Source organism: Miniopterus natalensis, chromosome X, assembly GCF_054644295.1.
Source record: "Miniopterus natalensis isolate mMinNat1 chromosome X, mMinNat1.hap1, whole genome shotgun sequence".
NCBI classification, from domain to species: Eukaryota; Metazoa; Chordata; class Mammalia; order Chiroptera; family Miniopteridae; genus Miniopterus; species Miniopterus natalensis.
The window spans coordinates 77,163,544-77,235,632 of NC_142103.1; the positions used below are offsets into that span (position 1 = coordinate 77,163,544).

General features: G+C 40.6%; 1 protein-coding gene across 1 annotated transcript; it reads left to right on the plus strand.

Annotated features, from left to right (window-relative positions):
- Positions 1–13,522: 13,522 nt before the first annotated feature.
- DIPK2B (divergent protein kinase domain 2B) lies at positions 13,523–48,618 on the plus strand. The gene is made up of 5 exons (XM_016218535.2): positions 13,523–13,814; positions 19,591–19,855; positions 42,894–43,067; positions 44,153–44,441; positions 45,564–48,618. The coding sequence occupies exons 1-5, from the start codon at positions 13,543–13,545 to the stop codon at positions 45,902–45,904; spliced, it is 1,341 nt and encodes a 446-aa protein (XP_016074021.1). The 5' UTR covers positions 13,523–13,542; the 3' UTR covers positions 45,905–48,618.
- The last annotated feature ends 23,471 nt before the right edge of the window (positions 48,619–72,089 follow it).

Consider the following 72,089-nt stretch of genomic DNA (forward strand, 5'->3'; position numbering starts at 1 on the left):
AAAAGCAACTTGTTAACTGTCAAAGAGCTCTCATTAGGCTGTTAGCTGATTTCTCATCCGAAACTCTACAAGCCAGAAGGGAATGGCATCAGGTATTCACAATAATGAAAAGCAGGGATCTGAAACCAAGACTACTCTCTATCCAGCAAAGCTATATATTCAAAATAGATGGTAAAATAAAGAGCTTCCCAGACAAAAAAAAGACTAAAGGAGTTTATCACCACCAAACCACCATTGCAAAAAATGTTAAAGTACTGCTGTAATAAGAACTTGAAATAGAGAGAATGAGAAACTTAGGCATAAAGAGATAAAATGGCAATAGATAAGTATCTATCAATAATAGCCTTAAATATAAATAGATTAAATGTTCCAATCAAAAGAGATAGGGTAGAGTTGGAGATGGCAACGAAATAGGTGAAAGCAATACACACCTGCTCCTGTTGCAGAACTGGAGATACTGCTAAAATTTAGAGCAATTAACCTGAATTAACAACAGAAAGACACCTGAACAGGAGTATTATATCCAAGGATTGAAAAAAAGAAGCTACACAGAGACTGGTAAGAAGGGTGGAAATGTGGAAACGGCTGGTCCCTGCACCCAGGGGCAGTGGCTTCAGCTCAAGAAATATTGCAGCTGCAAAAGCCCCCCCAAAGGAAAGAGAGTTTTCAATCCCACTCCAGGACTCCCAACCCAGAACACCAGCATCTGGAAGAAGAGCTTGCATAACATTTGGCAGCAAGAAATAAACGGGAAATTGGCCCACTGGAAAGGGGAGAGAATCTGCTTGAATCCTGGGTGTGCACAGGGACTGGCTCTCCGGCACTCACCTGGGGCTCTGGTGGAGGGAAGGAGACTCAAGGTGTACAGAAGCCATACGGAGAGAATCAGGGTGGCATAGCACTGGAGATGGGGAAAGCAGGCTTCTGAGACCCTGGTCAAGAGCCAACATCCCACACTGTCCCCAGACACCATTTCCCAAGGTCCAGTACCTTTATTCTTACAGCACCAGCTGGACAAAGTGCACTAATCTTATTGTCCAAATACTGGCTTTACCATCCTGCCAAGCTTGAGTCTGGTATAAAGAACTGTAGGCTGTACCTGAAAGGGACCTGAACAGTGCTTTTTCCTCTGGAGAAACTATAGACAGTCTTAGATAACATTGAACTGAGTGGCTGGGGAATAAGAGCTAATCTTCCCCTCCTCCCATGGGTTAGGTGGGTGCAATCCCCAATGGAAGGCACCTTGGACAGAGCAGCAGGCTATAGGCAGCTGCGGAATTAGGGAGAGGTGTGCACTTGTAAGCCTCCCTTCCGGATCTTTAGCAAACTAACCTGCTAAGGTCCTGCACCACTCCCAACAAGGGATGGCCTGAATTTGCATTCCCAAAGCCTGGATTTGCATTCCAAAACCAGCCTGCATCAAAAGCCAAGCATAGATCCACTGCTGGAGCAAAGTGCAAGCCAGAACGGGGACTTTGGAGCTCCTCCACCTCAGAGGACTTCACCAGGGTCTCTGGCAGTGAGTTACAGGGTGACAAGCTCTCTACTCCCCCCACAAGAGCCAGAGCAACCCCAAGCAGAGGGGACAGCCTTGTTCTATCACTCCAAACTCCACCTGCACTGTCCTGCAGGAGCAAACTCATTGGGAAAAGGGGTCACAAATCGGAACTGTGAAATCTGGTGTGACTCCCTCGAAGCCTCCCTTCAAGCCCTCTGGTGAGCTGTAGGGCAAGTGCCTAGCTCCTTTCTTGAGGGCCAAGTGCTTGCACCACCCCCAACAAAGGGCCACCTGGATTTGCATTCCCAAAGCCTGGATTTGCATTCCAAAACCTGGCCTGCACCATTAGCGAAGCACAGATCCACAGATGGAACAAAGTGCAAACCAGAACTGGGACTTTGTCTCCTCACTCAGAGGCCTTCATCAGGGCCTTTGGCAGTGAGCTATAGGGTGCCAAGCTCTCTACTCCCCCACCCCCAAGAGCCAGAGCAACCCCAAGCAGAGGGGGCAGCCTTGTTCTATCACTCCAAACCCCACCTGCACCTTTCTGCAGAAGCAGGCTCACTGGGAAAAGGGATCACAAATCAGAACTGTGAAATCTGGTGGGACTCCATAGGAGCCTCCCTTCAAGATCTCTGGTGGTGTGCACGTGAGCAATAGGGCAAGTCACTAGCTCCTTCTTGAGGGTCAAACACCTGCATCACCCCCAACAAGGGGCTACCTGGAGTTGCATTCCAAAACCCTGATGTACCACAATCCAAGTACAGACCTACAATGGGAACAAAATGCAAACCAGAACTAGATCTTTGGAAAATCCTCCTCAAAGGTCTTCAGTAGGGCATCTGGCAGTGAGCTGCAGAGATAGAGGAGAAGAACAAGCTCTCTACTCCCCCCACAAGAGTCAGTGCAACCTGAAGCAGAGGGGGCAACCTTGATCTATCACTCCAAACCCCACCTGCACTGTCCTGTAAAGGCAGACTCACAGGGAAAACAGGTCACAAATCAGAAATGAAATCTAGTGTGACCCACTAGGAGCCTCCCTTCAAAAGCTCTGGTGGGGTGCTGCTGAGCTGTAGGGAAAGCACCTAGCTTCTTTATTGAGGGCTGAGGATCTGCACCACTTCCAACAATGGGCCTCCTGCATATGCATTCCCAAAACCTGTCCTTACCACCAGCCACGTGCAGACTAAAAGAGGGAGCAATTGCAGGTCAGAACTGGGACATCTGGAACCATCCCTTTGGAGGTCTAAGTCAGAACCTCTGGCAGTGAGCTTCAAGGAGAGAGGAGGGTAACAAGCTCTCTCCCACCCCCCACAAGAGCCAGGGTTACCCCAAGCGAGGAGCCTTGATCTATTATTCCAAGCCCCACCTTCACTGTCCAGCAAGTACAGCCTCACAAGGTAAAGGGGTCACAAATCAGAACTGTGAAATCTGGTGCATCTCCTTGAGAGGCTCCCTTCCAAAGCTCTGGTGTGGAGCTTAAAGGAGAGCACCTACCTCCCCTCTTGAGGGTTAAGAACCCTTACCATCTCAATCAAAGGGTGGATTAGACTAGCATCCTCAGATTCTGCTGGCAATGCCCTGCTAATCTCATATCCACTGGAGGAAGGGCTTGTAAAGTAGAGCTTGGACATTGGACCTGACTAAATAAGAGCACTCCAAAAAGGCCTCTCTGGCAGAGCACTGCAGAGATAGAAATAAGTGAGCGACTCTCTCTTCTCCCAAGGGCAGGTGACATCCCAAGGGGAAGGAGGCAGCCTTGTTCTCTTCCTCCAAGTCCTGCTTGCAATCCCTGCTAGTGAAGGCTCACAGAGAAAAGAGAACATATCTCAGAGCCGGGTCATCTGGTGTGACCTCCTCAGAGCCTCCCCTCAGGGTTTCTGAAGGTACACCACTGAGCTAGAAGGCAAACAGATAGCTCCCCTCTTGACGTCTGAGGTGTTGTGTCACTCCATTCAAAAAGAGTATTGGATTTGCATTCCCATCTCCAGTTGTCTCCATCCTGCTAAGCTCAATTCTGTAGGGCGAAAGTCAATCACACCCACAAACAAGCCAACAACAATCAGCTCCCAATTACAATAGGAGGGTCCACATAACCCACACAAGGGACATTTCTAGAGCATTCAGCTCAGGAGTTCAAGAAGACTTTACCACCATGTCCCACAATACACGTACTACATAAGGCCACTGCAGAAACACTGGGAGTCATAGTTGTTCTATCTTACACATAGGAACAAAAGCAAAGAGACAGCTAAAATGGGGCAACAAAGAAACAATCCACAAATGAAAGAAAAAGAAAAATCTCCAGAAAAAGAGCTAAATGAAATAAAAGCATTCAATTTATCAAAAACAGTTCAAAATAATGGTTATAAAGATGCTCAGTCAACTCAGTAAGAAATAAAAAGAACTCAATGAAAACTACATCAACATGAAGAAACTCTAAATAAAAACCAGTTGGAAATAAAGCATACCATATATGACATCAAGAACACATTGGAAGGAATTAAAAGTAGGCTGGATGAAGGGGAGGATAGAATCAGTGATTTGGAAGACAAGGTAGAAAAAAAAACAAAAAAAACAGAACAACAAAAAGAAAAAAGAATTAAGAAGAACAAGGATAGTTTAAGGGAACTCTGGGCCAACAGGAAATGTAACGACATCTGCATCATATGGGTACTAAAAGGAGAAGAAAGTAAGCAAGGGATGGAAAACCTCTTTGAAGAAATAATCACAGAAAATTTCCCCAACATAGTGAAAGAAAAAGATGCAAAAGTTCTGGAAGCATAGAGAATCCCAATCAAGATGAATCCAAAAGACCCACACCAAGACATATCATATCAAAATGGCAAACGTTAAGGACAAACAGAGAATCCTAAGGACCACAAGAGAAAGACAATCAGTGACCTAAAAGGGGGCTTGCATAAGGCTGTCAGCAGATTTCTAAACAGAAATACTTCAGGGCGGAAGGGAGTGGTACAAAGTTTTCAAAGTAATGAAAAGCAGCAAACTGGAAACAAGATGGCTCTATCCAGGAAGGCTATCATTCAAAATTGATGGTGAAATAAAGAGCTTCCTAGACAAAAGAAGGCTAAAGGAGTTCAGTACAACCTAACCAGCATTGCAAAAATGCTAAAGGGACTGCTCTAAGAATTATTGAGAGTAAGGCACATAGGCAAAAAGGGGGAAAAAAGGTGTTAAACAAATACATATCAATAATAACTTTAAACGTAAATAGAATAAATGCTGCAATTAAAAGACATAGAGTAGCTGAGTGGATAAGAAAACATGATCCATATATATGCTGTCTACAAGAGACGCACTTCAGAACAAAAGATTCAAACAGATTGAAAGTGAAGGGATGGAAAAAAATATTCAATACAAATGAAAATTAAAAAAATCTGGAGTATCAATAATTATTTCTGACAATATACACTTCAAAATAAATACCATAACAAGAAACTAAGAAAGGCACTACATAAGACTAATGGAATCCTTCCAACAGGAGGATATAGCACTTATAACATAGATGTACCCAACATAGGAGCACCTAACTATATTTAAAAAAATCTTGGTGGACTATAAGTGTAAGATAGAGAGCAACACAGTCATAGTGGGGGACTTTAACACCTCCCTATCAACATTGGATAGATCATCAAGACAAAAAATCAACAAGGAAACGGAGAACTTAAATGACACACTAGAGCTAATGGATTTTTTTACATTTATAGAAAATTTCATCCTAAAGCAGAAGAATATACATTCTTCTAAAGCACACATGGAACCTTCCCAAAGATAGGCTACATGTTAGGACACGAAATAAGTCTCTACAGGTTCAAGAAGATTGAAATCATATCAAGCATCTTCTAGGATCACAATGGCATGAAACTAGAAATCAACCACTATAAAAAAACTAAAAATATTCAAATACATAGAGGCTAAACAGCATGTTATTAAACAATGAATGGGCTACCAATGAGATGAAGGAAGAAATAAAAAATTTCCTGGAGAAAAATGAAAATGAACAGACAACCACCTAAAATCTATGGGACACTGCAAAAGCAGTCCTGAGAGGAAAATTTATGGCATTACAGAAGTACTTCGAGAAACAGGAAAAAGCTCTCATAAATAATCTAACACTACAAATGTAAGAATTAGAAAAAGAACTGCAAGACAAGCCCCAAGTAAGTAGAACGAAGGAAATAATAAAAATCAGAGCAGAAATTAATGACATAGAGACTAAAAAACAATAGAAAAAAAATCAGTGAAGCCAAGAGCTGGTTCTTTGAAAAGATAAATAAAATAGATGAAAATTTAGCCAGACTCATCTGGAAACAAACAAAGAGGACTCAAATAAATAAAATCAGAAATGAAACAGGAGATACAACAATTAACCCAACAGAAATACAAAAGATTGTAAGAAAATGCTGTGAGCAACTATATGTCAACAACCTGGACAACCAGGGTGAATGGACAAATTCCAAGAAACATACAACCTTCTGAAGCTGTGTCAGGAAGAATCAGAAAACCTGAATAGGCCAATAACAACTAAGGAAATTGAAGCAGTAATCAAAAAACTTCCAGCAAACAAAAGTCCTGGACCAGATGGATTTACAGGCGAGTTTTACCAAACATTCAAAGAAGAATTAACACCTATCCTCCTCAAACTATGCCAGAAAATTCAAGAGGAGGGAAGACTCCCAAATTCTTTTTATGAGGCCAGCATTATACTAATCCCAAAACCAGATAAAGACACTACGAAGAAAGAAAATCACAAGCCAATATCCCTGGTGAACATAGATGCTAAATTCCTCAACAAAATATTAGCAAATTGGATCCAGCAATACATTAAAAAGATCTTACACCATGACCAAGTGGGATATATTCCGGGGAAGCAAGGCTGGTATAGTATCAGCAAATCAATAAATGTGATACATCACATAAACAAAATGAAGGACAAAAATCATATGATCATATCAATAGACGCAGAAAAGGCATTTGACAAAATCCAGCACCCATTTCTGATAAAAACTCTCAGCAAAGTGAGAATAGAGGGATCATACCTCAACATAATAAAGGCTATATAGGACAAACCTATAGCCAACATCATTCTCAATGATCAAAAACTAAAACCATTTCCCTCAAAAACAGGAACAAGACTGGGTTGTCCACTTTCACCACTCTTATTCAACATAGTACTGGAAGTACTTGCCATAGCCATCAGACAAGAAAACATAAAATGTATCCAAATTGGAAAGGAGGAAGTAAAAGTCATTATTTGCAGATGACATGATATTGTTCATAGAAAACCCTAAAGACTCCACCAAAGTACCACTATATTTGATAAACGAATTGAGCAAGGTAGCTGGATACAAAATTAACATCAGAAAACTGATGGCATTTTTATACACCAATAATGAACTCTCAGAGAATGGTATAAAAAAAAATATCATTTCCCATTACAACGAAAAAATAAGATACCTAGGAATAAACTTAACCAAGGATGCAAAAGACCTGTACTCGGAAAACTACGTGACACTCAAAAAGAAATAGAGGAAGATACAAGCAAGTAGGAGAATATACCCTGTTCATGGACTGGAAGAATTAATATCATTAAAATGTCCATACTACCCAAAGAAATCTATAGATTCTATTCAATTTCTATTAAAATATCAACAGCATATTTCACAGAGATAGAACAAGTATTCCAAAAATTTATATGAAACCAAAAAGGACCCCGAATAGCTGCAGTAATCTTGAGAAAGAAGAACAGAGTTGGAGAGATCACTTTACCAGATATCAAGCTATACTACAAAGTCATTGTAGTCAAAACAGCCTGGTATCGGTACAACAGCAGAGATGCAGATCAATGGAACAGAACAGACATGCCAGAAATAAACACATGCCATTATGGTCAATTAATATATGACAAAGAAGGCAAGAGCATACAATGAAGTAAAAACAGTATCTTCAATAAATGGTGTTGGGAAAATTGGACAGGTACATGCAAAAAATAATAATAATAACTACATCACCAACTTATTCCATACACAAAAATAAACTTAAAATGGATAAAAGACTTAAATGTAAGTCACAAAACCATAAAAATCATGGAAGAAAACATAGGCAGTGAAGTCACAGACATCTCACATAGTGGAATTTTAACCACTACATCTCCTAAGGCAAGAGAAACAAAGGAAAAAATAAACAGATGGGACTATATCAAATTAAAAAGCTTCTGCACATCAAAAAAGATCATCCTCAAAATACAAAGGAACCCCACCATATGGGAGCATATATTTGCCAAGGATACATCTCATAGGGGGCTAATTTCCAAAGTGAACAAAGAGTTCATACAATTCAACAAAAAGAAGACAAACAATCCAATTTAAAAATGGACAAAAGACCTGAACAGACACTTCTCCAAAAAGTACGTACAGATAGCCAAGAGACATATGAGAAAATGCTCAACGTCAATAATCATCAGAGATGCAAATTGAAACCACAATGAGGTATCACTTCACACCTGTCAGAATGGCTACCATCAACAAATCAACAAATGACACATGCTGATGAGGATGTGGTGAAAGGGGAACCCTGGTACACCGCTGGTGGGAATACAGACTGGTGCAGCCATTATGGACAACATTATGGAGGTTCCTCACAAAATTAAACATGGAGCTGTGTTTTGATCCTGCAATCCGACTTCTAAGAATATATCCTAAGAATCCTGAAACACTAATCAGAAAGAATATATGCACTCTTGTGTACATAGCAGCACAATTTACAATAGCTAAGATCTGGAAACAGCCCAAGTGCCTATCAGTAGATGAATGAATAAAATGCTGTGGGATATTTACACCATGGAATACTATACAGCTGTAAAGAAGAATGATCTCTTTCCCTTTTGGACTGTATGGATGGACCTGGAAAATATTATGCTAAATGAAATAAGCTAGACAGAGAAAGACAAATAACGCATGATCTCACTTATATGTGGAATCTAAAGAATAAAACAGACCAATGAACAAAATTGATCCAGTGACATAGAAGCATGGAACAGACTGTCGCATCTCAGAAGGAAGGCGGAGGTCGGTGGGTGGGTGGGGAGAGGTAATCCAAAGAATTTATATGAAGATATGCATAACCCATGGACACAGACGTGCAGGGGTCAATGGGGGGGGGGGGGGGGGGGGGAAGGACATCTGTAATACTTTCAACAATAAAGAGAAATTTATTTAAAAATTTATAGGGCAGCTGAATGGATAAGAAAATAAGAGCCAAATAGATACTGTCTACAAGAGACTCACCTGAGAACAAAAGGCTCACATAGGCTGAGGAAAAAGGAAAACCTTCTGGAGGACTTTAAAAGAGAGATCATCAGAAATACAGTTATAGTAGGGAATATTAACAACCCATTGACTTTACTAGATAGATCTCCTAGACAAAAAATCAACAAGGAAACAGTGACTCTAAATAACACACTAGATCAGATGGATTTAATTGGCATTTACAGACCACTCCACTCCAAAGCTGCAGAATATGCATTCTCTTCAAGTGCACATGGGACATTCTCAAAGCTAGGTCACATGTTAGGACACAAAACAAGTCTCTACAAGTTCAAGAAGATTGAAATCATATCAAGCATCTTCTCAGACATTTACACCATGGAATACTATACAGTTGTAAAAAGAAGGGTCACTTACCCTATGAGACAACATGATAGGACCTGTAGAGTAATATGCTAAGCAAAATAAGGCAGTCAGAGAAAGACAAGTGTCACATGATCTTACTCATACGTGGAATCTAATGAATAAAATAAACTGGTGAATAAAATAGATCCAGGGACATAGAAGCATGGGACAGGCTGACGAACCTCAGAGGGAAGGCAGGGGTGGGTGGGTGGTTGGGGAGAGATTAACCTAAGAACTTATATGCATATATGCATAACCCATTGACACAGACAATGGTGTGGTGAAGGTCCTGGGGAAGAGGTGTAGAGAGGAGGAATCAATGGGGCAAAAAAGGGGACATCTGTAATGCTTTCAACAATAGATAAATTTTTTTAAAAAAAGAAATTACATGCAAGTAGAAACCAAAAGAGAACAAGTGTAGCTGTACTTATATTAGACAAAACAGACTTTGAGCCAAAAATGGTGACAAAAGACAAAAACAGTCATTATATAATGTAAAAGAGGTCAACTCATCAAGAAGGTATTACAATTGTAAATATATATGCACCCAGTATTGTAGACATCTAAATATATTAAGCAAATACTAACAGATCTGAAGGGTAAAATAGACAATAATACAGTAATATCAGGGATTAAATACCTCACTTTCAACAATGGACAGATAATTCAGACAGAAAATCAACAAGGAAACATTGGACTTTAACCATACACTAAACCAAATGGACCTAATAGACATTTACAGAACATTTCATTCAACAGCACCAGAACACATTTTTTTCCAGCACACACAGAAAATTCTCCAGAATAGGTTATAAAAAGTATGAGCAAATTTAAAAAGACTGACTTAATACCGAGTATCTTCTCTGACCACAATAGTATGAAACTAGAAATCAATAACAGGAAGAAAACTGGAAAAATCACAAATGCATGGAAATAAAACAACAACTCTTGAACAACCAAAGGGTCAAAGAAAAGAGAAAAAAGAAAATAAAACAGTATCTTGAGACAAATGAAACTGGAAACAAAACATACCAATAACTATGTAATGCAGCAAAAACAATTCTAAGAGATAAGTTTATAGCAATAAATACTAAAGTTAAGAAAAAAGAAAGATCTCAAACAACCAAAATTTACACCTAAAGGAACTAGAAAAGGAAGAACAAACTAAGCCCAAAGTAAAGAGAAGAGAGAAAATAAAGATTAGAGTAGAAATAAATGAAATAGAGACCAGAAAACAAAAACAAAACAAAACAAAAAAAAACACAGAAAAGATCAACGAAACTCAGAGCTGGCTTTTGAAAAGATAAACAAAATTGACAAATCTTTAGCTAAAGTAAGAAAGAAAAGAAGACCCAAATAAATAAAATCAGAAATAAAAGAGACATTAAACTGATACCACACAAATTGATGCAAAAGATCATAAGAGACTACTTTAAACAGTTATATACCAACAAATTAAATAACCTGGAAGAAATGGATAAATTCCTAGATACATACAACCCCTCAAGTCTGAATCATGAAGAAATAGTAAATCTGAACAGAACAATAGTAAGGAGATTGAATCAGTAGTCAAAACCTGCCAACAAAGAAAAGCCCGGGATCAGATGTTTCTCTAGTGAATTCTACTAAACATTTAAAGACCTAATGCCAATCCTACTCAAAATATTCCAAAAAATTGAAAAGGAGGGAACACTCCCAAACTTATTTTATAAAGCTATCATTAGCCTGATACCAAAGTCAGTAAGAGGACTACAAGAAAAGTAAACTACAGGCCAATATCCATGATAAATATAGATGCAAAATTTCTCAGCAAAACATTAGCAAGTTGAATTCAACAGCACATTAACATGATCATATATCATCATCAAGTGATATTTATCCCTGGGATGCAAGAATGATTCAACATAGGAAAATTTAAAAGTGTGAAAGATAAAAATCGTATTATCATCTTGATAGATGCAGAAAATGCATTTGATAAAGTAAAACAACCTTTCATGATTAAAAATAAAATCTCAACAAATTTGGATAGAAGAAATGTACCTCAATGCAATAAAGACCATATATGACAACCTTAGAGCTAACATCATGTTCAACAGTGCACATTTGAAAGATCAAACAGTGCACATTTTGTCTAAGATCAAAACTGCTCCTATTCAACATAATACTGAAAGTCTTAACCAGAGCAATCAGGCAAGAAAAAGAAATAAAAGGCATTCTAATCAGAAAGGAAGAAGTAAAAATGTCTTTGTTTGCAGATACGATCCTATGTATAGAAAATCTTAAAGACTCCACCAAAAAACTGTTATAACTAATCAACAAATTTGATAGAGTTGCAGAATACAAAATCAACATACAGAAATCAGCTACATTTCTATACATTAACAATAAAATATCTGGAAAAAAAGAATCCCATCCACAATAGCATCAAAAACAATAAGATACTTGGAAATAAATTTAACCAAATTTATATACAAATTTAACTCCATTCCTATCAAAATTCCACCAAGATTTTTCATAGATATAGACAAGAGTATTCTAAAATTTTTATTGAGAGGCAAATGAACTAGAATTACTAAAATAATTTTGAAGAAGAAAGTGGAAGAAATCATTCTACCTAATTTCAAGACTTATTCTACAACTATAATAATTAAGAATGTGTTATTGACAGAGGAATAAGCACATAAATCAGTGGAACAGAATAGAGAACCCAAACATAGCCATGTACAAGTACAGACAACTAATTTTTTTAAAAGATGCGAAACCAATTCAATGGAAGGTAGCCTTTTCAACAAGCAGTGCTGGAGTAATTGGACTTCCATCGACAAAAATATGAACCTTGACCTAATGACATCTTATACAAAAATTAACTCAAAATGGATCATAAACTTAAATTTAAAATATAAAACTGTAAAATGTTTACAGCATAAGAAACAATAAGAGAAAGTCTTTGGGACTTAGAGTTAGGCAAAAAGTTCTTACAATTAATACTAAAAGCATAATCCATAAAAGGAAAAATTGACAAATTGGACTTCATCAAAATAAAAACTTTTACTCTGAGAAAGACCTTATTAAGAAGATGAAAGACAAGTTATTACCTGGGAGAAAATATTTGCAAACCACATATCCAACAAAGGACTAGTATCTGGAATGTACAAAGAATTCTCACAATTCAACAATAAAAAACAAACACCACCAGACATTTGATTGAGGAGTATATACAGTTGGCTAATAAGCACATGCTTAACCATCAAAGAACAACCATTACCCTGCTCTTTCCACTGATCTTTAGCAAAACTCCCCAATTCTCCTGAGGCCATTCTTGCTCCCCACCCCCCACCACCTTGCCTCCCTTTTTCCTTCTCCCAATCTAAACCTGACTTCCCTGATTTGGTCCTCATAGGCTCTATCTATTCCAAAATTAGCACTCCCATGTACTCCATGCTGTGGACCTTATCTTGGTGTCAGGAGGAAGGAATCATGGGGCTGTTGAATCTCACCAAGTCAAGCCAGCCACTGAGAAGTGAGGCAGGGTGGTAAAAGGAAGAGGGATTTTCAGGCATGGGGAGGGGTGGGAGAATGGGTTGAACACAGCTGAGTTCAGGCAGAGGAATCTTTTTGGTGTTCCCTTCATCAAACCAGAAGTCACCAAGTTGTTTCCCCTCTCTTCATCTCAGATCAGCAAGCATGGATGAACTTGAGTTTTTCTATTCCCTAAGCACCAAAGCCTTTGCTGTTCAAATCAGTCTTAAATGTTTCACTTAATGGCCAGCAAAGTGACCTCTGGTTATTTCACATCCAAAATATGGTCAAAGTGGAAGAGGAATGTCTGGTTAAGGGGCAGACCAAATTATCCACGGCAGAGTGGAGGGGAAATTGTGTGTGTGTGTGTGTGTGTGTGTGTGTGTGTGTGTGTGTGTGTGTGTGTGTGTGTGATTCATAGGGACACATAGACCCAGAATTAAAACAGTGGAGGGCAGAGGCCCCCGGGATCCTTTGAAACTCCAAGGTGGAACCCAGGTCGGATGTACATCCTGCATGGAGCTTTCCTGCCCAGCCAGGATATCCTGTGTTTGTCAAAAGGAATGCACAGGGAAGCCCTGACCATTGTCCTTCCCAAAATCTGTCAGTCAGCCCCTCCCAGCCTGCGGCAGCCACCACAGGCAGAGGAAGAGTAACTCTGGAAACGGTGTTATCAGCATTCTCCATGGACTTCCTCATCTCCTCTGGGGCCTCACCTCGTTAGCCCCAAGCTCCTTAGCATCCTCAAACACAAATCTGGGAGGCTGGGATGGGGTCAATGTCCTGAAGCCAGCCCCCTTTCTTTTGCCAAGACCTGCCTCTGCACAGCCCTGAATGGACAGCAAGAGGCTGCAGCTGGAGTCCTGGGCCCCGATGGAGCCCTGGCTGGGGCCTGAGGCTCCTGCCCTCCGCCTGTGCTGGCCGGCCCTGCTACTTTGGGTCTCAGCCCTGAGCTGTTCTGTCTCTTCGCCGGCTCCTCCTTCTCCTTCTCTGGTGCCCCGAGTCAGAACCAGCTACAGTTTTGGAAGAACTTTCCTCGGCCTTGATAAATGCAATGCCTGCATTGGAACATCTATTTGCAAGAAGTTTTTTAAAGAAGAAATAAGGTCAGAATCTCAATCAGATAATTCTGAGGGGCAAAATTCTCTTCCCATCATGTAAAGATGTCCAGGAGTTTGTTGAAAATAAGACAGGATGTAATTTATGGGTGGGAGCTGAAGCAAAGCTATTTAATCATAGAAGTGATGGGTTGAAGTTGGGGTGGAAAGAGGGATAAGATGTGAAGTCAAATTCCAGCCCTAAATGCTAAACCCAAAGTGTACTTTTGAAGTGAGAGCTTAAACTTTTCTTTTCTGTGAATGGAGTAGTCTAAGATTATGGCATTAACCAAGTTCATTTCTCATAGAGAGAGGAAAATAAAATGTATAGAAAATCTATTATGTGACAGACATTTTTAAGCTATTTTTGTTTACTTACTCCTCACAACCATCCTTGGAGTTAGTGTTTTTCACTCTTTATTCAGATAGTAAACTGAGACATGTCAAGATTAAGTGACTTGCCCAAGGTCACCACCTAAAAAGTGGCAGATCTGGGATTCAACCCAAGGCGGTTTGCTCCAAAGTTTCTGAACCAGTTTTCTGTTGTGAGATGTTGCCTTGGTCAGAGGAAAACCCAAGTTTAGTAAATTGTAATATACATGGCTCTCACCAAAGAACAGGATCACACTCTGGAATTCAAGCCTGTCAACACACAGTCAATGAGACTTTATCACAGCCAAGACCCAGCAGGTGCTGTAGCAACAGGGCTATAACTCTGGTCATTGCCCTCCAGGGGTTTAGGAGGAGGGAGCCATGTTACCAATAACAATAATAAGGCCTGGTCTGATGCAAGCCAGAAGTGAAGTGTAAAGGACCTCTGGGAGATCAAGGAAGGGGATATTAATTCCAAATGAGGACTGAGGAAAGCCTTCTCCAGGGAAAGATATTCTAAGCAAGGCCTTAACTTTAATGGGAAGGGAAGAGAAGGGATTAAGGTAGAAGGACCAGCTTAAGCAAAGACCCAGAGGTGTGGGAAGAAGTGAAAAGCACTTAGTGACTGGAGCATGGGGTGTATGTGGAGGCATGACAGAAGGAGGAGGTTTGGAAGAGTCAGATGGTACAGGGAACCTTGAATGCTGTGCCCAGGAATTGGGACCTTAACCTGTGGACCAGTAATTCTCAGCCTTTACAATACCAAAGACCTTTTGTAATAGGCCTCTTCTCTACCCAACCCTAAGGACCCTCAGTGTAAAATTATTAGTGTAAGATTTGGTGACTAAACAAAAGGCATTAATTTACAATAATTTTATTTCCTGTCAGTATTAACCAAAAGCATATTTGATTATTCAGCTAAGTTACTAAACAGAAATAACAAGTAAAAAATATTAATCGCAAGTGTTAAACTTCTGCCCTAGCCAGGTTTGCTCAGTGGTTAGAACGTCAGTCTGCAGACTGAAGGGTCCCAAGTTCGATTCCCAGTCAAGGACATGTACCTGGGTTGTAGGCTCTATACCTAGCCCCGGTTGGGGTGCTTGCGGGGTCAACCAATCGATATGTCTCTTTCACATTGATGTTTCTATTTCTTTCTCTCTCCCTTCCACTCTCTCTGAAAAGCAATGAAAAAAATATCCTTGGGTGAGGATTAAAAAAAAAAAAGTGTTGAATTTCTCTTGCAAGATGGTAGATATTGTATAGAGTTGGTGTAGACTTTCCCTATTAGACCTTTTTTTAAGGGATTTTGAAATTTGAACCCACGCACACAATTGGGGAAGCTCTATTGCAGGCAATGATGAGGGAGTTAAGTGGGGTAGGGAAAAGATTACACCTGTGTTTTGAAAAACACCTTATGGAAAGAAGTGTGCAGTGTAGACCAGTGATGCTGGCAGGGGCTGTCAGATCAGTTCTCTTCGTGGAAAAGAAAGGTCATTGTAACAAAGTAGGACAGGAAGGATGCTAGTAAGTTCAGCTAGAGACTCATTTTGTTGACAAACTGTATCAATGTGAGAGGAAGTAAAGATGGAATTGTCAAAAGTGGTCAAGATTTCCCACCTAAGAAATGGAATGGAGAGGACCAAGAACACAGGTAAAGTAGGGCTGATTCCTTGGAGAAACAAGCAGTGAAAATATGAACAAATTTTAAGATAAAAGGGAAGGAAATTAAGGGATTCAACTAAGGAAGAGCTCCAGGTTCACATCCTCCTCCAGATAAGTAAACAAAGAGTATATTAATTTTATAGTTGACTCTTCACCAAGTGGTAATAAATAAAGCTTTTCTCACCAAGCAGATATTGGCCAAATTCAGGAAGCATTTCCCCAGATAGGTTTGTGGGCCATTCAAGTTCAGGATATTACTTAAACTCCCTCAGAATTAATTTTCCATGTGTGCCTGAAAGGGAAGTGTGCAGATGTAAGCAGGAAACCAGCAGGCGGGGCAGGTTGGGGTTTAGAGTTCTCCATGTTGAGGCTGTACGTTCATCATCACAGAAAAAGCAGAGAGAGACAGTGAGTGGGTCTGGGGACATGAACTTGTTTGTAGTCCTTTTCTCTACATTGTAAATAACTTTTTCCTTATTTTGAAAGTAATATCTGTTTATTTTAGAATTTTTAGGAAATATTGATTAAAGAAAACACATAATAAAAATCATATATAATTCCTCCACCAAGAGATTATTCATTTGTTAATATTTTAGAAGGAAGGAAATTAAGGGATTCAACTTACTTGAATCCTTGTCACCTTTTTCCTAAGTATGAATTAAATTTTTTCAACAAAATGTGATCATACTAAGAATACTCTTTTGTAAACTTTTATCTAACAATATAGCATTACTAACTATTCTTCTCCACAATTTGATATTTAGTGAATTAATGATATTCGACTGCAACAATCAACCAAAATTTAACTAATCCACTATTGTGAGACAACAAGGTTTTTTTTCACTTTTCAGTATTATAAACAGTGCTATGTTGACCATCCCTAGGGCTAGACTTTTGTACATGTCAGTGATTAGTTCCTATGACAAACTCCTAAAGGTGGAATTTCTGGGTCAAAAAATGCAGGGTTTTTTGGATTTATAAGGATGTATAAAAATCCTGTATTTTTGACCCTGAAATTCTGTATATATATGATAGATATCCAAATGGAGACTTCACTTATAGAGATCACTTCTTGCACACTCACAAATCTTTAATATTATTACTATTTTTGTCTGTATTTTTTGAGTTGAGTCCTCTTTTTCTTTTCACACTTATTGGTCATGTGTATTTCTTTTTTTCCTTTTTTTAATATATCTTTATTGATTTCAGAGAGAGGAAAGGAGGCAACCCTTATACTTCCTTCCAGCTCTGGGAGACTATGATCTTGTTTGTCCATATTTCAGCCCAATGAGGACTTGGCCAGCCTCACTTCAAACATGCCCATGATCTCAGTTCAGAAGAAAGACTAGAATGCTGCCTCTGTTTTGTGGTTTTCCAAATTCCAGGATGTTAACATATCCTGGAATCAAATAAAAATGAACAAAAGTTCATAAATGACTAAAAATGAATATAGTCCAGTGAATAAAAAGCAGGGCCCATTTTCTCACTGACATTCTTTTATTCAATAAAGTAGGTAATCAAAGTTTTAAGAATATATATTTTTCCCATTTAATGCCATAAACTTACCATTTTGAATGAGGGAGATATGTGGCTTGTAAACTTGTTTGTGGTTGGTCTTTATGGGATGCCTTGAGCCACTGCTAAACATGTACCAGGCATCCATTACAGTCACCTACCAAGTCAGGGTTGTCCTCTCAGCAGAGCCTCCTCAGGAGATGTGGACAGAAAAAAAAGGACAATTATCTTGTCCCACAAGGCAGGAAGTCCCTCCTTACACCACCCCCACTAACTGGAAAACAAGGAGCCCTGAAATCTGTCTCCCTCTGCCACTAATTGTTTATGACTTTTCAGATAAGTAGCCTTCAGTTTTTCCATCCTCAAAATATGATGGGGAAGGGACAAAATAATCTTTAAGGGCTTGCTGGCTATAATCCCTAATAATGTCACCAATCTGTTCCCAAGAGCTAATTCATAAAATAGATGATAGAGGACTAAGCAATGGCAAAATGATTATGGTTGCAAGGTCTGGAGCCTTGAATGTTAATTCTTTCAATTCCTGGTCATGTGACTTTGGGCAAATTACTTAACTTCTATGTGCCTCAGTTTCCTCACCTGTATGATTAATAATAGTACTCAGTAAGGTTTAATTGAATTAATACACATAAAGCATTTAGCAAAATGACTGGCACATGTGTTTCACAAATAGTGTAGTGCTATAATCATTATCTAAGAGAGCCACCTAATTGTAAATCCTTAATCACAGGTTCTTTGTGTGGGGAGGAGTGGAGCGGGGAGGGTTGCACCTCCATGAGCAGGAAAAGCTGCAGGAAACAGACAGACAGTCCTGCCTTGGAGACCTAGGCCATCCCTTATCCTTCCAGAAGAAAGAATAATTTCCCACGGTTGTCCTAAAAATTCCAGTAAAACTGACTCATTGCAAGTTCACAGTGTTTCATCTTTTTAACTAGATCTGTGGCAATGTTCTTGTACAGAATTCTTTGTGCCTACTTCCATGGCAATTTGAATAGTCCCGAATTGCAGAAGGTGCTTATCAACTATTTCCACTAGAGCACCTTCTTTGAAAAGCTTGCAATCTCTTAGGGTGAAGCTGTGTCATATAAGTGAGGAAACAAAACAATCTAGGGTTTAGGGCTAATCAAAGTGCTAATTCTTCTAAAGCTTATTATCATGAGGTTGCCCAATAATACCCAATAATAAGAATTTTAAAATGCTTATTTAAATTAAATATATAATGTATCTTATAAGCCTAATTTTCATTTTCAGTATGACCATCAATTATTAATAATAATGAAGGTAAATGTTATCCTAGTAATTTTTCATGCATAAATCAGAAAAAGATTTAACATTCTTTCTTAATGGAAATGTTTTCACATAGTTGGAGAAATGACTGGAGAAAAGGGTCAAGGTAATGTTTACAATGGTAATAGGTGGTAATAGGCCAGTCCCTCTCCTCTAGGGAGTATTAAAGACTGACCAAGTGTGTGGAATTACACATCTCCTGGATCCCAGATAGCTTTGAATTTGGTGACCATTTAGCAGCCACTGTTCCCTATGACTTGTTTGGTACTGATGACTTAAATCTTTGGACTGAAAGCAAAATTGATGGGGTTGCTTGGGGTTGGATATGGAGAGTCAGTGGTCTCCTCAATGCAAACATCTTTAAGAACTATGGTTCCAAGACCCAGCTATTGGTCAGAGGTTGGGCTGTTTCTGCAACCACTGTAGGAAAGGCAAAAGATCATGGATTTTGTTGACAGAGGGTCCTGGTTTTGCACCCATTTGGCAATATATTGTCTGACCTTGGGCAAGGTATTTAAGCTCTATAAGCCTCAGTTTCCACATCTGTAAAGTGGTATGTAAGAAGAATCAAAGGCACCAGCATGTGTAAAGCTACTGTCTTTACATGGAGTAGAAGTTCAGAGAGCCATGGCTGGTCCTTCTGTGCTAGTTGTGTGAAGAGGATAAAGTTTGTGTCTGGTATGCACTTCCCTCACCTATTCTGACATCATATATACACTTCCCTAAGTTTGAGGAAACAAAAGTAGTCTTCTCATAGAAAGAGTTTGGAGCACCTCAGTCTAAAAATGAGAAATGGATCCCACCAGATGTTGTCCCCTGTCTCGTTGTTCCCTGGGCTTTACTGGCCTCTGGCTCTGGCAGTGTTGTGACTAGTCCCTGCTTGGCCCTTGCTTCATCTCCCAGGTGGATCCTAAAAGGGCTCTTCTTCCAGGTTAGACAATTGGCTGGCCTCCCACCTTGAACTGCCTCTGGACTACTTGCCTTCTTACCCTGCAAACTACTCAGATGATTCCAAAACCTGGCGCCCTGTGGAGATATCGAGGCTGGTCAGCAAACACCAGAATGAAATCTCAGACAGGAAAATCTGTGCTTCTGCAGCAGCCCCAAAGACCTGCAGCATTGAGCGTGTCTTGAGGAAAACAGGAAGGTTCCAGAAATGGTTGCAGGCCAAACGCCTCACACCAGACCTGGTGCAGGTAAGTGTGCTGGTCATGTGCTGGAGACAAGGGAGGGAGATGGGGAAGGTATCTATTCTCATCTCACATCTCTGACTGAGGAAAAAGATTTGTGGTCTGTCTAAAGTGGGACAAAAGAATGCTATGAAACAGAGTGGCTTATGACAAGAAAGGAACTAAACAAGATTTAGTTATAGGAACATTTCCCATTGTCATCCTCCATTCTCTCTGATGTGACCATTAGCAACTATTTGGGGAAAAGTTCCTAGCTGCCACCTCTAGCCTGAAGATCTGATAGGATGACTCTCACCAACCCTCTGCCCTGACAAGGCTTAGCTCACCTACAACCTCTCAGGGGGCCCTTGCCAACCCCCAGGTGTGCCCTCTCTTGGAAACTCCCATGTACATCCTCTTTCACCATCCAGAGAGCCCACTTTGAAAATCAGCTTACTCGTTGATCTCCCACAGTAAAGAAGAATCAAGCCTCAGTTATTACAGAAGCAGACTCTGATAATACAGCTCCCTCCACCCACCTGAGAGCTCCCACCCACTCGGACGAGTAGGTTACCCTCAGAACTTCAGCACATTGCCGCTGTCATCATATACTGCACTGGTCGCTTCCTGCACTATAGTCTGCAGTGTCATCTTCTTCATCCAGACCAACACAACCTTGTACCTTCACAGACATTCCATAGTGCCCCGTGGAGCAGTAGATACCACCTCAGAGGACTGAGGAGACTCACCTTCAGCAAAAATGGGAAGGAAGAATCTCACCCAACCACCCTGCCATAATGAGGCTGGAGGACTTGAACTGGCCCCCTTACTGGGATTCCAAGGCTGCTTCTCACACTCTCCAGGCCACTAGCCCCTTCACATGGGCACCTAAGGCTACCCGGGTGACTTCTGAGCATTCACACCTTCCTTTGGCCTCTTCGAGATGAGGGACACGGAGCAAAGAAGAGCCACCAATGCCTGGATATTTCATTCAGGTGACAAGACCATCTGGCTTTGTTCTTAGGTTGTGTGAACTGCTTTGAAATCAGGAAGAGTAGAATTGCTGGTTACCTGGCCATCATATGACACTGAGCTTTCCAATGCAGTCCTTCTGCACTCTGTACTCTGTGAATCTCACTGGCATGGAGTGGGAGAGAATGAGCCAGAGAAAGCCAAGCTGTTCCCAGGCTGGAGAGGTGCCAGGATCCAACATAGGATCTTGGAGTTGGTGTGGGAGACAGAGTGGAAGCTCAGGTGGGAAGGACCCCATGAGGGTCTGCCCAATAAGGGGCAGAACCAGAGGACAGAGGACAGACACCAGAGTCTAAACCATAGTTCACACCCTAGGTGTAATCCTCACGTGCCTCTCTTTCTGCTCCTGTAGACAAACCTCCCATGCACTGGTCTGGGTATACACCATCTCTCATTCACAGGCTGGCTACACTATTATGGAAGCATAAGAAGGACAAATATGGGACCTCCTCTGCTTTGCCTCAAATATGTGTTCAGGAACAAATGGAACTCCTCAGGGAGAGAAAAACAAGATACACAAGGAATTGTTTCAGAACCCCCTTGAAAATCCCATCACTTCTTTCTGTCCCCATTCTTGTCAAGTCCCAGTGCTGAAGGGCACAGTTCTCCCAGGCACTGATTCCAAAACACCCCCACCTGGGACATGGACAACATAGCAAAAGACAGAACTTCCTGGTGTGCAAGATATACTTGAAATTCCACAGATGGTGTATAGACTGGTCTGAGGCTTTAAACTAAAGAAAACCCCCTCTTTCCCTCACCTTCTAGACACTTCCTTAATAATACAGAGATTATCCCAGGGTCCTGAGATAAGTCCAAAACAACCTACTGGGGACATCTAGTGTCACCTATCCTGATGAGTGTAGACATTGTGGTATAGGCAAAAGATCCCTGGAGCCTAGAAACTATGGTTGAGTCCTGACTTTACCATCAAAAGCTGTGGCAGAAAGAGAAGGAACAAAGACCCAGGAAGAGGAGAGAGTTTTCAAATCCTGTTCATCTGTTCAACAAGTGTTAATAACTGTTACATCCTACAAGATGAATCAGACACAAATTCAACCCCTAGGAGTATATGGTCCAGTGATGAAGACAAACAAGAACACAAGCCAACAGAAAGCAATGTGGTGGGTGTTATGATGGCACTCTGTATGGAGACAAAGGACAAGCTATTGACTTGGGTCCTTCATCCACTGACTGACCAATTGACCTTGCATTTAAGCTCAGGACTTTCCTAATCTTCCCCAACATCCCTCCTCTAAGAATGAGTTGTGGGGAGGGCTTCTGGATGCTTTCCCAGCTCTGACGTTCTTTGCCTTGATATGACTGCTTCACTTCTTTAACAAATCCTGACTAGATGCCTACTATCACTGGGCTCAGTGTTGGGTGCTTGGATTTCTTGTTTCTCAAATGGAAGTGCCTGCTCTACCTGATTCATTCATCCTAGTGAGTTTATAGATATGAAGATGCTTTACAAAAAGTCCATCACCATAGAAATGCACAGCACAGTGTTATTGTAATAAGAGGGTCCCATTCTTCAGTTTGTTGTGCTAAAAGTTGCTCTACCAATTTTTTCATCTTGTGTTAACAGCAGCTAAACAAACTTTCCTTATTTCTGCCAAAAATGCATCCATTAACAACACTTTGTTAAAACACAGTCAAAGCCATAAGCATTTTCACTTTTCTTTGGCCCTGTCCTAGCCATCTTTTCATCCCCACCAGAGATTTTTTTCCTTTCTTTATTAAAAACAGAAAAATATCAATAGCCATTTTATAAATTCTGGACAAACCCCATTCCTATTCCATCCACCAAGCTCAAGGTCATTGCCATCCCATTTTAGCACCATCTCCTCCTTCTCCTGTCCTTCTTTCCAGTGACCCTTGGCTCTTAGGATTCCACAGCATGACCAAGATGTTCTTCACTCTTTTTTTCCTAGGCTTCATCCAGAAAGCATCCAAACTCCTGCTCTGTTCTTCTTAACAAAACTCACCTATCAGATGGTTTCAAATAGATCCATCATCAACAAAGGTGGAGGGAAAAACTCACTTATCTACCCAAGAGAGTTGAAAACAGTGTTCAAGCAAACACTTATACATGAATATTTATAGCAGCACTGTTCACAATAGCCAAAAGGTAGAAACAACCCAATTGTCCATCAACTAATAAATGGATAAACAAAATATGTTATATCCATACAATGGAATACTATATAGTCAAAGAAAAGAATGAAGTACTGATACATGTTACAACATGGATGAACCTTGAAAAAAAACAAAACATGCTAATAAAAGGGGCCAGGGACAAAAGGACAAATATTATATGATTCCATTTTTTAGAAATATCCAAAACAGGAAAATCCATAGAGATGAAAATCAGGTTAGTGGTTGCCAGGGGCTGAGGGGAAGGAAGAATTGGGAGCAACTGCTTAACAGGTACAGAGTTTATTTTTGTGATGATGAACAAATTCTGGAGTTAGAGAGAGGTGATAGTTGAACAGCCCTGTGAGTATACTAAAAGCCACTGAAATGTACACTTTAAAATAGTTAAAATGGTGAATTTTATATTATGTGAATTGTACCTCAATTTTAAAAAGGGAAGAATAAGTCAATCCTGTGATTCTTTTCTCTTAAAGCCCTGAAAGGTGATGGGCAGCTAATCTAATAATTTAATTCATGTCGGGATGTTAACAGCTAATAGCATTTCACTGTTAGCCCTCCAAGAAAGCATTTGCCTATAAAGCCAATATTATAATGCTCCCACTAGCCCATTCCATGACTATCTCAACCTTCCTAATACATCCTTGCATTCTTTTTATAATATGTTTTTTATTGACTTTAGAGAGAGAAGAAGGTAGAGGGAAAGAGAGAGAGAAACATCAATGAAAAAGAATCTTCATCGATTGGCTGCCTCCTGCCCCCCACACCTCACCAGGGATCAAGCCCACAACCTGGGCATGTGCCCTGATTGGGAATCGAACCAACGACATCTTGGTGCATGGGTCAATGTTCAACCACTGAGTCACACCAGCCAGGCCATCCTTGCATTCTTCCTCCCACTAAATCCAGATGTGGTCCCAGGATCCTTCCTAATAATGTTCCAAACAAGCAGCTTCTGCCATGACCTCAGATGGAATATGAGTCTAAATCTATAAGGTGTTTCCCAAAAATGTAGACACATACTTTGAATAATTATAAAGGCAGTGTTTATTAAAATATATTTCATTTTCAAAATTGAGCTATCAGCTCTTAAAGTGTGTATACATTTTTTTGCAACACCTTGTGTTTCTAAGTTACCATTCATTTCAAATTTGACTAAACATGAATCCTAACTTCTGGTTTGAAAATTATGATATTACTCTATTTATATGGGAGTTTCAGGAGCCAACTGGAGAGATATTGTAGGATGGACAATAGGGAGACTTGCTTCATCTTTCAAATCATACCAAATGTCCCAGTGCCTATCAGTAGGGCCAGCCCCAGGGACTCTCTCAGCATGACTTAAAGTGTGTTCTCAATTTCCTCAAAAGCTACTTTCCAACACAGATCTAAGCCAGAGCCCTCAAGTATGCATATATGCATGTGTGTTGGTGTGTGTTTGGGTGAAGAAACTCACAGGTTTTGCTCATAGAAGTAGAAAGGGAGAGAAAGAGAAGAGAAACAAAAGAAAATTGAAGGCAGGACAGATCTGGTTGATGGAGGAACCTCAGAGCATTGACTGTCAGTTCTGCTTATGAATAAATAAGTCAACTTGGGTAAAAAGCCCCAGTTGTCACCATCAGAGGATGCACCAGGGAGTCTGTGGTTCCCCTCCTGCAGGGCCAAGTGCAGCTTTATATTAAGGACACTCTCTTTAGCCACAGGCAGTACACTGCAGCAAGGGGCTGCCAAGGAATCAAGACCAGGAATCAGCAAGAGGGTGAAACAATACAATGTATGTGTATGTGTCTATATGTCCGTGTGTGTGTGTGTGTGTGTGTGTGTGTGTGTGTGTGTGCGCGCGCGCATAGCACTTATGCTAATAAAACCGTGACTTTTATTCTCTAAAAGCTGCATTGTTCAGATGGGAATATTTCACAACCTAAATTACTAGTCCACAAACAGAACCACAGCCAAGAACACTGCCCAGTTTATCATGATGTGCTTGTTCAAAAAACCACCACAAATAAGGCTTCCTCTGCTATCATACCAAGAGGAGAGGCAACTATCCTCAGTAGCACATGGCTAATCAGAGAAAAACACATATTCTCCATTGTGTCCCCCTCCCAGCCCCTCCACTACCAGTGACTTCCAACATTGTTCTAAACATAAACCCTGTTTCTTCCTCAAGTGGGAATGGACTTGACTGAAGTGGAGTCTTTGCTCCCACTACATGGTGGTATAGAGTGTTCAGGCAGCTTTGTTTAAACAAGAATGGCTGACAATTTTATTTCCTTCATTACAATTATTTGTTTATATAGAACAAGGGAAATAAGCAAATTAACCATAGTACATATTAACAATTTAATCAGAATATGGGTTTAGAGGTAAATACTAAACAAATAAAATTCACTTTTGTATAAATTTAATTCAAAAATAGTTAAGGTGTGTTTACAGGCCCCAGGAAGGTATAAAGTTGTCAAGACAAGGTCCTGCATCCTGGGAGATGACACCCTAATGGGAGAAACAGGCCATATTCAACTCGTTCTCATACAAGACAGGTTATGATAAAGTGTTCAAATGACAGTGGGAATTTTTTGTTGGAGTCACAGTTAGTTTTCATACTGTAAATATTTTCATTTCCCACAGGTTAGCAGGTCAAGGACTAAAAGTTGCATTTGTTTTTTAAAAAGAACATGGCTATGTTGATCAAGAAAAAGAAAGACAGCTGACTGGTGGCTGTACCATTTTCATACTGATCTAACACAGAAGTTAAAGATGAAATGACGATTAATGGAAAAGGAAATTTAAGCAAGTAAAAATGCCTTACCCCTCTTACATAGGGCAATATGCCCAGGACATCAACACACACACTCCGGTAGAGTGGTCTTTTGGATAGCAGAACCTCTTCAGAGACACACTGTGACCATGAGATCATGAGACTTTGTTCCCCCATGACCCTTGGGAAGTAGTCATGGTGCTTCATTTGCTGCCCATGGGAGTTTTAGGCGACTACTAGAGAAAGATTATGGCCAGGTCCCCACAGCCCACTTCCAATCATGGAATTGCAGAGAGTTGAAACAACTAAGCTTTGAATCATGGGATTTGTTTAGACTTAAAACCACTGAGACCCTGTGACCTCAGCATTTGTGGCTAAGAGGTTATTTGGAATGGGACAAAAACTAACCTACTAGACCTCTAACCAGGTCTTTATCATACCATAGGCTCACAGAAAAGGGACTAATAGATCACACAGCCTGTCTACTTAAATGACTCCTAAATTACTCTTTATGATTCTCATGAGTGAAAAGGAGACAGTGAAAGTTTCCCCAGCCTTGACATAGGCAAGATGGGAAAGAAAAAGAGGCAAGAAAAGACTCAGGAAAGTAGATATGTAATGATTCACCAGTGGTTCCTTTCCAATGAGTCTCAAATGCAGAATAGAAGCAGCCCCCAGCAAAGGGTAACTGAAGCCTGGACAGTCACCAAGATGAACCATCCAAATCAGGCTTCGCGTTCGCAAGACTCTCAGCTTTCCCTGAACTTACATGTTAGCCAACCGAGCCCCTTCCTAAATAAATTAAACCATTCTTTGTTTTTGCTATGATTTCTTCCTTTACTATCTCACTATCCTTGTTTCTATATTCTGCTATAGCTTGACTTGGCTCAGAGGCCTGGTGATTGGTTGTGCCTTTATGTGTGCCTACATAATACAAAGTACATAGAGGTTAAGCTATGTAATATATAATACATATCTATAAAGACATTCACTTGAAAGAATTAATGATAGAGCTAATAGCTATATTGATTATGTTCTAAAAAACTGTTTATTAAACCACAAAACCTCTCAATTAAAAAAAATTTTTTAAATTATAGTCTCAACGTGGCTTTTTCTTTATATCCTTAGTTCACCTCTCAATAAATTTTAAAAAGTAGAAATACCAAAGACCATTTTTTTCTCATTAAGAAGCAATAATATCAGACATTAACAATAATAAAAAGGTGAAAACAAAAATCGACCAAACCTGAAATTTAAAAACATTATCTTTTGTACCACAGAGCAAATCATTGAAATTGTAATCATGTCAAGAAAATAACAATGATTAAAAGTCTATATATCCCCAATCTAAAATTTAACTTTTGTCAAATCACTGCTCAGAGAAAAATTGGAAATCAATATGGTGGTGTATTAAGCAGCTGACAATACAAATATAGTCATTAATGTGGAGGAATAATACAAAAAGATATAAAAATGGGGAATTTCATGTCAACCTGGTCCTAACTCAGGGCCACTTATAACAATAAAAATTTTCCCAGTTTTTTTTATTTTATTATTTTTTTAGACTTTCCCTCTGAGAATTACCAAGGGTTCTATGGAAGATTTAATTTCTAAATCTTTTTGGTGAATTAAGTAAGAAATAAGTATACTTATCCCTAGTCTATATATAAGACAGCAGATCACAGAACAATATATCAATTTGTTAAATATCAAAATGGATTTCTACCCACTTAACTATATAAACATCATAGCCTTTTGGTGTTGAAAGAACCTTGAAAATTCACCAATTCAAACTCTCAAAATACTGCATCCTTTGTACTACCATACAATAACAGGAAACTCGCTACCTTCAGAAAGAGCATATTCCTCCTTTGAACAGAGCAGATCATTAGAAAGTTCATCTCAAATCTATCTTCTTCTAGCTTTCACTCATTTAAATTATTAAATTATTTCTACTCCTTGGAGTTACACATGACATTCTCCCCTTCCATTCATTCATCTCCTAAATCCTGGCTTCCAATTCTAAACATTCCCAGTTCGTTTTCACATCTTGGTCATTCCCCTCATATTGTTGCATATTAAGCATCGTGTCTACTAAAACCCCTTCTACAACTAAATTTTCCTTTTCAAAAACATAGCCTTTTATTTGTCCTTGTGAGCTCCAGTTTGTGCTTGTGGATTCAGTCTTGTCCTTGACCTTGCCCCACTTTGCATCCATTTTCCCTTCTCTACTGTCTGCCTATGGACTCCAAGCTCTAGCATCAGATGGAAGAACAGCAGCCTTACAGAAACTGCTTAACCTGCTCCTACAACTGTGTAAGGTCAGATCCCTATTAAAAAATATATAGTGATTCTGCTTCTCTGATTGAAACCTGACTGATGCAAGTAGTACAACCTCAACAGAGGGACTGGGGAAAGGAAAAAACCTGGCAGCCACTCCCCCCAGAAAAATGCAAGGCTGGTTGGAAGGTTTTCCTGAGAATCAGAATTCTGTCTGAACTTCCTGGACCACAGGACCTTTGCACAGCAGAAGCCACTGAGCTCCTATGGAAGTTTCTGCAAGCTTACATGCACAAATGAGTTGTCAGAAGCACTTGGCTTCCTGTATGTTGAGAAGAAGGAAGAAGGAAAGGAAGGAAGGAAAGGAAGGAAGGAAGGAAGGAAGGAAGGAAGGAAGGAAGGAAGGAAGGAAGGAAGGAAGGAAGGAAGGAAGGAAGGAAGGAAGGAAGGAAGGAAGGAAGGAAGGAAGGAAGGAAGGAAGGAAGGCTGATAAAATGAAATGACCCAGTGAAGAATTTTGACCAGCCTCGGCATAACTGAATCAAAATGACAGACGATGAAATAATGTATTTTACTCTGTGTCAGCTGTCCTTCCAGTCCCAGTTATCAGCTGAACTGTCTGCCAAAATGATTATTTCACCTGCCACAGTGAAAATTTTGGTGCAGCCCACAAATGCTTCAGTAGCAAAGCCTTAAGAGGCCTGGAATGGATGGAAATGGAGGGACAAGGTGGGGGGAGAGAGACTCCAGTAGGAGGGAATAACTAGCTATCACTCCCACCAGCAGGACAATCCAAGATCTTGACTACTGCATGGAAGAGGGGACCATGATTGCCACCAAAGGGTACAAGTAGGTAGGAGGAGGTAACCCTGACCCTTTATCAGATGTGTCATTGGCAAATATGTTCTCCCATACAGTGGGCTCCCTTTTCATTTAGTTGATGGTTTCTTACGCTGTACAGAAGCTTTTTATTTTGATGTAGTCCCATTTTCTCCTGTTTCCCTTGCCTAGGAGATGTATTGACAAACATATTGCTACAAGAGATGTCTGAAACTTTGCTGCCTATGTTTTCTTCTAGGATTTTTATGGTTTCACGGCTTACATTTAAGTCTTTTATCCATTTTGTGTTTATTCTTGTGTGTGGTGTAAGTTGGTGGTCTAGTTTCATTTTTTTGCATGTACCTGTCCAACTTTCCCAACACCGTTTATTGAAGAGACTGTCTTTACTCCATTGTATGCTCTTGCCTCTTTTGTCAAATATTAATTGAACATAATGGCTTGAGTCGATTTCTGAGATCTTTGTTCTGTTCCACCAATCTATATCCCTGTTCTTGTGCCAGTAGCAGGCTGTTCTGATTACAGTGGCTTTGTAGTATAACTTGTTACCTGGTATTGTGATTCCTTCAACTTTGTTCTTCTTTCTCAAGATTGCTGCAGCTATTCGGGGTCTTTTTTGGTTCCATATAAATTTTTGAAGTTCTTGTTCTAGATCTGTGAAATATGCCACTCGTATTTTAATAGGGATTGCATTGAATTTATAGATTGCTTTGAGTAGCATGGTCATTTCAATGATGTTAATTCTTCCAATCCATGAACACAGTATATTCATCCACTTGTTTATATATTCCTCTATCTCTTTTTGCAAGGTCTTGTAGTTTTCCGAGTAAAAGTCTTTTATCTCTTTGGTTAACTTTATTCCTAAGTATCTTAATTTTTTTGTTTTTGCAATGGTAAATGGGATTGTTGTTTTAGTTTCTCTTTCTGAGAGTTCATTGTTGGTGCATAAAAGTGCCATTGATTCCTGGCTGTTAATTTTGTTTCCTGCTACCTTGCCAAATTCATTTATTAAATCTACTAGTTTTTTGGTGGAATTTTTATGATTTTCTATGTACAATATCATGTCATCCACGAATAATGACAGTTTTACTTCCTCCTTTCCAATTTGTGTATGTTTTATGATTTCTTCCTCTCTGATGGCTATGGCTAGGATTTCCAGTACTATGTTGAATAAGAGTGGTGAAAGTGGACATCCCTGTCTTGTTCCTGTTTTTAAGGGAATTGGTTTTAGTTTTTGACCATTGAGTATGATGTTGCCTGTAAGTTTGTCATATATGGCCTTTATTATGTTGAGGTATGATTCCTCTATTCCCACTTTGCTGAGACTTTTTATCAAATATGGCAGCTTGTTGGCATACAGGTGTTCATAGTATTTTCTTACAATCCTTTGTATTTCTGTGGGAGTTCCTTTGTAGTTAACAGATTGCTTTTCTCTTGATGCCTTTAAGATTCTCTCTTTGTCTTGAATTTTTGGCATTTTAATGATGTGTCTGAGCATGGATCTCTTTGGGTTCTTCTTACTTGAGACTTTCTGTGCCTCCTGAACTTGTGTGACTTTTTCCTTGACCAGGTTAGGGAAGTTTTATGAGACTATTTCTTCTAACAGGTTCTCTATCCCTTGTTTGTTCTATTCCCCTTCTGGAATTCCTATGATGTGAATATTGTTATGTTTCTTGTCCCATGGCTCCTTTAAAATGTCCTCTTGTTTTTTAATTGTTTTTTCTATTTGGATCCCTGATTGATTTTTTCTACTCTATCTTCTAATTCACTGATCTTATCCTCAGCTTCCACTAATCTGCTGTTTATTCCTTCCAATGTATTCTTTATTTCTGCTATGTCATTCTTAATTTCCTTCATAGTTTCTGTATCTTTTTTCATGCTCTTGAGCATCCTTATAATCAGTATTCTGGACTCTATATCTGATAGGTTGCTTATCTCCATTTCATTTAGCTCTTCTTCTGGAGAATTGTTTTGTTCTTTCATTTGGAGCTTGTTTTTCTGTCTTTCCATTTTGGCTACCTATTTGGGGGTTTTTCTGTGTATTAGGTACATCTGCTAGGACTCCCAGTCTTTTTGGGTGGTCTGGTGCAGGCCAATGTCATATGATGTTTGTGACTGGTCTTGAATACCCTGTGTGTAGCTGTTAGCAATCTGCAGCTTGTGGCTCCCTCTGCTGTGGCTAGGTTTGTTTGGAAAGGACCAAGATGCGCATCAAGGTCTACTTTTCAAACTCCTGGGCTCAGAAGCAGATCAGGCAAAGACTCAAAGCACTCAGTGATCTACCTTTGCCTGAAGCTGATTAATCTGAGTCTTTTAATGAGCCTCAAGTGTAGACCCTAGCAAGGCATAAACTCTACAGGGTGGGGCCAGAGATTTTCCAATGAGTGGGGCAATTCCTTCTTCCTCAGGCAAAAGTTTCCTGGCTGTCAAAGGTCTGACTGAAAAAGATATCCTCTGCAATATGGGGAAATGACTCAGCACAAGAATCAGATGGCCACACTCTGAGGTCTGTGTCCAGAGCCAGCAACCCTGTATTCTCCTAATGCAGCTCTCGTCCACTCGATCCTCCCTCTGCCAGAGCCCCAAGTGAGTGGCTGCACACAGAATTTTGTGTGTTGGACTTTTAAGAGGGTGCCTGCATTTCCTGCCATCTCTCCCTGGAAGACAGAAACCATGCTGCTTTTCACAGCCAGATATTATGTGGGCACCTTTCTCAGTTCTGGTGTCTTGTGCTGGGGAGCCCAACTTGGGGTTCACCCCAGAGTTCTCCCTGGGAACCCCCTTCAGCTGAGATATCCCTCCATAACTTCAGCTGCTGCCTATGGGATACTCTCTAGCTCTCTCGTGCCTTGACACTTCCTATGCCAGAAGTGGGGAAGATTTTTTTGTGCCAAGAACCATTTTGGTATTTATAACATCATTTGAGGGCCAAACAAAATTATCAACTTAAAAATTAGCCTGCTATAAGTGAAATAGAGATAAGCAATCTATCAGATATAGAGCTCAGAATAGTGATCATAAGGATACTCAAAAGCATGAGAAAAGATATGGCAACTTTAAAGGAAATTAAGAATGACGGTAGAAATAAAAAATACATTGGAAGGAAAAAACTGCAGATTAGGGATAGTTGAGCATTGGATCAGAGAACTGGCAAACAGGGTAGAAAAAATCACTCTACCAGAGAACCAAGATATATTTTTTTAAAAAGAAATCAAATGGCAATAGATATGTACCTATCAATAATAACCTTAAATATAAATGGATTAAATTCTTCAATAAAAAGGAAGCAGGTAGAGAAAAACAAGATGGCAACATAGGTAACAGCTGTACCTGCCACCTCCCACAACCACATCAAAATTACTACTAAAATACAAAACAACCCTTGCTCAGAACCTCCTGAAATCTAGCTAAACAGAAGCTCTACAACCAGAGAACTGAAGAAGTATCTAGACCGATAAGAGAGGCAGAGACTTGGGTGGATCAGGGCTGAATCCCAGAGAATCAGCTGCGGGCCACACCCAGTGCTTCAATTTAAACCCAGGAGGGATATCTCGGCAGTGGAGGTTTCCTGGAAGAGTGAGGGGTCCCAGCCCCTCATAGGGCCCCAGCCCTGGGCTACAGGGCAGGAAAAAGAAGTCCCCACAACTTCAGGCAGTAAAAACCAGTGGAGACTGTCCCTGAGGGTCACAGAAGGTGCAGGAGCCCCAGGCTTTCCTCTTAAAGACCCACGGACAGACTCACTGAGATGCACTCCCTCTGAGTTCCAGCTCTGGGAAGTAGCTTGAAAGGAACCTGGGACATTTGGGGAGGAACTAACTTGCTTGAAATTGGGGAGAGAGCTGGAGGGGCAGCTTTCTCCCAGACAGAGGAGCTGGCAGAGGCCATTGCTCCTTTGGTGAGCCCTTCCCCCACAGAGCAGGCAGGCAGGCACAATATTTAAATCTCCAGTATCTGACTCACACCTTTCACCCTGCCCTGGTGATTCCCAGAGACCCCGCCCCTCCCTACCTGCAAGCTCATCCAAGCCATTTCCAGTGGCTTTTCTATGCAAGTAGCCTCTCGAGCCTCATGCTTAGGACTTCCCTAAAATCTCTAAAACAAGCAGCAGCATGCTCCATAAGGCTTGATAAGTGGCCCCAGGCTTGGCACTAGCTTCACCCTGCACTGGTTAATTGCTTGGCCTCTCCTAGACACCTCCAAGTCCAGCACAAGTAGCAGCCAACTACAGTTTGCTGTGTAGCTCATGCTGGGTGGCCCTGGGCAAGGCACTGGCAGAAGCTGACTTTACACCTCCCGGGAGGCCCCAGAGACAGTGCACCTGGTGGTTAGACTCGACCACACTGGATTACAACCCTACCACATCCATGAGTGACACACTAAAGGGGTGCACTTGGTGAACGCCAAAGTTCCACTGAAGTAAATCCTGCTCCATAAGGGTGTCTCCAGCACAGCAGCTCTTTGGCTGTAGTTGCAGCTAGTCCTCACAGTCAATTGGCCTGGAGGTAAATTCTTCCCAGTGATACCAACAGCAACCAAAGCTCAACTACATCAGGACAATACACACAGCCCACACAGGAGAGCACCTAAAAGGCCCAGCTGAAGTCACTGGAGAGGCTGAGCCACTGGACCCTACAGGACACCTACTACACAAGGTCAATCTACCTATTCCAAGAGACATAGCAGCTCTACCTAATACATAGAAACAAACTCTAGGAAGCAGCCAAATTGTGGAGGCAAGGAAACATGTCACAAAGGAAAGAACAGAAGAAATCTCCAGAAAAGGAACTAAATGAAATAGAACCAAGCAAGCTAACAGATACAGAGTTCAGAATTTTGGTTATAAGGATGCTCAAGGATATTAGTAAGACTATTACAAAAACAAGTGAAACCATCAATGACCTAATAAAATACCTGTCAGAAATGAAGGCTACTAGAAATGAAATGAAGAACAATTTACAAGGAATCAACAGTAGAGTAGAGGACACTGAGAATCAAATCAGCAACTTGAAATATGAGAAAACAAAAAGCACCCAACCAGAAGAGCAAAAAGAAAAAAGAATTCAGAAATATGAAGATAGTGTAAGGAGCCTCTGGGACAACTTCAAGCAGCCCAACATTCTCATCATGGTGTACTAGAAGGAGAAGAAAGAGAGCAAGAAATTGAAAACCTATTTGAAAAAATAATTACAGAAAACTTCCCCTACCTGGGAAAGAAATAGACTTTCAAGTCCAGGAAGCACAGAGGGTCCCAAATAAGAGGAACCCAAAGAGGCCCACAGCAAGACATATTATAATTAAAGTGCCAAAGGTTAAAGACAAACAGAAAATCTTAAAAGCAGCAAGAGAAAAGCAATTAGTTACCTACAAGGGTAACTACCATACGACTGTCAGCTGATTTCTCAACAGAAACCTTGCAGGCCTGAAGGGAGTGACAAGAAATATTCAAAGTGATTAAAAGCAATAACCTACAACCAAGATTATTCCACCCAGCAAAGCTATCATTTAGAATTGAAGGTCAGATAAAGAGCTTCACAGATAAGAAAAAGCTAAAGGAGTTCATCACCACCAGACCAGTACTACTTGAAAAGATGAAGGGTCTTCTTTAAGAAGAAGCTAATGAACAGAAGAATCGAACAAACTAAGTGGATCCAGAGACACTGACGCATGCAACAGACAATCAAATTTCAGAGGGAAGAGGGAATGGAAGGTGGGAGGAGATTGACCAAAGAAATTGTATACATATGTGCATAACCCATGGACATGGGCGATGACAGGGTGAACGCCTGGGGAGGGCGTGGGAGTGAAGTGGAGGGGGTCAATTAGGGGGAAAAATGGGACACCTGTAGTGCTTTCAACAATAGAGATAAGTTAAAGGAAAAAAAGGCATAGGACGGTTGAATGGATAAGAAAACAAGACTCAAATATATGCCGTCTACAAGAGACCCACCTCAGAACAAAAGACTCACACAGGCAAAAAAAAAAAACACTTTCTGGAGGTCTTTAAGGGAGAGATCGACAGCAATACAGTCATAGTAGGGAATTTTCACACCTCACTGACTTTACTGGATAGATCTTTCAGACAAAAAATCTAAATTACATACTAGATCAGATGGATTTAATTGACATTTACAGAAAATTTCAACATAAAGCTGCAGAATATATATTCTTCTCATGTGAACATGGGACATTCTCAAAAATAGACCACATCTTAGAACACAAATCTAGTCTCTACAAGTTCAAGAAAATTGAAATATAAAGCATTTTCTCTGACATTTACACCTAAAATACTATGCAGCTGTAAAAAAAGGATCCCTTACCCTTTGAGACTGCATGGTGGGACCTGGAGAGTATTATGCTAAGCTAAATAAGCCAGTCAGAGAAAGATGAGTATCACATGATCTTACTCATATGTGGAATCTAATGAGCAAAATATACCGATGAACGAAACAGATCCAGAAACATAGAAGCATGGAACAAACTGATGAATATTGGAGAGAAGGCAAGGGTGGATGGGTGGGTGGGGAGTTATTAATCTAAGAACTTACATGCAGCTATGCATAACCCATGGACACAGTCAAAGTGTGGTTAATGCCTTGGGGGAGGGATACAGGGTGGAGGGGATCAATGCAGGGGAAAAGGGGACATTTGTAATACTTTCAACAATAAAGATAAATTAAAACATTTTTAAAAATTAGCCTGCTATATTTCGTCAAACATTTAATTAACTCACCCCTAATGTGATGGTTGGAACTGCTTCTCTTTGGAGAGGCTTTGGCAGGGTCAGACCAAATGATTTCACACACTGTATATGGCCCTCAGGCCTGATGTTCCCCACTCCTCCTCTATGCAGTCTCCACTTTAGGTCCTTGGTTATAAGGGTGTTCTCCAGCTAGTCTTCAGTTGATTTTTCAGTATGGTTTTCTATATTTTAGTTGTAATTCCAGTTTGGTCCTGGGATAGTGTCAATGTAGTTTCCACTTAATCTGCAGCCATCTTGGAATTTCTCAATGGCTCTGCGGGGACCTGGTGGGAGTGTGGGCAGGGCATGGGTGGGCCTTGGCACACCCCTGGGGAAGGCAACACCCTGAACTAGGCTGCACCGGGCTCACATCTGCTGCCTCTGATTTTTTTACTTTTGCACTATACAATTCCATATTCTTTCAATGTCTCACAATGAACATGCACAGGATGGCCAACTTTAAAAACCTCTCTTCTCCCAGTGAGTGGGGAAAAAAATTTACTGGCTAACCATTCTATATAGACAGCATGCGAACCATCTGTGGCCTGATCCACTGATGGGGAAGACAGTGGTGGCCATTGGAAAGGGTAAGGAAGGGAATAGAGTGACTCGAGTTAGTATATGTGCTGTCTTTAGCATGTGTGCCATAATTTGCAAACATGAAAAAATTTTTATTGGCCTTATAGTTATGTTCTAAAGCCTTAGAACAAAAGAGCAGATTCTGTCTGAGAAATGAAAACTAATTCTCATTTCAACATGAAGCTCTTCATTGGTCAGTTGGATATATCCTTGGAAAGAAAAGGCAGAGTCCTGAATTAGACTGTGCCTTCAGCTAGCATTGTGACCTCAAACTGCTGACTTCTGATCTTGAAGGGAAAGGCACACTTCTTGTCTTAGATTTTCTAAGAGCAGTTAGTGTTCTTTCTTCTACACATTTATTTCCACTGGAGAAAGTATCTAAATATGTTCAGTGATGGTAAATCATTGTCTTTTGAATAATACTTGATTTGTGGAACCAGGCAAAAGTCATCCAGAGCTAGAGGGATGGTTAATATGGGAAGTGAGCTTGAGGATGATATGGCTCTACAAGGGCCTGACACATTGAGTACTTTAAACAGATTGGCACACATTGTCTTCCTAAGTCCTCCTGCCATTCCATCATCCCCTCTTACAGAGGCAGAAGCTGAGTCACAGTTGGGCCAAGATTCCAATCCTAGCCCACTGCCCTTCCCTCGGGCTTCAATGAAGCCACTTTTCTCTGTGTTGGTGAGCTGCTTGGCTCTCCTGGGAGCAAGGAGCAAAGACTCAATGAACCCACTCTCTGGAAAAAGAGTTTATGGTAAGGTCATCTCCAGCCCAGAATGGGGCCTGGAAGTTTTCAGGACCTGAAGCAGCTCTGAGGACCAGCAACTATGCATCTAGTGTCTCTCATGGGCCCCCAGGCACTCTGGTTCATGGCATCCCTGCCTCTTTCCATAGCTCCATCCTGTCCCCATTTTCTCAGTCTAAATCCCAAAAGAGAGACAGAATAATTGGCTTAATCTTCACCAACACTCCATTAGGCAGAGCCTTTCACACCAGGCACCTCCATCCCATCAAAGATGGCCTCATCCTCTTCTAGCTTCAACTAGAAGGGGACATAGGACATGGAGAGTAACACAGCTGATTAGAAGGTGTGTTTATAATGTGGTAGTGATGATGCTAGTGGTGATGCTGATGACAATGATAGTGATAATAATGTGTACCATTTACTAAGTGCAAAACACATGCTTCTCACCACACCAGACCTTTAGCATGCATGCTCTTTGGCTTTGTGTTCAATTCCCAAAAAGCTAGCAAGACAGGCCATGGTGCAGAATATGAACAACTGCTCCAGTCTTTCCACCATGTGAAAGTGGACTATTTGGCCTCATGACTTCTGGCACCTTTTCCTGGCCAAAATGACTAAAGGGACAATCCTAGTGCCTTCACCCATCCCTGACCCAACATAGGAAGTATAAAAATGGAGGTATCTGGAGTTCAGCTCTCTTTTTGTTCATGTCACCTTGAGATGCTGTGTGAGGTTAATGGCCAAACTGAGACAATATGTGGCCCTTGGGCAACCAATGCCGTTCCAGCTTCATCTTGGCCCTCTAGATTCCTCCTTCAACGTGAGCTCACCTGACTCTCTGGGAGAGGTTCAAACCTTCCAAAAAGCAAAGCAGGCTCTGTGATGGGATTGGAGGAGTCAGAAACCCATCTCTTCTCCAGGCATCTGTGGTCCCCTCCTGAGAGATTCATTTGGTTGTGTTTTGAAGGTTGTTTGGGTTTCAGGAGCACCCTTAGGACAGTTTGCATAGCCCCTTCTGAAAGGTAACACTTTGGGCTTTTAGCAACCAAAACCTTCTGAGGAAAAATGCCAGCTAAAAAAAGATGGGGAAGGGCTTCTCTACCAGATATCCACACTCTGCCATCAAGAATGCACAATTGCTTGTATTTGTGTCCAAAATAAAGGAAGAAGTCTGCCCAGGACATCTTCCAAAGCTCCTAAATAGAAATGCTGAATCACATCTCACCCCCTCTTCTTCCACACTCCCCATCACCATTTCTCAGACTTGCTTAATAAAAAGAGTGCTGCAGGACACATGTCAAAAATGCAGAGTCCTAGGCCTTCACTGGACCTACCCATTCAGAATTTCTAGGTGAAGTCTAGGGATCTATACCTTTATAGCACTCTAAAGGTTTTGATTGTCAGTCAAATTTGGGACACGCTATTCTGAAATCACCAATTTCTTTTTTTCCCTGCTTTTTCCCCATTAAATCATTTTTTAAATTTATCTTTATTGTTGAAAGTATTACAGATGTCCCCATTTCTCCCCCATTGCCCCCTCTTCCCTACTCCCATGCCCTCCCCAGGCCTTCACCGCACTATTGTCTGTGTCCATGGGTTATGCATATATGCACATAAGTTCTAATGCCCTACTGAGACTTGGGCATAGAAGTACACTTGAGCACCAACAAGCAGCATGATCTTTTTTAAAAAAGAATTACCTTTATTGTTGAAAGTATTACAGATGTCCCCCTTTTTTTCCCCCTTGACCCCTTCTACCCTACACCCACCCCCTTCCCCAAGCTTTCACTACTCTATTGTCTGTGTCCATGAGTTATGCATATATGCATATAAATTCTTGGTTAATCTCTCCCCACCCACCCACCCCCGCCTTCCCTCTGACATTCCTCTGTCTCTTCCATGCTTCTATGTCACTGGATCTATTTTTTTCATCAATTTTTTTTGTTCTTTAGATTCCACATATAAGTGAGATCATGTGATATTTGTCTTTCTCTGCCTGACTTATTTCACTTAGCATAACATACTCCAGGTCCATCCATGCTGTCCCAAAGGGTAAGAGATCCTTCTTCTTGCCTGACCTGGAGTGGCTCAGTGGTTGAGCATCAACCTGTGAACCAGGAGGTAACAGTTCAATTCCCTGTCAGTGCACATGTCTGGATTGTGGGCTCAATCCCCAGCAGGGGCATGCAGGAGGCAGCTGATCAATAACTCTATCTCATCATTGATGTTTCTATCTCTCTCTCCCTCTCTTTTCCTCTCTCTGAAATCAATAAAAACATATTTTGAAAATGGGGGGGGGGGGGGGAAGGAGAGATCTTTCTTCTTTACATCTACATAGTATTCCATGGTGTAAATGTCCCACAGCTTTTTTATCCCCTCATCTACTGATGGGTACTTGGGCTGTTTCCAGATCTTAGCCATTGTAAATAGAAGCAGCATGATCTTTAATAAGCCATTTCCCTTTCCTGGTCTTTACTTTAGTATTCTCATCTGGAAAATAAGACCATTTACTGGATCACCTGACAATGCAGTCTACTATTTGCATTTGCCAGTATGGGCTGTGAAAATTAATATCACTGTGTTTTCCACAAATTTCAAAAGCTCTCTTTAATGAATCACTTGAATTTTCCAGGAGAGTCACCAGGGCAAGAGCGAACTAAAGGCTCAAAGTCCCTGTGAGTGGGGAGATAATGTCTGTGAAAAGACTTGCTGTGGGGCCTGACACTTAGAACTTCCAGAAAGTGTGAGCCTCCTTTCCTCAACTGTGTCTTGCCTACCATGTTTTCAAATAGTAATCATTACAGAGGTTTCTGCATCAGCCCTCTACACACAGCTCCAATTACACCCCCCACCCCCACCCCAGAATTCACCAACACACAGGATCACCCAGGATAGGCAATGTGTGAACAATATTCTCCAATGACAGACGGTCAGCTCCAAAGCCCAGACCCTTTCCAGCACACTTTGTGGCCCCCTAGACAGGACCATCACTCAGCCAACACCAACCAAGTTGTGGTCCCCGTGCTGCCATCTTCCACTTCTGATGGGACCTTCAGGCTGGGCAGATCTCACCCATGAGATAGAACTTGAGAAGAAGCCAGGGAAATTCTGGCAAGATTACTGACGATCTACCTAACTTTTAAGTTGTTGTCTGCTGGGAGGGAAATCCCCTTTCTGCTTGACCATTAGATGAACATTTTAACTCTAGCTTCTAGAAAGGAACAATAAGCATAGCTTTTTTACTTTCTAAGTACCTCCATCAGAGTCACAAAATTATTTGTTTAGACAATTTAACTTTTATGCTTTCGTTCTGGGAAGAACCCTTTAAATAAGGACACTGCTTATTGCTGGTGATGTGTTTTGAATAAACACACACAATAAAGTGTGGGTAAAAGCCAACTGAAGGTCAAACAACTCATTGAGGAAGTTAAGTCTTGTGTACTCAGATTTCACTAGAAGCTTCAAAAATGAAAGCAAGTCTAGATTTTCGTCTCAGTTGCTGTCGTTTCCACAATGAACAAGTGCTTTATCCTTAGCCAGTGTATAATCTGTGTGTGTATTATATAGAGAGATATTGTATATAACATATAATTATAACATAAATATAAAACATCATTAATCCATATGATTAATGTGTTCATTAATATAATTAATATAAAATTTATAAATAAAATAAGCATATTATATAATGTATCATTTTATGTATATATAAAGCAGGTTTATTTTAAGAAGTTGGCTTATGTGATTTTAGGGGTGGGCAAGTCCAAAACCCAGCAGGCTTGAGACCTTTGGGCAAGAGCTGACACTATAGTTCACAGGTGGAATTTCTTACTCCTCAGGGAAACCTTAATTTTGCTCTTAAAGCCTTTCAACTAATTGGGACAGGCCCACCCACATTATCAAAGAGTATCTCCTTTACTTAAAGTCAACTGAGCCTGGCTGGTGTGGCACTGCCGTTGAGCAGCAACGTATGATCCAGGCCATTGCTGTTTGATTCCCGGTCATGGCATATGCCCGGGTTGCCTGGTTGATCACCAGTAAGGGGTGTGCAGGAGGCAGTCAATCAATGACTCTCTCATCATTGATGTTTCTATCTCTCTCTTTCCCTTTCCCTTCCTCTCTCTGAATTCAATAAAGATATATTTTTAAAAACTAAAAATTAAAAAAATAATAATAAAGTCAACCGACTGGAAATGTTAACTACATCTACAAAATACCTTCACAGCAACATCTAGATTAGTGTTTGATTGAACTGGGTACTATAGCCTAACCAAATTGACACATAAAACTGACCATATAGTGTCATACCCACTAAATTGTATTGACTGTTTTACAGACTGTTAGGCTCTGAGTGTGACAATCACTCTCAGTACCATCCTGCACAGAAGGCCTCTATTAAGTACCCAGGTTGTGGTAGGTCAGCAAGCATCCACACTGGCCTCTGCCAGTCTATTCTGGTCCTCATCTGGGGGCAAGAGCATATACTGCCCAAGACCATGGTCCAGCTGTGGCCCTGTGGTCGTGTGACCAAACATCTCGGTTTCCCAAGTTTAGCACTGAAAACTCCGTGTCTCAGGAAACCTTCAGTCCCAAGCAAACGAAATGTTTGAACAACCTTCCCTGTTGACCTGCCCAAGCTTCTACAAATTCCACGCTCCAACCTCAAGGCTCCCAGAGGTCTTTCCATCCTCCTGGGTTCCCCCTGGGTAGGTCAAGGGCTCTAGGTTTCTGTCCCTGCCTCATGCTAGGGTGCTCAGGGCTCACTCAGCCAGAGCTTCCTCTAAGCAGGCCAGCTGCAAACACTGTCTACAGATAACTGTGGACACATGTTCTGCCCTGGGACTTTCAGGCTTGCTTTGTGATCTACAAAGCCAAGCTCTTAGAACTTGAAAATCTTGTTCTCACTCACAAAGTCTGACTTTTGCTGTCATTGCTATCATTGGCTATCTTCACTATTCTCTGTGCTGGGAGTTTAAACATTTTAATTTAATAAGAGCAGATAGCATTTATTGAGTGCTTACTACTCACCAGACACTGTTCCAGTATTTTATATCTATTAATTTATTTGATCCTCATGCTTCTTAAGGTGTTATTACTTGCACCCTCACTTAAAATGGAACCAGAAGTACAGAGAGACTAAGTAATTTGTCCAAGGTCGCATAACTAGCCGCTACATGTGAAGCTGGGGTTAAATTCTGGCACACTGGGCCCCAGGGCCTTGTTCTTAAATATGTTTCTTTGCATTTATTAGTAGGTTCATTGTGTTTGTTCAGCCTGAGGAGAAAGGTATAGGAGAGGGTTAGAAGGTCATGGGAAATAAGCCTAGGTCTGCATCTCCCAATTTTATCCCTAGAAGAACAAAGGGGCACAAATAAGATGTCAGTGTGTAGCATAACTGTGGTGGCACCCTAGTGAAATGGTGGAGGGAATTTTAAAGACCAATGGCAGAGGGCTGATTCAATTAATTCAACCTGATATCAACTCTCCTTGGAAGTGCAGGGTGTGGCACCACGGTGGGTGGGGACGCAGACAGGAGCTCCAAGGCTCCAAGTGCCTGCTGGGGCTGCCCCACTTACTCAGTGCCCTCCTTCCCTGACCCCAGGAACACTCTGGCCCTTCTCCTCAGCTACCAGGCCTCCCTGCCACCCCCTCCAGTGTAGCCTGCTCAGCCCCCTCTTGCTCTACCACTGAAGGTGCTCTGCCCTAGTTCCCCACCCCAAGGGTCTTTTCCTCCCCTTCCTGCCCCACCTCCCCAGTAGCATTCAGCTGCTCCTGGCCTCCCTCTCCCTTCTTAAGGTCTGTCCCCTCCCAGGGCCCATTTGGCCCCTCAGCTCCAGGGTGTCTCCCACCAGCAGGACCTGCAATGCTCTGACCTGCCAGGGCCCCTGCGAGCGTTCAGCATCCTTCGGGGTCTCTCTCACCCACCTCCCTACAGGGCTTGCCCAGCCCCCTCTTGCGATGCCCATCACAGCGACTCCTGGACCGAGTGGTTCGGCGCTATGCTGAAGTGGCTGATGCCGGCAGCATCTTCATGGACCACTTCACGGACCGCGACAAGCTGCGCCTGCTCTACACTTTAGCTGTCAACACGCATCCCATTCTCCTACAGGTATGCAGTGACCCCTGAAAGCTGCTCCAGGAATGGGGTTCACCTCGGACTCAGAGGAGGGCAACCCTGAGCTGAGCTCTCTCCCCCTTTTACTGCATGCCTCAGGGCAACCAACCCATGTTAGTACCTTTGTGGCATTCAGTAAATATCCCCTTTGGCTTCCAGGAGAGCTGGGAGAGGAGGAGTGCTGAGATTGCTGTTAAGAGGTGTGGGAGCTGGAGTAGGTGGAGAAACAACATCCACCTTCACTTCCTGAGGTAGCACCGAAGGGTTCTATGAAGGAGGGAAGCTCTGACCAGTGCCTCAAATATCAGTAAGATTTGAGCAAGCCCAGGGGGTGGGGAAATAGCCAAAGAATGACCCCCAGAAGTGCCCTGCAGCTACAGCTGGAAAGGAGAAAAGAATTGAGGTAATCTAAATGTCTATTCATAGGTGAATGATGAAATAAATAAGGAGCACTAGAGCCTGAGGATACACTGGTCGACAAGACAGGGGGGTGGAAAGACACTCTGGGCCAGTGCAGTGGTTCCCAAAATGTGTCACCCAAGAACCTTCATGATGTTTGGCTTATCACAGAGCCTGGTGCCTGTACTGTTATTTTTTAAAATATTTTTCTCTAAATCATCCTTAAATTGACTCTTTTTTCCCTCCCATGGCCTCTTCCTAAGCAGTGATATCTCTGAAATCTCAAATAGCAGTCATTGCTTCAACTATATATCTCTTAAAATTAACATATTCCCCTTAATCTGAATACCATCTAAAATCCTGGCAAGTGCCTTAGCATTCTCATACCTCACTCTCACTTGAGAACACTGTGAAAATACAATCCACTGCATGGAAATAAGAGCTTCCTTTTCCAAATCTATTCATCTAAAACAAGAACAAAAAGGGAGGAAGGATGAGGTGGAGGTGTTGCCTTGCTCCAAGAGACTGAGGGGGGGAGAGAGAGAGAGTGAGAGAGAGAGGGAGGGAGGGAGGGAGGGAGGGAGGGAGGGAGGGAGGGAGGGAGGGAGGGAGGGAGGGAGGGAGAACGCTTTCTCTGTGAACTTTTTCTCTAATGCTTCCTCCTCCTCTTGGCCTGGCAGATCTTCCCTGGAGCTGAAGGATGGCCATTGCCCAAGTACCTGGGCTCCTGTGGCCGATTCCTGGTCAGCACCAGCACCAGCCTGCTGCAGGAATTCTATGGTGCACCCCCAGATCAGGCTGCTGACCTGGCCTACCAGCTCCTCAGGATCCTGGAGTCTCTGAGAAACAACGATTTGAACTACTTCCTCTACTTCACCCATGTGGATGCCACCATGTTTGGCATTTTTAACAACGGGCATCTGTTCATCCGGGATGCCAGTGCCCTGGGTGTCATCGACAAGCAGGAAGGTACTCAGCATGGGCCTGGCTGACCAACTGTCAGAGAGGAAGTCAGAGTGACAGGACCTTGGAGGGGTGCCCGGGAGTAGTGCCATTGGGCCTTTCCAGACTCCATATGTCATAGTGAGAGCAGCCCAAGTTCATATCAGATGTCCCTCTCCCGCTTTAGAATCCTTGCTTCAACTCCAACTCCAAAGGGGAACTGGCCTTGACCTTGTCCATGGGGGGGCATTTTGCATCATGGCATGGCCTCAAGGGCAATGCTTTTGTCCAATTCAATCTGTGTGGCCCAGGGACCCCTGCCCTTCTTCATACACACACCACTTCTGGATCCATCTCCCTCTCAGAGCCTTTCTCATCAGATGCTTTCAGCCTTTATCTGAAACTTAATTATCTGGCTGATTAACTCGTGTATTTTGCAGTCCATTTTGGCACCTTTGCTTTTTATAAAGTTTCCAATTAAAAAGCATGGCACTACATGAGGTATCTAAGTGAATCACGTTTTTCACTATGTGCACAGACTCACCAGGGGTTTTGGAGCCTTTTGAGCATCCCAATCTCTAACGGTAACCAAATGTTATGAGCCCAATGACAGGACAGAAGATTTTTTTATATGAGAAGGCCTACAAAGATAGATCAATTAAATCACACTAAATCATTTCCTGGTTTGCTTTTATTAGAAGTGAGGTTGATTTCAGAATATTCAGGATATGTAAACCACTGAATGTCAGTCCCACAATAACCCATTGAATGTATATTCTGGATTACCTGTTCTTTCTCCTGACTTTGTATTTAAAAAGGACAAATAAAATGGGTCATAGTAATTTCCTGAGTTCCCTAATCCGGTAGTAAGAATGGGAGAATGGTAATATGGAGGTGAGTCCTACAGTTATAAGCCCAACTTCTAGTAGGGATAAGGGTGTTTTCCATGTCTGGCCTCAACCTATTGTAGCAGAGAGAGTTCTTCCCACATTGTTCTTATCAGGGGCCATTCTGTTCCTGAGCCCTAAATCTCCTGGTGACAGGATATGCTAGGAGACTAAACCACTTTTCCCAGCAATTCTAATTAGTGACATCTCCCTCAAAGAGAGCAAGTTGTAGGATGTGTAACATTTCATGTTTCTCTTCTAGGCAGCCAAGCAGCCTCCAGGGCAGGAGAGAATAAAGACATCTTTAGCTGCCTGGTTACTGGCTGCCAGGCCGAGCTGCCCTCCTGTGACACCATCCCTGAGAAGCAGAGCCTGGTGCTGGTGTGTCGGCAGGTGCTGCCTCAACTTCTCCAGGGGAAGTTCCCCTCTCCGGTGCAGGAGCAGATAGATGTCCTCCTGGCCAAGTGTGGGGAGGGCACCAGCCCAGACCCCGAAGTCCTTGGGGTTGCCAGCCAGCTGAAAGATATCTTGAGATCCCTGAGAACCTGTGACCCCAGATTTGCTTACCGCTACCCAGACTGCAAGTATAACGATAAGTTCTGAGGGGTTGGAACCTGGCTGGCCCCCAGGGACAACATCCTTGGTTCTCCACTTCCCAGATGGGTTGTTGCAAGTTTGAAAGAAACAGCTGTTTCAGACATTACGAGAAATGCACATTTATTTCCCAGGGACTAATGAACATTCCAATGACCAGAGGGCAGTTGTGCAACACAGTGTCATTGCACTTGCTGGCTGGAACATCACAAAAGAGCCAGGAATGGGCAACAGATGATCCAGGTGTGGGCACCCATTCAACCTCTGAGCCTCTGTTTCCTCTGTTCTCCACCAGACTCTCGAGTTAATGAAAGAAGACAGAGATGTGAAGAGCCAGGGTAATATGCTTCCTACTGGCTATAAAGTGTGTTTAGAAGTATACACAGGCATGGTGAATGAGACAGAATAGTGGAGGTTAGGAGGATGGCAAGAAGAGTGAGATCTCTGGCCAGTAGCATGTTAGGCTAGACTCAGACAAAAGGGCCCTCTTCCTGCTCCCTGTGCTCCTGAGCTAGTCCTCCAGTCACACTCCCCACACCACCTCAGGGTAAGAAAACTGCAGGCCAAGGGTGCACATGGATAAGACCATGCCCTGGGCACCTGGGGTCCCATACAGGTTCGAGTGAAGCACCACATGGTGTGGAAAGGAGCCAAAGGTAAGAAGGGAGGAATGGGCTGGAGGCTAATGTGTTCAACCAGATCCTCTGAGAAGCAAGTGTCAAGACAAGATAAAACAATGAAGGATCATATTAAGAAAGATGCCTGTGTATGAGGAAAGGAGTGAACCAGAGTCAGCTGAGAGAGCCAGCAGGCCCAGCTACAAGCCTGAGTCCAAAGGTTCGGTGGAAGTATCCTAGGCTCTCTTTTACACAATGGGAAGATGCTTTGGCAAGGTTGTCACAGTGTCCTTGAGCCAAAGCTAGCCATCAGATGAGCCTCAAGTCTCCAAGAATGGGCAGCTATACCCCTGCTATAGGAAACAACCCACAGAGGATGTGGCCTTGGCCCAACCGCTAACATGGATTTTAAAGCTCTGCGCAGGGCATCTAGCCAGTTCCACTCCCTGGAGCAAGAGGTCTGTGAGTAGAACATTCTCATTGTAGCCACAGCTGGATCCGGGCCAGCTCTCTACACACTGAGGCCTCTAATGTAGGACTCTAAGAAGTCTGAGAATTTTCATTCAAACTTCACCTAAATTTTTTTTCAAGGTCAGCCAACAAAACATATTTTATCAAATGTTTGTTAGTTTGCTTTATACCTTTTAAGTATTATCTCCATGGTATGTGGGCCCCCATGTATATTCTTGCCCCGGCCTCTCATTAGTGGGGAGCTCTTTGGATCTTTGCCCAGTTTCCCTGTCAGCCCTCTACTCCTAGGGACCTCTCAGTTAGCCTCTCTTTTTTACTTCTGAATCACCGACTTTAGTTTAGAATGCCTGGCTTAACAGGCTTCACAGTGCTGACAGAGAAACTGAGCCTCAGGGAGGAAGAATGACTTGCTGGGATAGTTCCAGAACCCCTGTTACCATTCTATGCTCTTCTTGCATTCCCCTTCAGCCTCTGACTCTCACCCTGACCTACACAATTCTGGTCCCTTCACTCACATTTAAAGCTGGGCCAAGAAAAGTCCTATTTTATGGCACACTAAGTTGCCTGTGGAGTTTGCTTTTTTACTGCTTCAAACACTATCTCTGGAGGCAGCCATGACAGTGAGGATGACAGACCGAGCTTCTGGAAGGGCAGACTCAGGCTGCCTGAGAGCCTCAGACAGTTGCTTTTTGACCTGGTCTGGAGGATGAGGATTCACTACCTTTCCCAACACCTTGCTTTCAGCCCAGTGAAGCTTATCTTAGACTTCTGGCCTTCAGAACTGTGAGAGGATAAATGCCTATTGCCACCCACTTTGTAGTAATTTGTTATAGCAGCCTCAAAAAATGAACACACACCCTGAACTCCATCTTAGTATCTGCTTCCAGAGAACCCAACTTGCAGTGCCCCCCAACTCCAGGCTGTTGTGATGAATTTAAAAGCCAGACCCTACATGAGGGAGTATGTAGTGTCTGTACCCAGGGCTGAGGCTTGGATGGTTCCATTCTTCCACTGCATCATTTAAGACTCTGTCTGAGGTCCTACCTTTATCAGAAGCTTTTCCTGACAGTACAAGCTCTTGCTAAGCCTTTCTGAATCCCATCTTTGTACTTCTGATCCAAGGGGTATTCCAGAGAAATCTGTGTCCCACCTTCCCAACAAGCTGGGAGATCCCTGAGGATGGCAGTGAGGGGTGGAGGGCTCTGAGTTCCTATAGCAACCTGCACAGGGTTGGCCACAGAACAGGTGCTGGGAAACTGTTCTTTCTAAGGACAATGTCTATGTTTTTCAGACATTTTTGCTTGCTGTTTTTCATACACCATGTGCTATAAACTGAATGTTTGTGTCTCTCTGAAATTTTTGTATTGAAATCCTAACCCTTAAGGTGAAGGTATTAGGAGGTGAAGTCTTTGGGAGGTGATTATCCTGAGGGTAAGCCCTCAAGAATGGGATTCGTGATCTTATAATAAAAACCCTAGAAAGCTCCCTGGCCCCTTCTTCCCTGTGAAGACACATTGAGAAGGTACAGGCTATGAACCAGGAAGTGGATCTTCACAAGGCTCTGAATCTGCCAGTGCATTGATCTTGGACTTTCAACCTCCAAAACCGTGAGAAATAAATGTGTGTTTCTTATAAGCCACCCAACCTATGGTATTTTGTTATAGCAGCCCCAACAGACTAAGATACTATGCTGATCATATACAGGGTGGGGCAAACATAGCCTTACAATTGTGAGTACATGAAACACAGAGTTTATTTTTGTATTATTATTTATTAATTATTTTATTATCTTCTATACAAACAACTGTAAACCTACTTTTGCCCCACCCTGTACAGGGCACAGCCACTTCTGCAAGAACTACTCTTTCCTCTCAACAGTCAGGAGACAGGTGAGTCAAAACTCAAGGGACTTCATCCAGAACAAAATTATCTTGGTATATTATTAGTCCTCTGAAATGACTGGACACATTAGAATATTTTTCCATTTGGAACCAAAAAAGACTCCGAATAGCTGCAACAATCTTGAGAAAGAAGAACAAAGTTGAAGGGATCACAATATCAGATATCAAGTTATACTACAAAGCCACTGTAATCAAAACAGCCTGGTACTGGCACAAGAACAGGGGTATAGATCAATGGAACAGAACAGAGAACACAGAAATCAACCCAAGCTATTACACACTCAATTAATATTTCACAGAGGAGGCAAGAGCATACAATGGAGTAAAGATAGTCTCTTCAATAAATGGTGTTGGGAAAGTTGGACAGGTAACATGCAAAAAAATTAAACTAGATCACCAAATTACAACATACACAAAAACTCAAAATGCATAAAAGACTTAAATATAAGACATGAAACTATTAAAACCCTAGAAAAAAATGTAGGCAGCAAAATATAGGACATTTCAGGAGCAGAATTTTCACTGATACATCACCTAGGGCAAGAAAAACAAAGGAAAAAATAAACAAATGGGACTACATCAAAATAAAAAAGCTTCTGCACAGTGAAAGAAACCAGCATCAAAATGAAAAGGGAATTCACTGTATGGGAGAACATATTTGCCAACAATACATCTGATAAGGGGTTAATTTCCAATATATATAAAGTACTCTTACAACTCAACAAAAGGAAGACAAACAATCCCAATTAAAAAATGAGCAGAAGACCTTAATGGACACTTCTCCAAAGAGGACATACAAATGGCCAAGAGACATATGAAAAAACGCTCAACGTCTCTAATCATCAGAGAGATGCAAATTAAAACAATGAAGTCCTACTTCACACCTGCCAGAATGCCTATCCTTAATAAATCAACAAATGACAAGTGCTGCCGTGGGTATGGAGAAAAGGGAACCCTAATACACTGCTGGTGGAAATGCAGACTGGTGCAACCACTATGGAAAACCGTATGGAGGTTCCTCATATAAAAAATTAAATATTGAACTGCCATTTGACCCAGTGATCCCACTTCTAGGAATATATCCTAAGAAACCAGAAACGCCAATCAGAAAGAATTTATGCATCCCCATGTTCATAACAGTGCAATTTACAATGGCCAAGATCTGGAATCAGCCCAAGTGCCCATCAGTAGATGAATAGATTAAAAAGCTGTGGGACATTTACACCATGGAATACTCTGCAGCTGTAAAAAAGAAGGATCTCTTACCCTTTGAGACAGCATGGAGGGACCTGGAAAGCATTATGCTAAGCAAAATTATCCAGTCATAGAAAGATAAGTATCACATGATTTCACTATTATGTGGAATCTAATGAACAAAAACTGACCAACAAAAAAGATCCAGAGATATTGAAGCATGGAACAGGCTGTCGATTCTCAGAGGGAAGGTGTGTGTGGGGGGGGGGGGGGAGGTCAGGAAGATATTAACCAAAGAACCTATATGCATATATGCATAGTCCATGGATGGACAGACAATAGTGAGGGGAAGGCATGGGGGGAGTGGAGGTGGGGTGGAGGGGGTTAATGGGGAAAAGGGGGGACATCTGTAATACTTTCAGCAATAAAGATAAATTTTTTCCTTTTTTCTGGCATTTTTTTATTGTTGAGACTATTACAGATGTCCCCCATTTCCCCCCCTTACCCCCTCCATCCATCTCCCACCTTTCCCCAGACCCCTGTCTGTCCATTGTCTGTGTCCGGGGGGTGTTCCTATATGCTTATGAGTTCTTTGGTTAATCTCTTTCTGCCCTCCTTCCCGCTTCCCCTCTGAGACGTAGGTCTATTTCATGCTTCCATGTCTGTGGTCCTATCTTGTTCGTCAATCTATGCTGTTCCTTAGATTCCACATATGATTTTTTTTAAAAGAATTTCTTTTTATGTTTTGTCAGCCACTGCCTTTTTACACTCAGGACTGGCTACATAATTTGTCGGGTCCAATGCAACATGAAAATATTGGGTAACCTGTTAAGAATTGCAAGACAGCCCAGCTGGGCATGGCTCCCCCGTTGAGCATCCACCTAGGATCCAGGAAATCTCGGTTCAATTCCTTGTCAGGGCACATGCTCAGATTGCAGGCTCCATCCCCAGTCGGGGGCTTGCAGGAGGCAGCCAATCAATGACGACTCCCTCATCATTGATGTTTCAACTCTCTCTCTCTCCCTTTCTCTCTCTGAAATCAATAAAGATATATTAAAAAAAAAAAAAAAGAATTGCAAGACAGGGACAACAGAGCATTAAATTAAGCACAGGACCTGTAAGACTGTATACGTAGCATGACCACAAAGCTGGCCCTGGGTGCCTGAGAATACTAATTCTCCTTAACCTCAGCGTAGAGTGTTCTTGGAGTTTACTGAGGTCTCACTTGATGTCCACAACTAAGGGCTGTAGGTGTGGGACCAGATGTGATATATGAAATATTTAACAAGTGCCATGGCCAAGAAGTTGACTTATGAGAATAGACCCCATCAACTGCAGGTACCAGGTAGGCATAACCACAGCTCTATGGATAAGTCCTTCTTTTCAAATGAGGAATCTGGTTCAAGTAGTTATCTCAAAGCAACAATTTTTAGGTCTCTTGCTTTCCCAGTTCAAGTAGCCTGCCCATTGGAGTTCTTTGTAGAAGTAGGTAAGAATGACCAGGGCATTGTCTCAGGCCTGTGCTGTAACTGTAGAGGCAGTGTGGCAGTTCAGAGGGAGCAGTGGTTGTGGAATCAGACACATCTGCCTTCATATCCTATGCTAGTCCCTCTCACAAAGGCCAGTGCATCAAAGTTTGTTCATCATAGCATTGTTTGCAATTGTGAATACTGGAAACAACTTAAATGCCCATACATGGGAGAGTGGCTGAATAAACTGCGGTACATTCATACAATAGAGTGCTATGCAACTTTACAAATGAATGAGGAAGATTTCTATAAACTGACATGGAATGATTTGTGGAATATACTACTAAGTGAGAAAAAAAAGAGCAAAGCACACAAGGGTATTTATAAGATACCACCTTTCATGTAAGAAAGAAAGCAATATAAGAAAACTTTTTAAAATATGTTTTTATTGACTTCAGAGAGAGGAAGGGAGAGAGATAAAGAATAAGCAAGAAGTGAATTAGATTGATTACCTATATGGGGTGTGTAAGAATGGGTGGAAAAAGGAAGAAATGGGAATGGGGTAGTAAGGATGAGGAGTGACACTTGCTTGAGTATACCTTTAGTATAAATCTGACTCTTAGAACAATGGGAATGTCTCACATAGCCACAAATAAATAATTAATATCAACCAGGTTACGGGTCAAACTAAAATGAAATACAAACAATAACAAATGGATCTAATTGGATTACAAATGAATAAGATAACTACACTGAAGAACTAACTGAAGTAACTTGGAAAGGAAGCATTTTGACTATATAGTATTAGGCTAAAGAAAAAAAGAACTGTATACACACTTTAAAATGGATAATTTTGTGTTATATAAATTTTACCTCAATTAAAAAAGAACTATAGACAAAAGTTGTGTTCTAGTTAGTATTTTTCCCTTGGGGATCTTGGTTAGCAATTCCAGAACTACTTTAAGTGTTGAGCAAGTAAGTAAATATATTGTGGAGAATGAGAGATGGGCTTCTCACTCTTGGAGAAAGGAGTTACAAGTAAGGAAAGAGGGAAGGCAAAATTGAACCCTGTATTGGAGGTATCACTCTGCACTTAGGATTTTAGATAGATAGATGATGATGATGATAGGTTAGATGATAGATAGATAGATGATTAGATAAATGATAGATAGATGATGATAGATAGATGATGATGATGATGATGATAGATAGATAGATAGATGATAGATAGATAGATGATAGATAGATAGATAGATAGATAGATAGATAGATAGATAGATAGATAGATAGATAGATAGATAGATAGATAGATAGATGATAGATAGATATAGATAGATAGATGATAGATAGATAGATAGATAGATAGATAGATAGATAGATAGATAGATAGATAGATAGATGATAGATAGATGATAGATAGATGATGATAGATAGATAGATGATGATAGATAGATAGATGATAGATGATAGATAGATGATAGATAGATAGATAGATGATAGATGATAGATAGATAGATAGATAGATAGATAGATAGATAGATAATAGATAGATAATTGATAGATAGATGATAGATAGATGATAGATAGATGATAGATAGATAGATAGATAGATAGATAGATAGATAGATAGATGATAGATAGATAGATAGATAGATAGATAGATAGATAGATAGATAGATGATAGAGATAGATGATAGATAGATGATAGATGATAGATAGATAGATAGATAGATAGATAGATAGATAGATAGATAGATAGATGATAGATAGATGATGATAGATGATAGATAGATAGATAGATAGATAGATAGATAGATAGATAGATAGATAGATAGATAGATAGATATAGATAGATAGATAGATGATATAGAAATAGATATGAGTGTATAGAGATATATTTCCTAGCTCTGTCTCTAAGAGAGTCTGCAAGCAGTGACACTTCAATACCTAGTGCCCAGTTCTTGGTTTCTTCGATAAAAGAAACCAGAACTTTTTGGGAAAATAGCTGACTCCAAGACTAAGACAGAGAAAGTACAAGACGAGCCTGGAATAATCTTGTTTCAAGAAAAAAAGGAACTGCTCAAAAAACTTTGGGAGCATGTCAAAAGGACATGGGAGCCAACTTGAAGAGACACCCCAAAGCCAAATGTGGGACAATTTGAACTACAAAATAAATAATGATAGTAATGGATTATAACCCATAAAATAGAATAAATTCTTATGAGATCATGCTGACTTAAATAAATACTGAATGAATAAATAAATGGGGAAATCAAGAGCTCTTTCCTACAGTAGAATTCCAATTAATAAATATAGATGGAATGATCAAAGTGAAAAATCACCACTTAACAAACACCGCAGTAATAACTGTTGCAGGCAAGAATCATCAGTGGGAGTTAAAACAAATAGATGAAAGTATGAGAAACAGGATGTTTGCATAGTCTCAAAGTTATCTTGCCACAATATACTTATTAATCACAAAGGGGAAAATAGTAACTTTATGGGGGAAAAGCCTGGCAGACAAGAGCTTAACCAAGTGATCCAGGTCAACATCACCAGTAATAAGTCATAGACATTGCATACCCCCTGATATCATATCAGCACTGAGAAGGGTACAGCATCTTCTGTGTTATTCTTGCTGAAAATGCGGAACCTCAACTGAATCATGAGATAACATCAGATAAATTGAGGGACATCTTACAACTGGCCATGAAAAACAAAGAAAGACTAAGATATCATCACAAATTGGAGAGGACTAAGAAGACAAAAGAACTACATGCAATGTGAGGTCCTCAATTGGATCTTGGACCAGAAAAAGGACATTAGTGGTGTCAGTATTCACCAGTCAAAGCCACCAGGAACACACCTATAATTGAACAAGTTGAGTTTATTGCTCATCGCAAGAAGGGATAAAGCACACTATGGAGCAACATGAGGGGTCTCAGTAAGAGGGGGTTAGAAAGGACTTCTTAGAGGATTGGGGTTCATTACGTGATTTAGGGAAGAGTTCAAGGAAACAGGGCTTTGCTCGCAATTAGATATCTTCAGGAAGTGGTAGTAAATCCATGATTACACATCTCAATGAGTCTTACCTATAGGGCAGGAGTGATGAAGCCAGCTAACACCGTAAATAGCAAAGCAACAGTCACTCATATTAGTCAGCATAGGGGGATGTTTGGTCATTTTTGTTTAAACCATGTTCATGTTGTTATTGTATTTAGACATAAATATGGGGTGGCCTTGTTTTGTTTTGATTCATTGTGGCCATGTGTGGCCTCATTTTGATACTGTTATAATAACCTGGTTATTTTTTAACAGAAAAGGAGGAAAGGGAAGAGGTATGCCATTTACACAGCTTTGCCAAAAAGCTGCATTTAACATTCTCCAAGTTTATTCCCCACTGATCAATGGGGGAAGGGACTGGAAAAAGGCAGTTTAGATGCATGCCCAGTAAGGTCTGAGTGACATGGGAAAATGCTTGCTGGGTCAGTCACATCAGGAAACAAGTAATTGGCCCGGATGGGCATGACCACGGTAATATTTCAAAATCTAAATATATAAACTTCTAGACAAAGGAGCCACTCTCTCTTGGCTCCTGGGTGCCAGGCCCTCTTGAGACTCCTGCTGCAAGGGGCTGCACTCTCCTGAGCACATGGTGCACTGCCATGTTGGGCTCCACACATGGACTAATGGACTTTAGTCTGGCCTGAATATTGAACCACACCCAGCTGCAACATGGAAAGGAAAGCTCTGGACACTGGCCTTACTTCTGGCTTTGCTGAACTCCAAGCTGCACCTTTTCCAGGACTAGCTTAAAGGGAAGGAGACTTTGGAACTGGAGAAATGTAACTCCATGCAAATAAAGCCTGTTTCCACATCCCATCCTCCCGTGGGAGCTTCTGAAAATGCTTCTTTCAGCAGCACCCCAAGAGTCTCATTCCCACTCATGTCTGAGAAGTCTGGCCCATTTATTTCTCTGGCATCAATTTGATGTTAGTGATCTGAGAAATTGTTTGTATTCAAGAAGAACATGAAGGCCCATCTGTGAGGGCCTGGCCGGATCTGAGCAATAGCAGCTACCATGGGCAGCTTTTTTCTTTCTCAGTGGGACAATTGAAACTCCAATAAGGTCTATTAGATTAGTATATAGTATTTTATCAATGCTAATTTCTTAATTTCAATAATTGTACTATGTTTATGTAAGATGTTAACATTAGGGGAAGTTGGGTGAAGAACTCTGTATACTATTTTGGAACTTTTTATAAGTCTAAAATTATTCCAAAGTAAAAAGTTAAAAAGGCAACTCAGGCATGGCTGGCATGGCTCAGTGGTTGAGCATTGACCTATGAACAAGGAGGTCACTGTTCAATTCCCAGTCGGGCACATGCCAGGATTTCGGGCTCCACCCCCAGTACAGGGCTTGCAGGAAACAGCTGATCAATGACTTTCATCATTGATATTTCTGTCTCTCTCTCCCTCTGCCTTCCTCTCTCTGAAATCGATTAACAAAATCCACAAACATATTTTTTTAACAAGGCAACTCAGTGCATGAAGCAGAAATTGGTTCTGCACCAGGTGAAGAAGCTGGCTTGAATATTGGGGTTGTGCTATATATAAAAAAGACATATCTCAAAACGTGAGAGCATTACCTGTGTGACAAAATGGTTCCTACTACGAGAAACATGTGTAACTGAGTTGGATTAAAAGGAAGATTTAGGTCTCTCATTTGGAGCATACTCTAGGGTGATGGTCATTGAGTAGAAGCACCAGTGTACCATTTTGATGATTACTGCTCTTTTTTTCCTCCTTCTCTCTATTCAATTTGCCCAAGTGAATGTACCTGTACTAGAACCAGGGCAGTTCCTACCATTCTGGAAAGCAGTAAACACCTGGGGCTCACACACTCATTTCTGGTTCCTTCCTTTCTACACACAAACCATAGTGCCTCTTGTAGAAAGAACATCTAGCACCCAGCTGGGCGTGGCTCAACCGTTGAGCATCTACCTAGGATCCAGGCGGTTGGGGTTCGATTCCCGGTCAGGGCACATGCCTGGGTTGTGATCTCGATCAATGACTCTGTCATCATTGATGTTTCTCTCTCTCTCTCCCCCTCTCCTTTCCTCTCTCTGAAATCAATAAAGATATATTTTTAAGAAAAAAAAAAAAGAAAGAGCATCTAGCTCAAGTTGAAAACCCCTTTACACTCCCACACCCCCGCTGAATCCTCCTTTCTGCCCTATGCCCTTATGTGGAGCTTCTCTCTGAAAAAAATAATTATTTAGGAGGAATTGTGCCAAAAGTGAGTTAATATTCCCCTTGTCAAAATAACACATATTTTAGTATTTTATTTTTTAAATGATCCCACCCAAGGCAGGAAAGAAAGAAGAAAGGAAGGAGGGGGCGGGGAGAGAGAGAGAGAGAGAGAAAGGAAGGAAGGAAGGAAGGAAGGAAGGAAGGAAGGAAGGAAGGAAGGAAGGAAGGAAGGAAGGAGGGAGGGAGGGAGGGAGGGAGGGAGGGAGGGAGGGAGGGAGGGAGGGAGGGAGGGAGGGAGGGAGGGAGAGCCCAGCCGGGCGTGGCTCAGCGGTTGAGCATCGACCTAGGATCCAGAAGATCGGGGTTGATTCCCGGTCAGGGTACATGCCCGGGTTGCAGGCTGCAGCCAATCAATGACTCTCTCATCATTGATGTTTGTCTCTCTCCCTCCCTCTCACTTCCTCTCTCTGAAATCAATAAAGATATATTAAAAAAAAAAAGAGAGAAAGAAAAAGAAAGAAAGAAAGAAAGAAAGAAAGAAAGAAAGAAAGAAAGAAAGAAAGAAAGAAAGAAAGAAAGAAAGAAAGAGAGAGAGAGAGAGAGAGAGAGAGAGAGAGGGAGGGAGGGAGGGAGGGAGGGGGGAGGGAGGGAGGAAGGAAAAGCAAAAGAGGCAAGTCATAGAAACTTGATGAGAACATAATCCGATTGAAAAAAATTGGCAAAGTTTATCAAGAGCCTCAAAAAGGATTGCACACTCTACCCAATAATTTCACTTCTGGGATTCTATCCAAAGGAAGTAATCAAGAATGCAGAGAAATTTATTCATAGACTGTTAAAAAACATGGATTGAACACTTGTAACCTCTACTGAAAAGAGAGTCAGTGGAATTTTTAATAGGCTTAAACTGCCACACAGGGGGAAATGAGAGAGGAGAAAAATAGAATCAAATTTTGAAAGCTGGAAAGCAAATAACACCAGGACCACAAGAACTGAATCCTAAGCTGGCAGCAAAGTATGCTGGAAACCGTCCCAATTTACACCACAAAGTCTCTAAAAAGTTTGAGGAATTTGTGGCACTAGGTCCCTCAGGAAGTGAGAGAGAAGAGGTGACTGAAATCAGGATAAGTCCTTTCTCCCCCGCCCCTCCCCCCTAAAAAAAAATACAACTGTATTTAAGCACAAACAAAGACAGCAACAATACTTACAGCCCAGAAGTCAGGAAATTCTTCATGGCGTGTGTAGGGAAAAGCAGTCTCATGTGTACAGTTTTTCAACCTCTGTTTGCCACTTAAGAACAGGCCTGGAACACTTCCTTACCAAGAGATAAAAAGCCTACACAGCCTGTGCAAGGCTGATTGCCTTGTGTGGGAATATCTTTCCCCTGTTTTGGGCTCAATGTACATTCCTTTGTTCTGCTTAAGTGTATGTGTCAATAGCCCTCAGGCACACGCCCAGATTTTAGCATTTTCAAACTCCATGAGAAAGGGATCATGGTCCTTCTGCTGTGGCACAAGAGGAGTGCATGCAGGCTAATTGCACTCACTGGCCATGGGAGACAGATATCCACTGTTGGAGCTGAACTTGCTCTGTCTCTTTTCTATGTGAATAAAAGCAGTCATTGTTCTATCAAGTGCTTGACTGTGTTGTGACTCTGATACCAAGATGCAGTGGGCAGAAGTCGTTGGATTTCTATGCCTGATGATTGGTATTGTTATGGTCTTTGCTATCTTCCATGTAGTTCTCTCCTGTCACTGGTAATCAGTGCATGGTGTTATGCTCAACAGAATGAATTGGGGTAAAGCATTTCAAGGAGCAAAGTGAATATTCCAAAGTAAAAAATATGAGGTGAGGGAGGACAGAACTTAAGGTTGAGTGGGATGAAGAATGAAGGTTGGTTTCCGGCAGGTCCTTTGGATAATGGGCACCTTGGATAGGGTGGGGATCTTCTTGACTAGTGAGTTTCTTATCTCAGATGGCTTTGGGATGGTAACTTGTCTGTCTTTGTGCAACTCCAGTTCACTCTGAGTTGCCCTCTCTCCTCTGGAGCCCAGGGTGAGTGACCGTGAAAGAGATTTTGTGTGCTGGCCCTTTAAAAAGGCTCTTAGGTTTCTAGCAGTATCCTGTCTCACCCTGCAGACAGAATTCCCACTGATTTTCACAGGCAGATGTTATGTAAGCTCCTCTTCTAGGCTCTGGTGCTCCAGTCTGGGGGCCTAGGATGGGTTGAGACCCTGCACTCCTCAAGGGGAACCTTTGCAACTGTGATATCCCTCCAGAACCTCAACCACCACCCTTGGAAGCAGGGCCAGCCCTTTTCATGGCTCCTCCCTTCCTTTCCATCTCAAGGTGGCTTCTTCCATAAATCCTTGATCATAAGACTTTTGTTCAGCTAGTCTTCAGTTCGTTGTTCAGTTTGATGTTCTATAATTAGTTCTAATTCCTATTTGGTCCTAGGAGGAGGTGAGTATAACTTCCATCTACTCTATGACCATCTTGGATCTCCTGTTCCCTATGATTTTGATGTCATATCTAAGAATTCATTGCCAGATCTAAAGTCATAAAGATTTACCACTATGCGTTCTTTTAAGAATTTTAGCTCTACCATTTGGATTTTTGTCCATTTTGAGTTAATTTTTGTATAGGGTATGAGGGAAGGGTCTAAATGCATTCCTTTGTATATGGTTATCCAGTTTTACTAGCACCATTTGGTGAAAAGACTACCTGTTTCCCATTGAATAAACTTGGCACCCTTTCAAAAATAAATTGACCATAGATGTATGGGTTTATTTTATCTCAATTATATTGTGCTGATCTATATGTCTATCCTTACACCAGTGCCATATGCTTTGTGATTACTGTAGTTTTTTAATTGATTTGAGAGAACGAGGAAGGGAGAGAGAGAGAGAGGGAGAGAGAGAGAGAGAAAGAGAGAGAGGGAGAGAAACATCAATGTGAGGGAAAAACATCAATTGGTTGCCTCCCATATGCACCCCAACCAGGGATCAAACCTTTCCGTGTAGAGGACAATGCTCCAACCAACTGAGCCACACTGACCAGGGCGATTATTGTAGTTTTGATCAAAGTTCTGAAATTGGGAAATGGGAGTCCTCCAATTTTGTTTTTCTTTTTCAAGATTGCTTTGGTTATTCTGGGTCCCTTGCAATTCCATATGAATTTCAGAATTAGTTTGTCCATTTCTGCAAAAAAAAAAAAAAAAAAAAAAAAGGTTGAAATTTTGATAGAGATTGCATTGAATCTGTAGATCAATTTGAAGAGTATTACCATCTGAAAAATATTAAGTCTTCAAATTGGTAAACACAAGATATCTCAATTTATGTAGGTCTTTTAAAAAATTTTTAAGGATGTTTTATAGTTTTTGGTGTACAAGTCTTTCACCTTGATTAAATTTATTTCCAAGTATTTTATTTTTTATGCTCTTGCAAATGGAATTGTTTGCTTAATTTCATTTTCAAATTGTTCATTGCTAGAGTATCCAAATACAATTGATATTTATATGTTGATCATGTATTCTGCAACTTTGCTGAAATAATTTATTGATATTTTTTGTGGATTCTTCAGGATTTTCTATGCATAAGATCATGTCATCTATGAACAGCGATCATTTTAATTTCTCTTTTCCAATTTGGATGTCTTTTATTTATTTTCCTTACCAAATTTTCCTGGCTAGAACATTTAGTACAGTATTGAATAGAAGTGGTGAGAGAAAAATAAATAAATAAATATTTTAAAACATTCTCAACAAAATACTAACCAACAAAATTAAGCAGCATGTTAAAGAATTATACACCATTAGCAAGTTGGATTTATTTAGGAATGTAAGGTAGTTTAATATACAAAAATCAATGAATGTAATACATCATATTAATAGAATGAAGAGGGAAAACATGATTATCTCAATTCATAAAGAAAAGTATTTGACAAAATCCAATACCTATTCATGATAAAAATTAATACTCTCAGAAAGCTAGAAATAGAAGGAAACTAAATCAATCTGATAAAGGACATCTATGGGAAAACTCCACAACTAACATCATACTTAATGTTAAAAGATCTGATGCTTTTCCCCCCTTAAGATCAGGAGTAAGACAAGGATGTTTGCTCTCACCACTTCTATTCAACGATGAGTCTTTTTTTTTTTTTTTTTTAATGTGATAGCTCTTTATTGTCAAGATAAAATCATCTCCACCAAAACTAAAAAATTTATTCCTGCAAATTTTAGCCTACAGTGATGTATTCCTATAGAGAGACATTTATTTGGAAGATTATTACAAACATTTATAAATTTATAGTTTACTAGCAGTTTTTTTCCACAATGAAAATCCTTAAAATTTTACTCTGTCTACTAGAGTGGTTGTGTTATGAGTCATACAGCAACTCTTTCTTAAGTGTCTATATGGTGCACATACATAAAAGATGAGTCCTAAAAGGTCCTTTTAAGAAGCAATTGGATCCAAGATGCCCCCTCCCCCCTTCACAGCCAGGTGATGGCCTTCCAAGACCCAACAAAATATTGGAGGCTTCGGAGAAAGTCAAAGGGTTCTTCAGAAACAGCACAAAGATTAGGACAGCAGGTCACACCAAAAACTGGGGAATTGAGGGCATGCACGCACAGTGGCTGTCACTTCCTACCCTCCCCTGCACTGGCAACCTGCTCCCTGCAACTAGAACTGACAAGTAAACCTCTAGGAAAGAGACAAAAAGATACTGACACCAGAAGCCCCTCAATCATCTCACCCAGTCAGGTCTCTACAGTGAAAGTCACAGCTGGCAAACCCCACTGACTGTCATCTTTTTAACTCCCCACTCTTTTTCTTTCTTTTCTAATATTATTTTCAAACAATTTCATACTTTCAGAAAAGTTGAAAGAAAAGTACAAATAACTTCCATATACCCTGTATCCATATTCCTAATTGTTTGTTTTTTCCCCATTTGCTTGATATTCTCCCTCTTTGTCTGTCTCTCTCCCTCCTCGTCTCTTCTCTTCTCTCTTTTTCCCTTCCCCCGGCTATTTTTCTGAGCCATTTTAGAGTAAGTTGCAGATGTGCCCCCAAATACTTCAGTGTTCATTTCATTAAAAAAATTAAAGGCTTACATAACCACGGTACAATTCTCAAAATCAGGAGGTTAACATTGACACAACACTACTATGTAAACTACAGCACTTATTAAACTTTTGCCAATTTCTCCAATAAGGTCCTTCATAGAAAAAAATTTCTGACCCAGGATCCAATTCAGGATCATATATTGCATTTAGTTGGCATGTCTCTCTAGTCTCCTTTAATCTGGAACAGGTGTGTGTGTGTGTGTGTGTGTGTGTGTGTGTGTGTGTGTGTGTGTGTGTGTTTGTGTGTGTGTGTGATTACCTTGGCATATTTGAAGAAGAAAGCTGGTTATTTTATAGAATTTTTCTCAATTTGGATTCAGTTTAGGTTTTTCATTTTTGCTAGGAATGCCTCCAAAGGAATGTTATACTCCCTTCATTGCATCCTACCAGAAGACACATGAGGTCACTTTATCCCATTATTGGTTATATTAATTTGGTTTCTCCACTATAAATTTAATATGTAATCGTAGAGGAAATACTCTGAGGCTGTAAATATCCTGTATTTATCAAACTTCCATCCATTTGTTTTAGCATCCATTGGTGATTCTTGCCTGAATCAATTGTTGTCAAATGGTGATCTTTTAAATTCTTTTAACATTTGTTAATTGGTATTTTATTGTAAAAAAGAAGAAATTTTATTTCCCCTTACTTAATATATTTATATAAATATGAACTCATGGATTCTTATTTTGTTCAATGGCTTATAATTTATTATTATCATTTATTTTGATGTTCTAAATTTTCCCAGGTTTGGCCAGTGGAAAAACTCCCAAGAGGTAGAGTAAAAATTCAGACTAAAAATAAGAGAAAAAATTTAATTACAGAATTAATCCAGGGGTCTCAATATCCAATAATAGGAGTTCCAAAGAGAGTGAACACAGACAGACACACAGATGAAGATGCATACATAAACACAGGCACCACATAGTGACATAGGCACACCCACAATGGCACATACAGATACACAGACACACTTACTTGAACACAGATACAGCCACAAACATAGAGACACACATGTACACAATTATACAGAGATGCACAAACAAAAACACACAGAAGCAGACACACACACAGGAGGAAATCATCAACAAGAAAATTAAATTTCCCAGAATGAAAGGCCATCAGTGTCTACATGGAAAAGACTTTTGGAGTGCCCATTACCATGAATGAATGTTCAAAGCCCTAGGGACAAAGAAAAGACCCTACAAGTTACTAGAGGCTGGACGGTGGGCCAGATGGTCACATACAAAGAGTCAGGAGTCAGAACAGCTTCATACTTAACAACTAAAAGCCAGAAGACATGACTTCAAAATTCAGAAAGAAAATTATTTCCCACCTTCAATTTTCTACCCAAGCAATCAATCAGTCCTATATTTATTCAAACTATAGCAATTTTATTCATTCAAGTTCTCAAAAGTTTTTATTTTTAAGAAGCCTGTCTTAGGAAGATTTTGAAGGAGTGTCCTACCAAAAGGGTGCAGTAAACCAAAATAAAGAAAACCTGAGATATAAGAACAAGGGATCCAGCATAGGAGAAAGACAAAAGGGGTCCTTGTGTGATGGCAAAGTGTGGTACCAGGAGACAGCTGTGTACCAGGCATGGGGCCACTCAATCCACAAGGGAGCAGGTCAGAAGGCGTCAAGAGCCATTCCTTCAGGAAGATGCAACTCATACAAATCTGATGAGTCTGATGTTTTGAGAAAAGATTTAGAATATTCATAAAGAATTGGTATTTGCATTAACAATAAAGAAATAGAAAACCAAGCAAAGGAGTTAACAACACAATTAAGAACTTCAGAGAAAACAAAAAGTTACACAGGAAAAGTAAAATGGGCATTTACATAAACATAGTGATCAAAACTCTGTTAAAGTAACAAGATTAGGCTCAAGATGGAGTTCCTTATGCTAAGCCCGTCAGCAAACCAAAACTTAAATGTCTATGCTTGGCTCTCCCAAAAAAAGGCCTAAGTAAACCAATCAATGCTTGCCTACTCAGCACAAGGTACAAGACCCTGCTCCAGGACTTTCCTTTGTGTCACATAACCAAACAGGAAATTCCTAGTATAACTTCTTTGTTCCTGCTTTCTTTGGTCTATAAAAATCTCTCACCTTGTACAGCAATTTGGAACCCCTTTCTATCTGCTAGATTGGATACTGCCTAATTCATGAATCACTGATAAAAGTCTACTAGATCAGTAAATTGTCTGGAAATTTTTCTTTTAACAGCGCTAAATATTGATTTAACCAGAATGATGATATATCTATATTGGGAGTATGGGAAGAGTGTACATGGGAGAAGAAGGCCAGGGAGAAGAAAAATAAAGCAAAACAAATCTTCATCTTCCATAGTGAAGATTCAATAGATAATACCTACAACAGAAAAATCAAGAAGTCTCCATTCAGACTTATTGTTTAGTGAAGTGGTAGTAAGTAGACAAAAAAAATATCTAAAAGATGTTGTTGGCATGTGGCAAGGCAAATGGAGGGGAAGAAGTGGGGGGGTAATTTTAACGCAACGCTAAAGAAATTTAAATAAAAGAAACAGAAGATTTGATGCATTGAAGTTATAATCATGCTATTATTTTAATTAGCAGAGCATTGTATATAATTTAAATTCCCTAAAGTGGAGAAATGGCTAAGTAATTTGGTTTACACCCACACAACTATAAATGGAACTAAATTAAAATACTATTTACAGAGAAGTTGTAATGTCATGAGAAAATGCCTATTGACCAATGTTAAGTGTCACAAAATGTTCTGTACGCGTTGAGCTTTTTCTGATTTTGTTTTTTTGGTTTTGTTTCTTGGGTTTTTTTAATAAATAAAGTTTTACATAGAAATAAAACTGGAAGTAAATATAAAATATTAACAGCGGTTGTATTTAATTTATTTTTAAATTTTATTTTTGTTTAAAATATTACAGATGTCCCTTTTTCTCCCCAATGACCCATTCCACCCCTTCCCATCCCCCTCCCCAGTCCCTCTCCCCACCATTGTTCTTGTCCTTGGGTTGTGCATATATGCATATAAATCCTTTGGTTAGTCTCTCCCCCTCCACCCACCCACCCTCCTCCATCCTGACATTCGTCAGTCTGATCTATGCTAACAGCGGTTGTATTTAGATAAGGGGCTTTAGATTCTTTAAAAGGCATTTCTACTTTTTTGTATTTAACAAATATTTTGGGAGATCTTGTAAAAAAATATTTTTAATAATATTAAATATATTTGTTATAAAAAATTTAAAATATTAACATGAACCCAGAAGAAAATAAAAGTCATCAAATGTATTGCTTTCATTATGAAAAAATGCAGATAATATTTAAGGTGTAAGGATTTCTCCCTTGTGTGTGCCCAGGGGCCTGGGAACAGCCAAGCCCATGATAGTATGGTCTTCCTGACTGGGACTTGACCAAGGCTTCTGGGTCTTGTCCTTGACTTTGAGACAGACTTCATCTGAGTTACCGAGATCACCTTTTTTTTTTTTTTTAACTGAGCTAAAACCCTATTTTTAAAACTCTGAACCAGTTTTGATGTTTATTTTCAAGTTATGTGTCAAGAACTTAAAAACACATCAACACAGTTTCATAAACTGGGTGACTAACAATGAAAGTTAGAACAAATAATTTTCACATTTATCATTCCTTTTGTTTTATTTGCTTCAGTCGTAGGTTGCAGCCCGCTTTCCCTCCGTTTCCATTTGAGTTGTGCGCTGCTTCTTAGAGTCATGAGTTGTGCGGGAATCATAGTTTATACCACTTTCATGTACTCACAGAAAAGGAGAGTAATGCTTATACATAAATAATTTTTGGCTACTGTTATATTAAGAGTTGTTTAGCCAAGTGTCCATAATAGAACTTTTCATGATAGATGCATGTAAATTATATGTTGAATGCACAAAATAAGAGAGAAGGAGGGAAAGATGGAGAAAGAGAGAGAAATGCAACTTGCTATCACAGTTAGGACCTACAGGAGGAAAGAAACGAAAGCAGGGGCGACTCTAGGTTGAGTGAAAGGGGACAACTGACCTCTGCTCATTGAGAATGCAGCTTAGTCAGTGTAGATGAAACAAGCATGTAGCACAACAATGTTGGTGGGAGCTAGGAATGTGGAGGGATGGAGGCAGGGGAAAGGGAGAAAGACTGGGAGCTGTGTTCACAATAATTTCTTCCTCCTCTATAGTGTAGAAATTCAGAAGAGGCAGCCCTGTGAGAAAACTGTCCAGTCCAGCACAGAACTTGGCTGTGGCTTTGAGAGGCACTCTGGCCCTTCAGTCAAGTGCCTTGGCCACCAGTTACTACTCCTTTGCCCTTTAAAAAGTTGCCATTTTTCTTCCTGTTTGGCAGCAAATCCGTAGATTAATGCTCACTTTGTCACGCTCGGAACTGTCTCAGCTGGGTTTGTGATGCTTTGAAGCAGCTGCCTAAAGGTTAAGAGGCTGAATGGAGTTAGCAAAAGCTCCTGTAATATTTACAAAATTATGTCTTCTCAGAGAGACTGAGCCATAACCGTTTCTAGAGGCTAAGGGTCTCCCAGTCCGATAGAGCCAATCCCTGCCCCAAGATCAAGTCAAGCCTTCCCCTTGGGCCAACTCTGAAGAGGCGTCCCTGGGAAGCAATCCAAAACATTGGCTCCTTTCAAGGCCACAGCTGTCATAGCTGTCTACCTTCTCTCTACAGAGGACATGCCTACATGGCATTGCCTACTAGCCTCCTTTTGTGCTTTGCTTTGGTTTATTGATGACTTCATTTCCTGCTTCCCACCTCCATTCCTTCTTTTCTTCTTCTTTTAATTGAGGTATAACTTAGACACCAAAAAGGCATCTTCAGTGTACAGTTTGATCAGTTCTCAGATATATAGACCCATGTGAGCACCATGAAGGTATAGAAGGTTTTATTCCCCAAGAAACGTCTTCCGTGCAACTTCCCGTCCACTACTGTGCCCCTCCCACTGGCAACAACAGTAACCATAATTCTAGATTTTCTTACAATAGGTTCGTTTTGCTTGTTCTTTAACTTCACATAAGTGGAATCACACAGTATGTACTTTTGCATCTGGTTTCTTTCACTCAACATGTTTTTGAGGTTTATCCATGTCATGTGTATCTGTACTTCCTTTCCACTGCTGAGTAAAATTCAATCATGTTTTTTATTCACTCTCCATTGAGGGACATTGGGTTGCTGCCAGTTTGGAGCTATTATAAATAAAGTTGCTATGAATATTCTTGCATATGTCTTTGTATGACATATGCAAACTCCTGTTTTCCTGAAAAATCAATTTCTCCTAGTGAAGACCAAAGCAGTTAAGTCTGGGTCCAAAGCCTTCATTGAGAGCAACAGGACATTAGAGCAATGGCCTCATCTCCAGAGGCCCAATTCACTGATAGATTTAGAGCATCAAAGGAGCTACGCCAATTTTGCCCAGTCAAGGAAGCCATCCAATACTTCTAACAGTCCAAAGGCAGCTGTGTCTGATGGCAATGAAATGTAATAGCAATGGGAGCTGTGAGTGGGCTCCAGTTTTTATTTTTAATTAAAATTTTATGTCTGGTTTGAGAAATCTAACTTGGACACCACCTGTGGGGTTTGAACCAACCTTTTAGTGGATGTCCCTGTCTTATCCATTTCATGCCTTAGCTGTCCTATGGCACTCAGTGATGGCTGTGGAATAAAGGCTACTGATTCCACCCCATGCCACAGAGACCGCAGAAACATATCTGATCTCCTTTGCAGAATCTATGGTGCTAAGAGGTTTCTCTGCAGTTGCAACGATGGCTGGGTGTTTGCCCTGCCCCCATTTCCAGTCCCTAAGAATAAGTTTATTTGGCCTCCTATAGCAGATTTGTTGAGTGCTTACTCTGTGCTAGGAATCTTTCTGACTTTTGTTTGCTTGCTTGTTTGTTTTTTGCTTGCATTTACTTCTCACATTGTTCTCTGATGTCTCTTTTTATAAGGGCACTAATTCTATCATAATGGCTCCACCCTCATCTAATCCAATCACTCCCAGAGGTCCATCTCCAAATACCAACAGATTATGGGTGAGAGCTTCAACATGTGAATACTCATAAAGTGCCCGGGGACACACATTAGTAAGCAGTGCACATAGGATTTGAGCCCAGGTCTGACTCTAGAATCCATTGCTTAACCACCATGCTATATTGCTTGATGACACCAGGGCCTTTGCTCACACTCATATCCCACCATCAACCCTCAATTTGGGTTTCAGCCAGGCAGATCATGTATGCCAGGCCATGAGGTCAGATTGTAGGGGCTGTGACCACCAAACCAAAATCCCAACAGACTAAAAGCCCAGCCCCACCCTTGTATTTGCCCTTTCTTCACTTGGGATTCTTTAGACCTAATCATCCTTCAAAATCCAGCTGAAACTTACCTCCTCCTGGAGGCCTTTCCTGTTGACACTATCCTTCAGTAGTGTCTCTCTTATTAAGCATTTCTTATATTAATTATACAGATTATACAATCAGCTCCATGTTCACTTCCTTGTTCATTATCTCTCTGAAACATCTTGCTGTATCATATATGACTGTCATTAACTTATTGTTTCATTTCTCCAAGGAGTAGATCATATACTTACATGAGATATGTAAATCATAGTAGCTTTACTATGATACAGCTTGCTTTGGTATATTAGATACCAAAATGAGTAATATAGATAATAGAGTGCAGAAATGGCTATTTGTTCATCCAACAAACAAACACTTATTAGGCACTTATAATGTGCCACTGACCAAAACATGTGCTTTGTGTGGGTTGGATTTAATTGTATTTTAATAGACATTTGTTGAGTACCTACTAAGTGCCAAGCACCAGGAATTCAAAGATGAATATGGCAAAATAAAAATCAAAGGCATTCAATAGAATAGAAAGGTCAAAGTTTGTGAAGGGACAGGGGGAAAGATAAGGCATGAAATGTGGAAGGAGCACAGCCTGCCAAGAGCTTTGATGACACACTGATGTGCTAAAATTATATCCTTAATGCCATGAGAAATATTATTAGGGTCAGTAAGAGAGATACTGTAATAAATTCAGAATTTTAGGAAGAGATGAGCAGTGGTATGATATATGATGGGTGTTAGAGTGAGGCAGAGAAACCTCCATTCCAAGTGAGGGGAAAGATCTGAACTATGCTGATTTTAATGAGCATGCATGAGAGGGGAGAAGTGCCAGAGAGTGCTCATTTGAGGTCCTGGATTAGAACAAGGGGAATGTAATAAAAGATCATTGTTCATATGGGGAGATTTGGCAGCTTGAAAGAGACTAGCAACCTGGATCCCTACTTCGTGCATTAGATACACACTGGCGGATTATAAAGCTAAATGTGGATAAAACTTTGAAGCCTTTAGACTATAATATGGAAGAATATCTTCATGAAATAAAGAAAAGCTTTCTTAAATAAGATTTTTTTAAAAACTAGTAACCATACAGCAAAATATTGACACATTTGACTACATTAAAATTAACAATTTTTATTCATCAGAAGACTCCATTAAAAGACAATCCACAGAGTAGAAGATATTTGCAACACATTCATTGATAGATGACTCACATTCAGAATATATAAAGAATACCTACATATAAATGAAGGGGAAAGGCAACTCAATATTAAAATTTGCAAAACATTGAAATAGTCATTTCAAAAAAGAGTAAACTTAAATAGCCAATAAACATATAAAGAACTATTTAACCTTACTGTTAAAGAGGGAATACAAATTACTATCATGAAGATATTCCACTATACATATATCATATTGGCAAACATTTAAAAGTTTGATAATACCAAATGTTGGAAGAGATGTGCAACAGAAGTAACTCATAACTGCTGATGGGTATGCAAACAGGTACCATCTCTTTAGAAAATGGTTTAGTATGTACTGATAAAAGATACACATACCCTATGACCTAGTACTTTTACTGTTAGGTATATATTAAAGAAACTCAAGCATTACTTACCCCAACTCATGACAAGTTCCTCATGGTTCACGTCTTTGTATTTTTCTCTATGCTTTGAAGTAGTCCACTTCAGTTTGCAGGCTACCATGTTGTTTCCCAACAATGACTATGTTTTTCTTTTAATCAGCTACTGAATTGAGCAGTTGAAAAGTCATGCTGACTCAGAAAATATTTTGCACTACACGTGCCTCTTTCTGTATTCATATTTTTTAACTCAAGTGGTTAACTTGAACAAGTTTTGTTGGACATGTGTTATCCTTGTTTTGACTAATCTTCTTTCTCTAGCCTCTGTGATCCTTTAGATGAATTAGTTCTACTTGGGGCTGAAAGCCAGTTTTTAAAGTACAGGGACAATAGGTCCCAAAGTGGTGGGAGACAGAGTGGTCTCACCCCTTAATGAGTTAGCTCCCCACCACAACAGGCAGGCTACTAATACTCCGTGGAGGCCCCAGAAAAAAAAACCTTTCTGCTCCCAGGTCTCCTCCCGCCTCCCTAGATTCAGGCCCGCAGAAGACACAGTTTACCTTTTAGCTTCCTTTGGTCTCTTGCAAGCCCAAACAATCAAATCCACCTGAGGGGATCCAATATCAGTCTCTCTCCTTTACACCTTGAGATCCATGCCTTGGTGGCCTGAGCTTTTCCTAGTAGCCACTTCATTCTAATCCTCTCCCTGGGGCTATCCCACCCTGATTACCAAGCTTGATCAGTCTACCCAAGAAAAAGCCCCACCCACGTTCTCCCTGCTAGGACTCCCATGAGACTCACAGCCTCACTTGCCCCAACCATCGGTTTCAGAAGCAGACCAGATTTGGGCTGATACCATATTCAGTGTGTCATCTTTACAGAATTCAAACTTCAATGTATTTTTGAAAAGGAGCAAAATCCTTATGTGAAAATCTGCCCAAAGATAGCAAAAGAAAGAGAAAACTATAAACCAATCTTCCTAATAACTAGAGATGCAAAAATACTAAATGAAATATTTTCAATTGAATTCACTGGCATAAAAAAATGCTACACTTACTTTATTGCCAATTGCAAGGTCTCTATTAGAAAGTGTAGGTTTCTCTGGTCTCTCACAGGGCTGCCTAAAGATTAGGTCATAATATTAATGTCATTAATATTAAGATATTTATTCCACAACAGACTGTGTAAATAGGCTTTCCCTCTTTTTGGTTCTCCATAAGGAAGACATATAATCTCAACCATTTGATACTTAGATTTTCTCATAGTATATGAGAAAATCCAACTGAAGGTTATGGATCTTCTTTTCTGTTCCTTCTGAGAGTTGTTGCAGGCTTCTCATTCAGCCTTTAGAAGGCAGCCAGAAAAAATGTCACATTCTATTCTGTTGTAACCCAATTGTCTCTGACCTCAGCCGTTTCAGTGGGTCAGTGTTAAGGTTTCTGCAGACTTGGGAACCAGACCTTCAAAATGGCTCTGGCCCTAGGAGTTGGGAGAAGGTGAAGGACACAAAGGGAAATTTTTAGGGCGGTTGAACTGCCCTGGGGTGGTAGATAAAGGACTCTACCCATACAGAGTGAACTTTACTATATATATAATATAGTAATTTTTTTTAATATAATTTTTATATATATAATTTTTTTTTAAATCAACAAAGGTGTCAGGGGAGCCCAGGATGGATGGAATGACAAATGAATGTAACTGTATTACAAATGTATGGCAAAATCTTGTTGAAGTGGGTGGGGATAAAAGAAGCTGACCAAAGTCACTTTGGAAAAGTGTCTTAATTAGATACTCAAAGACTAAAGATGAAAAGAATAATGTATAAATATTGTACTCTAGTTTATAAAGTTTTTTTAATCACAGGGCAACAAGATAGTAATTCTGAAACTACTGTACATGAATATATTATAGGGTTGAACAAATAAGTAAGTAAATTGTAGATAATAGGAGCCATGGCACCAGAGTAAATAGTTACAAATAAACAAAGGGGAGGGCAGAAGGCGAGACTGAACCCTGTGGTGCTGGATTCAAGTCACAGATATCAGTATGAACTGATGTTTATGTATGAACTGATGTTTACGTATGTATGCAATTACATCACATTTATTTTTGTTATAGATGAAACAATTTTGGAAGATAGGAAAGGCAATGCATGACTTTAATTTTTTGCATCAATTTCCTTGTACCTTTTAAATGTGGGTAAACTCATGTTTATTTTAATAAATATGAAGA

What these genes read in the sequence shown, in the direction of transcription:
- DIPK2B (XM_016218535.2), top strand. Translation starts at nt 13,543, where the DNA reads ATGGACAGCAAGAGGCTGCAGCTGGAGTCCTGGGCCCCGATGGAGCCC. An exon ending in TCACACCAGACCTGGTGCAG is followed by an intron (nt 19,856 to 42,893) that starts GTAAGTGTGCTG and finishes ACCTCCCTACAG; the next exon opens with GGCTTGCCCAGCCCCCTCTT. An exon ending in TGTCATCGACAAGCAGGAAG is followed by an intron (nt 44,442 to 45,563) that starts GTACTCAGCATG and finishes TTTCTCTTCTAG; the next exon opens with GCAGCCAAGCAGCCTCCAGG.